The sequence below is a fragment of the Rhinopithecus roxellana genome, chromosome 12 (assembly GCF_007565055.1).
Source record: "Rhinopithecus roxellana isolate Shanxi Qingling chromosome 12, ASM756505v1, whole genome shotgun sequence".
Taxonomy (NCBI): Eukaryota; Metazoa; Chordata; class Mammalia; order Primates; family Cercopithecidae; genus Rhinopithecus; species Rhinopithecus roxellana.
Window position 1 is genome coordinate 27509431 of NC_044560.1, and position 67862 is coordinate 27577292.

The window sequence follows — 67862 nt, forward strand, 5'->3', positions numbered from 1 at the left end:
GCCTCGGGGTCTGTGGGGGTCTCTGAGGAGGGCTGGGGGCCCAGGGTCTGTGGGGGTCCCCAGCAGGTGGGACTGGGGTCTCCGGAGTCCCTGGAATCTTAGAGTGTCTCTGAGGCCCCGGGGGGTAGTCTATGGCCTGAGGAGGGCTGGTGGGGAGGGTCTCCAGGGTCTCTGAGGAGGGCCGGTGTCCTGGGCAGGTGGGGTCGGGGTCTCCTGAGTCCCTGGGGTCTGAGGGTGTCTCTGGGGTCCCTGAGGGAATCTGTGGGCTGAGGAGGGCCGGGGTCCCCGGCACGAGATCTCCGGAGTCCCTGGGGTCTGAGAGTGTCTCTGGGGACCCGGGGAGAGTCTGTGGCCTGAGGAGGGCTGGGGGCGGGTCTCGGGGTCTCTGGGGAGGGCCGCGCCCAGGGTCTGTGCGGGTCTCCGGGTCCCCGGAGTCCCCAGGCGCAGGCGGGCCCTGGCGCCGCCCCGCCTGACATCAGTTCCTGCCGCCGCCGCCGCGCACAGCCAGCGGCCTCCTTCCCCGCCGGCCGCGCTCCGGAGCCGCCGGGCCGCGGTGGAGCGAGGGCCCGGGCGAGGCGAGGGCCGGGCGGCGGGCGCCGGGCCCCGCGGCCGGCACGACGGAGCCCCCGCACGGCCGGCGGCAGCGGTTGGCGGCGGCCCCCGGCCCCCGGCGCGGGAAGAGGCGGCGGGGCGGCGGCAGCGGCGGCGACGCTGGCAGCGCCATGGAGCCGCGGGAGGTGAAGGACCGGATCCTGGAGAACATCTCGCTGTCGGTGAAGAAGGTGAGCGCGGCCGGCCTCCCTCCCGGCCGGGGCCCCTTCCCCGCCGCTCCCCCAACGCCCTCCGGCGGCGCTTGCCCGGGCCGGGGTCCCTCCTGCCGCCGGGACTCGGGCCCCCCGCCCTTCGCCTCCGCGACCCGGGGGGCGACGAGCGGCCGGGAACCCTGGGCCGGTGGAGGGGAAGCGGGGCCGCTCACGTGAGCGCCGCGGCCTCGGAGCTATTTTTAAAGAACAAAGTTAGATCAGCATCCTCGGAGCTTCCCCAAACCTGGCCCGGGGCCCTGCCCTCCTGGAGAGGGGTCAGCGACCCTCCCGTCCCCCACTGGGGCAGCGGCGCCCCCGGCAGCTCCTGAAGGAGCCCTATGCAGCTTCCTCCGGAATCCGCTGCATCCCCGGGTCCCACTGCAAGGCTGGCGTCGCCCAGGGTCTGGCAGTCAGGGTGGAGACCAGTGACAAGCAACTTAACTTTCCCCAGGCCTGGGTCCCGGCGACATTGCCTCTGCCCCTGGGAAATACCCTGAATAATCTTGCTCAAGGATGGTAGCTTTGAAGAGGTTCACTGGGGGCTTTGATTATAAGAACCTGAAGTACCTGGGGATTGCAGTTTGGATGCGGAACCGAGGAACCGGGTGACACCACAGACACCTTGCTGTGGGGCTTGCCGCAGTAAACATCACTGTCCCAATTCCAGGTAGAAATGAGTACATACCTGTCAAGGGCATGTATTTGTGATGAAGTTGGCATATCCGCAAAAGGGTCCCGTGCTAGAAGGTAGAATCCATATTCTGACATTATTGGGCTGGATGTAAAAATAAAATAATAATTTTAAAAGAATCCATATTCACTGAAAACCTAAATGGCCAAATCAGAATGGATTTCTCTCTCTCTCTCTCTCTCTCTCTCTCTCTCTCTCTCTGTCTCTGTCTCTCTCTGTAATTTGAATTCCTGGCTCACCAGATAGTCTCAGAAACTGAAAAAAAAAAAAAAAAAAAGAAAAGAAAAATAAAATGGCTTGGGTGAGGGACTCAGCAGCTTATTTTACTTGAAGAAGCAAAATGAAGATAATTAGATCAACCATCATATTGAAATAATGGTCTGTTTTCCCACTTAGATTCCTCAAAAGCAACACAGGCAAGCTATTTTACCTTTCATAAACATAAATGTGACTTAAAAATAAAACAGATTCTCGAATTGCCCTTACTAAAAACATTCCTCTAAAAGCACAACTAAAGTAACATTGCTGAGATCCAACAAGAGTTTTACGTAGTTTTACTGAGCTTTGCTAATGTAATGGGGTATGGTTTTTGCTTACTCAAGGCGGGCAGGATGAGCAAATACTTTGTTGAGAAGCAATACATCTTTCCTAATGGAAGCGAAAGGAACACAGGTGACCTTTCTAATCTAATCTGGGCTGATTTGTGGCTTCAGGTAGGCCCGGCATTTGTCTTTTTATTTCAAACAAATGAATGGAGAAAGTCCGTGATGGAGAGGTGGTAGACATGGAGCACCCAGTCACATGTATAAGCATGAGTCTTTTGAAGGCAGAGATTCACTCTGTAAATCAGGCTGTCACTTATGAGAGTTAGGTGTGTTTGCTAAGATGCATATAATTGTAGGTGTTTGGACAAGGACACTTTATTGAGCTGGAATGCACCCCAGAAAATGTCACATACTAGAAACTGCAAACCCATCCCTGGGTGTATCACAACCAAAGCCATGGTCAGCATCATCGTTAGGAGCGTGGATTCTGGAGTCTAGCTGCCCGATTGAATCCCCACCCTGCCATATTAATAACGCTGTAACCTTGGTCAGGCTTGTTAACCTCTCCATGCCCCAGTTTCTTCATCTATAAAGCAGGGATAAAATTAGGGTTGTTGTGAAGTGTTTTTTGTTGTTGTTGTTTTGTTTGTTTTTGAGACACAGTCTTGCTCTTCCCTAGGCTGGAGGGCAGTGATGTGATCTCAGCTCACTGCAACCTCCACCTCCCGGGTTCAAGTGATTCTCCTGCCTCGGCCTCCCAGGTAGCTTGGGATTACAGATGTGCGCCACCACGCCCGGCTAATTTTTGTATTTTTAGTGGAGATGGAGTTTCACCATATTGGCCAGGCTGGGCTCGAACTCCTGACTTTGTGATCCGCCTGCCTCAGCCTCCCAGAGTGTTGGGATTACAGGCGTGAGCCACTGCGCCCGGCCTTTTTTTTTTTTTTTTTGAGACAGGAGTCTTGCTCTGTTGCCCAGGCTGGAGTGCAGTGGCGCGATCTCAGCTCACTGCAGGCTCCGCCTTCCGGGTTCACGCCAACTCTCCTGACTCAGCCTCCCGAGTAGCTGGGACTACAGGCGCCTGCCACCATACCCGGCTAATTTTTTTGTATTTTTAGTAGAGACGGGGTTTCACCGTGTTAGCCAGGATGGTCTCGGTCTCCCGACCTTGTGATCCGCCTGCCTCAGCCTCCCAAAGTGCTGGGATTACAGGCGTGGTGAAATTTTAATAAACATATGTAGAGTGTTTAGCATGGATCCTGGCCCAGTCTTAACTGGTAGATTTTTTCTTTGTGGAAGAGCCCATTCCTCAATTTTACAAGGCTTGAAGATGGCTCAAGTGCCTCACCACCTAAAGGTCGTTCTACAACACCATTTGTTCTTGGTAGCCACTTCCTCTGTGTCTTTGTTTGAGACAACTGCGATATGATTCTTGCATCATAAATTACATTTGGTTTTCTGAATCAGAGTGTCTGCTTTACTAGGAACCTGTTAGTTTGGCTACAGCAGTAAACATTGAGGACAGCAGTCTTGGGGTCAGATTTGTCCTTGAATGCCAGTCTCACCTAAATGTGTTATATAACACCTTGAGAGTTGCTTTGCCTTTTTTCTTCCATCCTACCACCAGTAAATGGTCTTACTGGTCCTTTTATAAGGATTTTACATGAAGAAAATGAGGTGCGTATTTCTGCAAGGAAAGATCCGTTGTGTATTTCTGTGTTTGCAAAGAGTATTTTAGAACTTTTTGTGAAAATGAAGCATGCCTGCAGAAAAGTGCACAGGTCCTGAGTGGACAGCTTAATGAGTTCTCACAAAGTGAAAACACCTGCATATCCAGCACCCTGACCAAGAAACAGATCATGACCATTATCCCAGAAAGCCCCCTCGTTCCCCCTCCCAGAAACTACACCCTCAAAGCAACCACTATCCCCAACGAGTATTGTTGAGTTCAGCTATTTTCACACTTAGATTTTGTGATGGTGAATACCCATTATAACACTAGACAGGTGAAATAGCTGTTAATCCGTCTGAATCCAAGGCAACCTGTGTTCTGATATGGACACAGAATTTCTGGGGGTTAGAGAGAACTGGAGAGTTTAATAATTAACCTGATTAAATGAAAGTGATAACATAGGCCGGGCATGGTGGCTCACGCCTGTAATCCCAGCACTTTGGGAGGCCAAGGTGGATGGATAATTTGAGGCCAGACATTCGAGACCAGCCTGGCCAACATGGTGAAACCCCATCTCTACCAAAAATACAGAAATTAGCCAGGTGTGGTGGCGCATGCGTGTAGTCCCAGCTACTTGGGACGCTGAGGCAGAGAAGCACTTGAACCCTGGAGGTGGAGGTTGCAGTGAACTGAGATCGCGCCACTACACTCCAGCGTGGGTGACAGAGGGAGACTCCTCAAAAAAAAAAAAAAAAAAAAAAAAAAAGGAAATGATAACAATGGAAAGCAAATTCAATTCCATATTCAATTCTCGAAAGGGAGCTAGTAGCAGAAACATCCGAGATGCTGCCAATAAATGGTTGCTGATTTGTTAATAGTTAAAGAGAAATGTCCAAGTCAACGACAGCTTTGGCATTTTTGAATCAGCATGTGATTCTACTAAATAACATCTTCTCCAGAGGAGGGAAGGCAGGCAGTGATTTTTCCCAAGTTCTGCTTTTGGGAGCAGGTGTGTCTGCTGTGTATGCCTGCAGAATGAGCAAAGACTATATGCCATAAGAAGCAGCCTCCTGGTCAGGCGCGCTGGCTTACGCCTGTAATCCCAGCACTTTGGGAGGCCAAGGTGGGCGGATCACCTGAGGTCAGGAGATCGAGACCAGCCTGACCAACATGGAGAAACCCCATCTTTATTAAAAATACAAAATTAGCTAGGCGTGGTGGTGCATACCTGTAATCCCAGCTACTCGGGAGGCTGAGGCAGGAGAATCACTTAAACCTGGGAGGCAGAGGTTGCGGTGAGCTGAGATCACACCATTGCACTCCAGCCTGGGCAACAAGAGCGAAACTCCGTCTAAAAAAAAAAAAAAGAAATACTGGTAGAGTTCAGAGAAAGAGAACAAGCAGGCATTCAAGATAGAAGAAACAGCCTAGGCATTCCCAAGGAAGTGGGGCCCTCTAGATGGTTTTCCGAGGACAGGCGTGACCTGTCTTAAGTCAGGCCTGTCTTAAGATTGCCAAGGGTTCTGCAAGATGCGGCTGGAAAGTGCTTTCTGTGGAAGCCATGTAGCCTAGTGGACACAAATGCAGGCTTAAGAGGTATGCAGACTTGGGCCTGGGTTTGACTTCTGGGTTTGTCACTGACCATCTCAATCCTGGCAGATGACTGGACCACTGTTCGCATCAGCAGTGAGAACCTACTACTAATCTTATAATGATAATTCAATTATATGAGAGAACACCCTTACAGCACTTAGCACAATACCTTGCTTACAGTGAGGCCTAAGTAAAAGCCACCATTACTACTTGCAAGTGTCTCTGTGGACTCTGCAGTTCCCCCTTGTGCAGTCTTCAGTGAGTGTTGTTTTGTTTTTGTTTTTGTTTTTTGGAGACGGAATTTTGCTCTTGTTGCCCAGGCTGGAGTGCAGTGGCACGATCTCAGCTCACTGCAACCTCCGCCTCCCAAGTTCAAGTGATTCTTGAGCCTCAGCCTCTCCAGTATCTGGGATTACAGGCATGCACCACTATGCCCGGCTAATTTTGTATTTTTAGTAGAGATGGGGTTTTGCCATGTTGGCCAGGCTGGCCTCAAACTCCCTACCTCAGGTGATCCGCCTGCCTCGGCCTCCCAAAGTGCTGGGATTATAGGCGTGAGCCACCACGCCCAGCCGAGTGTTTTTTGTTTGTTTGTTTTTGTTTTTTTTTTGATAGTCTTGCTCTGTCGCCCAGACTGGAGTACAGTGGCATGATCTTGACTCACTGCAACCCCCTCCTCCCGGGTTCAAGAAATTCTCATGCCTCAACCTTCCGAGTAGCTGGGATTACAGGCACAGACCACCACACCCTGCTAATTTTTGTATTTTGAGTAGAGACAGGAATTCACCATGTTGGCCAGGCTGGTCTTGAACTCCCGGTGTCAAGTGATACACCCGCTTTAGCCTCCCAAAGTACAGATGTGAGCCACTGCCTCCAGCTTCAATGAGAGTCTTTTTTTTTTTTTTGAGACGGAGTCTCGGTCTGTTGCCCAGGCTGGAGTGCAGTGGCCGGATCTCGGCTCACTGCAAGCTCCGCCTCCCGGGTTTACGCCATTCTCCTGCCTCAGCCTCCCAAGTAGCTGGGACTACAGGTGCCTGCCACCTCGCCCAGCTAGTTTTTTGTATTTTTTAGTAGAGACGGGGTTTCACCGTGTTAGCCAGGATGGTCTCGATCTCCTGACCTCGTGATCCGCCTGTCTCGGCCTCCCAAAGTGCTGGGATTATAGGCTTGAGCCACCGCGCCGGGCCTTCAGTGAGAGTCTTATACTACACTGCTCTGTTTCTTCAAGCTCAAACTTTTTCTTAAAAGGCCACATGGTAAATATTTTCAGGCCGTATAGTCTTTGTTGAAACTGCTCAGTTCTGCTCAGAAGCAACCAAATGTGTATGAGTGTGGCTTTGTTCCAATAAAACTTTATTTACAAAAATAGGTAGCAGGCTGGATTTAGTCCACAGGCAGTATTTCACATATGAAGCATGTATTCATATGAAAAAGTCCTTGCCAAGGTAGACCAGGGATTACTTCCAGAGAAGTTGGTGCAACCAGTCCTATAGTTAACCAAATCTCTATTGTAGCTGTGTTTTTGCACGTTATATTAGGCTTGCAGAGTGAATGTGGACACTTGTAAATCCCATCATGTGTCTTTGTATTCAATTATTCAAAACTATTTTGTGAGCATCTTTCTTAGGACCTCACCATCATAGGCCCTAGGAAGGTTCTTATGAACAGGCAGATGAGTGTCTGCCCTCATGGAGCTGACATTCTAGAAGAAGAAGAAGGGTGATAAATTCGTAGACAAATGCAGAGATGATTTCAGATCATGGTAAGCGTTATGAAGGCATTCAAGCAATATGATAAAGAACTGGCAGGGAAGTTTGCTTTGGAGATGATCAGGGAAGATTCCCTAAGGCAGTGACATTGCAACCTGCAAGGGACACCGAGTAGGATAAGAGAATGCAAAATGATTCTTTTTGTGCGTGTGTTTGTTTGAGATAGGGTTTCACTATGTGGCCCATGCTGGAGTACAGTGGCACCATCATGGCTCACTGCAGCCTTCAACTCCTGGGATCAAGCGATTCTCCCACCTCAGCCACCTGAGTAGCTGGGACTACAGACGTATGCCACCACGTCCAGCTAATTTTTATTTTATTTTTTTGTGGAGGCAAGGTCTCACTATGTGGCCCAGGCTGGTCTCGAACTCCTGAGCTCATGTGATCCTCCCACCTCGGCCTGCGTACTAGGATTACAGGCATAAGCCACTGCACTTGGCCATAAAATTATTCTAAGAAAATAAGTAGTTGTTTTTAAAAACACACAAATAGCTCAGAATTATATAAAATGAAAAGTAATTGCCCCTGTTCTCCCACCCTTTAAAGGGGTAAGTGAATTGTAATAGGGTAACCATCGCTCAGTTCCTGGGTCCTGACCACCTTCTCTGGCCTCAGTCTCCCACCCACTTCGGTTTGGACAGACAGTGCCCCACCGCGTCGGCTCTGAGTGAAGTTTTATTTCCGGCCAGGCACACTGTCTTGAGCAGGAGTCTCCCAGTCCCCAGCCGGGATCGGGATTTACTGGCTCTGGTGAATGAGCCACAGCTGTTGTTCAGCCCACCCTGTCTGTGCAGTTGAAAAGGCTGCCTTGGATGGTGAACTTTTTCTCATTTTTCTACTCCTGAGATAGGTTAGATCTGCAAGTACATAAAAATTAGCTGGAGGCGGGGAGGAGAGGCAGTGGGCATAGTCGCTCACGACTATAATCCCAGCGCTTTGCGGGGCTGAGGTGGGAGGATCACTTGAGTCCAGGAATTCAAGACCAGCCTGTGCAACATGATGAGACCCCGTCTCTATAAAAATAAAAAATTAGGTGGGCATGGTGGCACATGCCTATAGTCCCAGCTACTCAGGAGGCTGAGGCAGGAGGGTCACTTGAGCCCATAAGGTTGAGGCTGCAGTGAGCCAGGATCATGCCATTACGCTCCAGCTTGGGTGACAGTGAGACCCTGTCTTGGAAAAAAAAAAAAATTAGCTGGGCTAGCTCATTCCTGGAGAGGGACTGGTTGGTAGGTAGATGTAAAAATTGTATTAACTATTTGGTTTAGATCAATAGTTTTGTTTCTCTCTGGCTTTACAGAAAAACTCGTAAGAGTTTTAGAGTTTTAAATGTTCTCAAAATCCCTAAGGACCTGAGTCACCAGGATAAAGATTTACATAAAATAGTATCTACACACACACTTTACAAACTGAAGTGTTAAGGGTCAGTGTGCCTTCTCCCTGCTCCTCTTCCTCTTCTTCCTCCAGGTCCTAAATTCTCAGTGGCTATTTCCCTGCTCCTTTCCTCTCTCCCAGAGTAGAGGCTGTCTGGTGAGGGCTGGGAGGGACCTGAAGGTCCCTAACCCGGAAGCCATGGTGTGCACAGAGGGATCCTAACCCGGTGAGTAACTCCACCCAGGCTCAGGAGTAGATACTAGTGGAGAAGTGATATCTGCTTTTTCTGAGCCCTGCCCATTTACTTTTTGTGTGTGTGTGTGTGTGTGTGTTTTTTTTTTTTTGCGGAGACTCGGTTTCCCTGTGTTGCTCAGGCTGGTGTTGAGCTCCTGGCCTCAAGCCTTCCTCTCACCCCAGCCTCCCAAAGTGTGGGGTTACAGGTGCAAGCCACTGTGCCCATGCCCATTCACTTTTTCTTTTTCTTTTTTTTTTTTTTTTTTTTTGAGGCGGAGTCTCACTCTGTCGCCCCGGCTGGAGTGCAGTGGCCAGATCTCAGCTCACTGCAAGCTCCGCCTCCCGGGTTTACGCCATTCTCCTGCCTCAGCCACCCAAGTAGCTGGGACTACAGGCGCCCGCCACTTCGCCCGGCTAGTTTTTTTTTTTTTTTTTGTATTTTTGGTAGAGACGGGGTTTCACCGTGTTAGCCAGGATGGTCTCGATCTCCTGACCTCGTGATCCGCCCGTCTCGGCCTCCCAAAGTGCTGGGATTACAGGATTGAGCCACCGCGCCCGGCCCACTTTTTATTTTTTTAATGGAGTTTTGCTCTTGTTGCTCAGGCTAGAGCATGGTGGCATGATCTCAGCTCACTGCAACCTCCTTCTCCCCCGTTCAAGCGTTTCTCCTGCCTTAGCCTCCCAAGTAGCTGGGATTATAGGCGTGCACCACCATGCCCAGCTAATTTTGTATTTTTAGTAGAGATGGGGGTTTCACCATGTTGGTCAGGGTGGTCTCAAACTCCTGACCTCAAGTGATCCACCTGCCTTGGCCTCCCAAAGTGCTGGGATTACAGGCGTGAGCCACTGTGCCTAGCCACACTTTTTTTTTTTTTTTTTTTTTTCTTTTTTGAGACAGAGTCTCTCTCCCTTGCCCAGGCTGGAGGGCAGTGGCGCAATCTCGGCTCACTGCAGCCTCCACCTCCTGGGTTCAAGCAGTTCTCCTGCCTCAACCTCCTGAGTAGCTGGGATTAGAGGTGCCTGCCACCACACCTGGCTAATTTTTGTATTTTTAGTAGAGATGGGGTTTCACCATGTTGGCCAGGCTGGTCTCGAACTCCTGGCCTCAAGTGATCTGCCCGCCTCAGCCTCCTGAAGTGTTGGGATTACAGGCATGAGCCACCTCACCCAGACCCATGCCTGTTTGCTTTTAAGTTATGGTTCTCCTTTTACAAAATGCTTCTCTGACGTCAGGTTTCTGTTAGAAACCTTGTGACACTGTGGTCCTTTCCATCCCATCACAGAACACCCTGGGCTCGCTCTCTCCATGGTTTGGCTATGGCTTAGGCCCATCCAGATTGAAAAGCCCTGTATGATGATTTGAGGCCAGGCAGAAACTCACCTGGGGTTTAACAGGAACAGGTCGCCATCTGGTAGTAACAGGCTCTCTGTTCAGATGGGGCTGACTGTCTGTGGTCACTCTGCCATCATGGCTAGCACTCCAGAGCTTCAGATGGAGCAGTGGTGATTCCTGTGGTTCTCCCTCAGAATTCATCCAGCGGGAGCCTAGTGTGAAAAGAAATTCCCAGCAAAACTAAAAATCTGCTGCCAGCTGACACAAATGTTAGGTCTGGAAACGTTGAGTAAGAGGCAGAGTGGTCCACACAAGCCTTAATGTGGAAAGACAAGAGCTGGTGTTCAGTTCGTGACTATTGTAGGGAGAAGGCTGGCATTTGCAGGGACTGTGGGGCTCCTGGCTGGGTCATGCCTACCTCGGGATTCTTCAGTGCCCATCTCAGGCATCAGGACTCACCACCCTGGCAGGAGTGTGTTGCTGCTGGAGCTGGCAGTGCCCTTCTGTCCCAGGGAAGCAATAGAGCTTTTCTCATGACAAAAAGCTCTCTGGGCTGCCACCTCTGCTGGTAAAAAGGTTTCTTGGCCGGGCATGGTGGCTCACGCCTGTAATCCCAGCACTTTGGGAGACCCAGGTGGGTGGATCATGAGGTCAGGAGTTCGAGACCAGCTTGACCAACATGGTGAAACCCCGTCTCTACTAAAAATAGAAAAATTGGCCAGGCATGGTGGCGCATGCATGTAATCCCAGCTACTCAGGAGGCTGAGGCAGGATAATCACTTGAACCTAGGAGGCAGAGGTTGCAGTGAGCCAAGATCGTGCCACTGCACTCTAGCCTGAGCGACAGAGCGAGACTCCATCTCAGAAAAAAAACAAAAAACAGGTTTCTCGGCCTGTGATCTGGGAACTGCTGTGCAATAGAGAACGAGCAACTCTGGGCCCCGAGCTCTCCTCCCTGAGAGTCTAAACCAGGTAGCGGGGCCGGTTGGTTTGGGTGAAGTCTCCTTTCCAGCCCTATCCCCCTTGGTGTTGCTCATTCAAGGTGCAGACGTCCTAGAACTTCCATTTGAGGCAGGTGAATAAGGCTGATTTCTAGGAGAGTCCTTTCCACTGGAGATTAAAGTTTAGGCCATTGATCTATCAGTTATTGAAACCATCCAGGGTCCTGAGAGCTTCTCCTGACCTCTTGCCAGTGAAGCAGGTGGCCCTCTGTACAGATATTCTCCTCCATGCTGTGTATTTTGTTTTGTTTGGTTTTTTTGAGACAGAGTCTCACTCTATTGCCCAAGCTGGAGGGCAGTGGTGTGATCTCAGTTCACTGCAACCTCCACCTCCCGGGTTCAAGTGATTCTCCTGCCTCAGCCTCCCAAGTAGCTGGGATTACAGGCAGGCACCACCACATTGGGCCAATTTTTGTATTTTTCAGTAGAGACGGGGTTTCATCATATTGGCCAGGCTGGTCTTGAACTCCTGACTTCAAGTGATCCACCTGCTTTGGCCTCCCAAAGTCCTGGGCTTACAGGCATGAGCCACCGCACCTGGCCTTATGCTGTGTACTTGTAATTTATCTTTTCCTCCTTTGCCTATAAGTGTCTATAAAAATTGCACAAATATATAAGGAAGAAGGTATTAGTTTCTTGTAATTCCCTTCCTCCCCAGATAACTGTGTTTAACAGTTGGAACTAACAGATTCTGAGAAACCCAATATTATGCGAGAACAAGGAAGGAACTGATGAGTGCTTGAAATACACAAAAATCTCCAAACTTAATTTTTGAGGGTAATCAACCTTCATTGTTCACACTTCTGCCCCAAGTTGTTTTTGGTGTTCACAGACTACTGAGGCATGAGAGTCCTGAACATGTTGAGAGGAAGGGGAGTAATAAAACCACATGAATCTTTAACATTTAGTTTATTCGGCACCTGTTCCGTGCCAGGCCCTACAGTTGGCATGTTTACATGCGTTTCCTGGGTCAGTGCCCATGATATTGGGGCGTTTTGGGTTTTTTGAGGTTTTTTGGACAGAGTTTCGCTCTGTCGCCCAGGCTGGAGTGCAGTGACACCATCTCAGCTCAATGCAAACTTTGCCTCCCAGATTCAAACGGTTCTCCTGCCTCAGCCTCCAGAGTAGCTGGGATTACAGATGCCCATCACCATGCCCAGCTAATTTTTGTATTTTTAGTAGCAATGGGGTTTCACCCTGTTGGCCAGGCTGGTCTCCAACTCAGGTGATCCACCCGCTTCGGCCTCCCAAAGTGCTGGGATTATAGACATGAGCCACCACACCCGGCTTTGGGGTTTGTTTTTTGGAGACAGGATCTCGCTCTGTCACCCAGGGTGGAATGCAGTGGTGTGATCTCGGCTCACTGCAGCCTCGACCTCCCAGGATCAAATAATCCCCCCACCTCAGCCCTCCTGAGTAGCTGGTACTACAGGTGTACCATCACGTCCAACTAATTTTTTCTGCTTTTTTTTTTTTTTTTGTAGAGATGGAGTTTTGCCATGTTGCCTAGGCTGCTCTGAAACTCCTGGGCTCAAGCCATTCTCTGCCTTGGTTTCCCAAAGTGCTGAGATTACAGGCATGAGCCACTGCACCCGCCCAGTGCCTGTTTAACACACGAGGGAATGGAGTTTAGAGAAATAAACTGCCAGAGGTTATTAAGCTCACAAGGAGCAGGGCTGGAATTTGAACCATTTTCTGGCTCTTGCTGTTTCCATTTCTCTGACCCTTTTCCTTCTCCATGGTGTTGGTCTTGAAGTAACAGATAACACGTCCCCATGGGTCAGTCTGGGGGCCAGTCCTCCATAAAACCATCTAACAAGTATTTGTTTTTTTAAATTTTGTTTTGTTTTGTTTTGTTTGAGACTGAGTTTCGCTCTTGTGCCCAGGCTTGGAGTGCAATGGCGCAATCTCGGCTCACTGCAATCTCCACCTCCTGGGTTCAAGCAATTCTCCTAACTCAGCCTCCCGAGTAGCTGGGATTATAGGCGCCCGCCACCACGCCTGGCTAATTTTTGTATTTTTAGTAGAGACGGGGTTTCATAATATTGGTCAAGCCGGTCTCGAACTCCTGACCTCAGGTGATCCACCCACCTCGGCCTCCCAAAGTGTTGGGATTACAGGCGTGAGCTGCAGCCCCTGGCCACAAATATTTGTTGAGTGAGTATTATGTGCTGAGCACTATTCTAGTCATAGGAATCAACAGTGAGCAAATCCTACCAAGCTCCTTCCGCTGTGGGGCAGACATTCTGGAAGAGGAGACAGACATCAAACAAATTGCAGTGGGATAGGTGTACGCCCCAAGTCCTCCCTAATGTCCTTTACTATCCATTATGGATTTGTAATCCATGAAAGTCTATCATGCTTTCTAGCCTTGTATTTACATTTTCAGCCTGTAGAATATCTGACTGTATTGCACCGGCCTTGGAATGGCAGCAAGAGTCCCCCCAGGGTCCCCCAGCCTAACATTGTGATTTAGACAGTGACGGGGTGAGCATTTCCCTTGGTCATACTTGGGTTGTCTGGAGGCACTCATGAGGTGGTGGTGTAGGGTGGGGGAGACACTCACGAGGTGGTGGTGTAAGCACAGGAGAGGAAAAGGGAAGTGAAAGATGAACACACCAGCTGAAGCTTCCGTTAAAAGGAGGCTTTGAAAAACTCCCTTCTCCTCTGCCAGTGCCACACACAACACTGAGCATGGAGAGCTCAGAAAACAGAGCTCAGGGTCTCTGCCAGCTTCTGCTTCTGTCCCAGCAGGAGAAGAATGGAGTAGAATCGTGTGCACTCTGTTTTCCAGGCCATTGGCTGGCTTCTAGGTCTCTGGTGTTCACTGAGGGGCCCCTTGGCAGAACCTCTTAGCAGTTTTCTCCCCACCTCAAGAGCAGTCCTCCGTCCCTCTGTAAGAAGTCAATCCCTGGCGGGGCGTGGTGGCTCAAGCCTGTAATCCCAGCACTTTGGGAGGCCGAGACGGGCGGATCACAAGGTCAGGAGATGGAGACCATCCTGGCTAACACGGTGAAACCCCTTCTCTACTAAAAAATACAAAAAACTAGCCGGGCGCGGTGGCGGGCGCCTGTAGTCCCAGCTACTCGGGAGGCTGAGGCAGGAGAATGGCGTGAACCCGGGAGGCAGAGCTTGCAGTGAGCTGAGATCAGGCCACTGCACTCCAGCCTGGGCGACAGAGCGAGACTCCGTCTCAAAAAACAAAAAAAAGCATTGATTTCACCAAACTTGCTTAAAAATCGACGCAGTCCCATGGTGGATAAACCCTTTATGACAGCTCCACACATTGGGGGACTTTACCAGACCCAGGATGCCACCCAGCGGGCACACATCCTTCCTGGCTAGGGGCTTTGACTGCCCTTCTAAGACATCGCTGAAGGATGGCATTTTTCTATTTATTTATTTATTTTTAGAGACAGGGTCTTGCTCTGTCACCCAGGCTGCAGTGCACAACCATAACTCCCTGTAGCCTCAAGCTCCTGGGCTAAAGCAATCCTCCTGCCTCATCATCCCAAGTAGTTGGGACTATAGGTGCGTGTCACCAGGCCTGGCAAATTTTTTACTATTTTGTAGAGATGGTGGTCTTGCTATGTTGCCCTGGCTGGTCTTGAACTCCTGGGCTCAAGCGAACTTCCTGCCTTGGGCTCCCAAAGTGCTGGGATTATAGGTATGAGCCACCACTCCCGGCCAACAGCATTTTTCTTTTTTTTCTTTTTTTTTTTTGAGACGGAGTCTCGCTCTGTCGCCCGGACTGGAGTGCAGTGGCGCGATCTCGGCTCACTGCAAGCCCCGCCTCCCAGGTTTATGCCGTTCTCCTGCCTCAGCCTCCCGAGTAGCTGGGACTACAGGCGCCCGCCACCTCGCCCGGCTAGTTTTTTGTATTTTTTAGTAGAGACGTGGTTTCACCGTGTTAGCCAGGATGGTCTCGAACTCCTGACCTCAGGTGATGTGCCCACCTCGGCCTCCCAGAGTGCTGGGATTATAGGTGTGAGCCACTGCACCTGACCAACATTTTTCATATAGAGCAACTAGCCTCGTTTTTGAATTGCAAGATCTCTGATTGGTTCTTATGCAGGGGTGATTTCTGGGCTCTCTTGCTCTATAATTTGATTGCCATTGAGAATGAAATATTTTCCAGGCTATGGTGCAGTGGAACCTCAGGTGAAGGATTTTAAAATTAGGAGAGTAGGCTTGACGCAGTGGCTCATGCCTGTAATCCCAGGGTTTTAGGAGGCCAAGGCAGGAGGATCACTTGAGCCCAGGAGTTCGAGACCAGCCTGGGCAATATAGTGAGACCCCCATCTCTATTAATTTTTAATTATTATTATTTTATTATACTTTAAGTTCTAGGGTACATGTGCACGCATGTATAGGTATACATGTGCCATGTTGGTTTGCTGCACCCATTAATTTGTCATTTACATTAGGTATTTCTCCTATGCTATCCCTCCCCCAGTCCTCCACCCCATGACAGGCCCTGGTGTGTGATGTTCCCTGCCCTGTGTCCAAGTGTTCTCATTGTTCAATTCCCACCGATGAGTGAGAACATGCGGTGTGTGGTTTTCTGTCCTTGTGATAGTTTGCTCAGAATGATGGTTTCCGGCTTCATCCATGTCCCTGCAAAGGACATGAACTCATCCTTTTTTATGGCTGCATAGTATTCCATGGTGTATATGTGCCACATTTTCTTAATCCAGTCTATCATTGATGGACATTTGAGTTGGTTCCAAGTCTTTGCTATTGTGAATAGTGCCACAATAAACATACGTGTGCATGTGTCTTTACCCCATCTCTATTATTAAAATAAATAAATAGGAGACTGGGCCGGGTATGATGAGGTGGGAGGATCGCTTGAGCCCAGGAGTTCAAGACCGGCCTGGGCAATATAGTGAGACCCCATCTCTATTATTATATTACATAAATATATTATTCTAGGAGAGTAGGCTAGGCATGGTGGTGTGCACCTATCGTCCCAGCTACATGGAAGGCTGAGGTGGAAGAATTGCTTGAGCCCAGGAGTTCGAGACTGTAGTGTGCTATGATTATGCCTGTGATTAGCCACTGCACTCCAGCTTGAGCGACATAGTGAGCCCCCATCTCAAAGAAAAACAACAAAAATAAAATTAGCAGTGTACATCGGAAGCATTGTGGTCCCCTGGGGCTGGTAAAGCGGCAGACACCCAGCAGCTGAAGCCTCTGTTGACATCTCATGTTGTCTAGGAGGGAAGCAACTGGGACATTCCTGACGTGGTCCCCTAAATCCTACAGAGCCCCATCACAGAAGCTCTGGGGATGGCCCATGGCCCCTGCTGCTCTGCCCCCCTCAGTTTTGTTTTTTTTTTTTTTTTTAGAGACAAGGTCTCGCTTTGTCACCCAGGCTGGGATGAGCACTTCTGGGGTGGTGACAGCTGATGTCCCGACCGCTTCATCTCCAGGTGGAATGAAGCAGAAGGAGCTCCAAAAGTAGCTACGCCTGTGTGTGAGCACACCTGGCCAAGACTGCGGTACAGTGGTGGGACACTGGCCAAAGCTAGGGCGTGCAGGAAGTGCCCCTGTCTCCCTGGGCTCCGGTCTCCCTGCCTATAAAATGAGGGTTGTGGCTAAGTGATTATTTTTCTGATTTTCATTACATTCAGTAGTCAGTTTCATTCACTGATAACTTCTCCCTCTCCCTCTCCTTAACTCCAGCTCCCTTCACACACCCTTCTACACAGGGCAGGGCATTCTTACTGAATGGGAGTCCCCAGGAAACTCTGCTTCCTAACCAAATGGTTTCCAAGGGCTCTTCTGCTCTTTGATGCTGAAATTCCTCAGCCCTGGCCAGCACCCAGCCTTGTCTTAGATCGCAGGGGAGAGTATCTACAGAAGTGCTGTTGGCAGTGGTGGTTTATTCCTTGGATCACATAAAAATGTGGTGTTATTAGCCCGGCGCAGTGGCTCACGCCTATAATCCCAGCACTTTGGGAGGCCGAGGCAGGTGGCTCATGAGGCCAGGAGTTCAAGACCATCCTGGCCAAGATGGTGAAACCCTGTCTCTACTAAAAATACAAAACAGTTAGCTGTGTTAGTGGCGGGATTAGCTGTGTTCATTTGGCCATTTATCATCTTTCACAGCCACCTTTGAGTTAATTATTAGAGACCAATCTGGAAGGATTTCTTCGTATCAACCATAGTACTAGAAATTGTTTTGTGGGTGTGTGAAGATCAGAGAGACACGGGACAGAGAAGGCCAGGCTGTGGCAGCTCAGAGCAGAGAGTGGGGCTCACCCTGATTAAAATTCTCTGTGTCAGGCATTTCTTGGCTTGTTGGAGTGTACCACCCACACTTCCCCAAAGCAGTCTTGTGACGCCCAGCCTTCCCAGAGCGCCTGGGAGCCCCGTGCTCCTGGCTTTGGGAGAGTCTACGATGAGCTGAGCCAGCTCTTCCTGGTCCTGGTGCCTGAGTACACCCGAAAAATCAGCAGCAGGGACAGGACAGAAGCTGAGCAGGTCTAGAGCATGGTCTGGGAACATGCCTTTGAGACAGAGGCCTCAGAGTTCATGGACCTTAGGGAACCTCCATGTTAAAAAGAAAATTACCTTAAATCTGAATCTCTCTCTTCATTCTCAGTCGATCTTGCTTGCTTTTGAATTTTCTTCTGATGACAACTTTTCATCCTCCCACCACAGAGCATACTGGCCCACCTGCTTCTGGACTCTCCGTTGTGGCCAGAGGGGGACCATCCTGTCTTTACTGGGCAAGGACTTTTATTTCTTTACTCTACCCCAGTTTTCCTGCCACTTGTTTGGCAAAACTGGTCAAAGGGGTTTTCTGTATTTACTGTCTCTTCCTCCCTCCCTTCCTCCCTTCCTCCTCCCTTTCCTTCCCTTCCCTTCCCTTCCCTTCCCTTCCCTCTTCCTTCTTCCTGCCTTCCTCTTTCCTCTTCTTCCACTTCCCTCACCCCCTCTTCTGACCCAAAATAGGCAGAATGGCATACTGAAGCCCCATGTTCAGCTCTTACTATCACTGGACAATCTATACCACCAGCCCTCTATTATTTTGAAACAGATTTCCAGACATCCATAAATATTTCAGTACATATTGTTCAAAAATTAGGATTCTTTTCTCACATGACCCAATATTACAAAAAAACACAATAACTTTTCCTCATTATCGTCAAATATTTGCTATGTTTTCGAGTCCCAGCTGCTTCTTCACTGTCATGTTTAAATGCCTCATTTGCTGATGCAGGATCCATGCAAGCTCCTGCCCTCCATGATGAGCGCCCATCAGGCTGATGCCCCTGCACCCATGTGCTTTCCTCACGGTCGCAGCACCTCCCTTTTAGGCCCCTGCTGCCACGACCCTGACGACTTACCACGCCTGCCCTTGGGAAACTTTCCTCACTCGGCTTCTGGAGCACACACTGCCCAGGTTTACTGCCCAGGTTTTCTGCCCGCCTCGCTGGCTGTGCCTTCGTGCTCTGAGACAGTGATCCTCAGCCCGGGCCGGGCATCAGGATTACCTGGAGTGTTACAGTGCTGCTTCCTGTGCCCTGGCTCCAGGGTTTCTGATGTCATTGGTCTGGAAAGGGGCCTGGGCATTGTTGTGCTGCGTGGGTGAGGACCCCTGTTCTAACGCAGCCCTGGTGGCTCAGTACTCAGACGTTCTTCTTGCTGCACACTCATGGCTTTCAGTGTCATGCAAAGGCTGGCGGCGCCCACCTCACCCTGAACTTCAGATCCATTTCCACAGCTGTCTCCTTGATGTCTCCAAGTAGATATCTTTCTTTCTTTTTTTTTTGATATAGGTCTTACTCTGTCACCCAGGATGAAGTGCAGTGGTGCAATCTTGGCTCACTGCAACTTCTACCTTCCAGACTCAAGCAATTCTCCCACTTCAGCCTCCCAAGTAGCTGGGACTACAGGTGTATCATGCCATCATGTCCAACTAATTTTTTGTATTTTTGCTGGAGATAAGGTTTTGCCATGTTGCCCAGGCTGGTCTCGAACTCCTGACCTCAGGCAGTCTACCCACCTCGGCCTCCCAAAGTGCTGGGATTACAGGCATGAGCCACCATGCCCGGCCTCCACATAAATATTGGATAGGTGTTCTGAACTTACCATGCCAGAGCTGAACTCCACCTGATCCAGAAACAGCTGCTGTTCTCCTGCTCAGACCACACCTCAGAACTGTTGCTGGCTCCTCCGTTTCCCTCATGCCCCACATTTAATCCATCACTAAATCCCTGGGGCTCTGCCTTCAGACCCTACATATGACAACTTCTCCAGTCCTCCACACTGTAGCCAGCTCCCAGCCCCCATTTTCCCATCAGTGGGGCTACTAGCGTCCTAACCAGCCTCTGCCTCCACCCTGGCCTTTCACAGTCTGTCTGCTCACCATATAGAAGCTATGGCAAGGTCGAACATGGTGGTTCATGCCTGTAATCCCAGCACTTTGGGAGGCTGAGGTGGGTGGATTGCTTGACCCAGGAGTTCGAGACCAATCTGGGCAACATGATGAGACCCCCATCTCTACAAAAAATATGAAAACTAGCCTGCTATGGTGTTGCACACCTGCAGTACCAGCTACTCGGGAGGCTGAAGTGGGAGGATCGATTGAGGCAGAGGCTGCGGTGAGCCAAGATCATGCCATTGCACTCCAGCCTGGGTGACAAAGCGAGACCCTGTCTCAAAAACAAGCAAGAAGCCATAGCAGCTTCGTAACAGTGACGTTGGGTTATGTACTTCCCTGTTCTCAACCTTCCAACAGCTTCCCATCAAACTGGTAATGCAACACAAAGCCTCTTGCACGGCCTGTGTGGCTGTACATGGCCCTCAGCTGCCTTCTTGATGTCATCTCATGCTGCTCACCCCCTCTCTCCCTGAGCTCCACCCACACCAGGCTCCTCACTGTTGCCCCTGCTGTTCCTCTAACTGGAATACTTTCCCCCTGGATGCCACAGTAGTCATTTCCTCAGGGAGATCTTCTTGGTTCCTTATTTGTTTGTTTGTTTGTTTTTATTATTATTTTTTGAGACGGAGTTTTGCTCTTGTTGCCCAGGCTGGAGTGCAGTGGCAGGATCTCGGCTCACTGCAACCTCAGTCTCCCAGGTTCAAGCCCATTCTCCTGCCTCCGCCTCCCGAGTAACTGGGATTACAGATGTGCGCCACCACGCCTGGCTAATTTTTTGTATTTGTAATAGAAATAGGGTTTCACCATGTTGGTCAGGCTGGTCTCGAACTCCTAACCTCAGGTGATCCACCTGCCTCAGCCTCCCAAAGTGCTGGCATAACAGGCGTGAACCACTGTGCCTGGCTTCCGTATTTATTGTTTTCCCTCGGAGGACTCTGTATTTATAACAGATTTCCACACCCTGCTTCATTTTTTTATAGCACTTACTACTCCCTGATGCCATGTTACATATTTGCACTGATTCGTCTCCGCCACCGTGTCTGACATGCGCATAGCAGGCGCCCAGTAACTGTGTGTTGAAATGTGTGACCCTTCACGGCTTGAGCCTCCCCTTCTGGCCACTGCTGAACTGAGCTTTGAGCAAGAGGCAGCTCCTCAGCCAAGCCTATCACAAGTGTGCATTCCTTGCCACTTCTGCTCCAGGCTTCAGACCGAGGGCCAGCAAGCTTCTTCTGTAAAGAGCCGGGTGCTAAATAGTTCAGGCTGTACAGGCCACACGGTCTCTGAGAGAGACTCTGTCTCAAAAAAAAAAAAAAAAAAGTGCTTAAAGTGTAGGCGTTGGGCTGGACACCATGGCTCAGGCCTGTAATCCCTAGAATTTGAGAGGCTGAGACAGGAGGATCACTTGAGCGTAGGAGTTGAAGACCAGTCTAGACAACATAGCAAAACTCCATCTCTACAAAAAAAAAAAAAAAAAAAAAAAATTAGCCAGGTGTGGTGGTACATACCTGTGGCCTCAGCTATTTGGGAGGCTGAGCTAGGAGGATCACCTGAGCCCGGTAGGTTGAGGCTGCAGTGAGCTGTGACTGTACTACTGCACTCCAGCCTGGGCAACAAAGTGAGACCTGTTTCTAAAAACACTGCTCCACTTGCTGTCATAGCCCAAAAGCAGCCACAGGTGACACATGAGCCGATGGGAGTGGCTGTGTTCCAATAAAACTTTACACACAAAACTTGGCGGTGGCCCCCTAGCCACCCTGCCCCAGACTCCCACGAATTCTGAGATTTTCTGCCTTTCTCCCAAAATCCACATGAACAGGAAGGAAACACTCAGAACCACTTGGCAGTCTGATCAGCAGGATGAACTTCTTCCCAGAAGTGGGGAAAGCCCCTCCTGGAGCAGCTGCAGCTTTTTTTAAACCAAACAAGACACAGCCTCACTCAGGAGATGCCAGTGTGGGGCCAAAGGACAGAGAGCGTACCAGCAAGGGCTCTTGGTAGAGAAACCAGCCTGGCCACTCTCCTTGGTCTGTCTTCCAAGAAGCAGAACTGCAGAAGACACTGAGCTCAAGTCTACCATGGGCTTTGAGTTCTCATGGTTTATATTTATATCAGTATTTATATCTTTTTGAGAGGGAATCTCGCTCTCGTCACCCAGGCTGGAGCACAGTGATTCGATATCAGGTCACTGTGACCTCCACCTCCTGGGTTCAAGTGATTCTCCTGCCTCAGCCTCCCCAGTAGCTTGGACTACAGGTGCACACTATTCCCAGCTAATTTTTGTATTTTTAGTAGAGACAGAGTTTCACTGTGTTGGCCAGGCTGGTCTTGAACTCCTGACCTCAAGTGATCTGCCTGCCTCGGCCTCCCAAAGTGCTGGGATTACCAGCATAAGCCACTGCACCTGGCCAGTTCTCATGATTTAAAAGACAAGGAACTGCATTTTTTTTTTCTTTTCTTTTTTTTTTTTGGGATGGAGTCTCGCTCTGTCACCAGGCTGGAGTGCAGTGGCATGATTTCGGCTCACTACAACCTCCACCTCCCGGGTTCAAGCAATTCTTCTGCCTCAGCCTCCCAAGTAGCCGAGACTACAGGTGCACACCACCACGCCTAGCTAACTTTTGTATTTTTAGTAGAGACGGGGTTTCACCATGTTGGCCAGGATGGTCTCGATCTCTTGACCTCGTGATCCACCTGCCTCGGCCTCCCAAAGTGCTGGGATTACAGGCATGAGCCACTGCGCTCGGCCCAGAACGGCATTTTTTTTTCTTGGGTTCCCCTAAAACATATTAGGATGGGATTCAAATACAGTCTAACTTTACGAAAAAAGTTTTAAAAATAGAGATGGGGTCTTGCTATATTGCCCATGCTGGTCTCAAACTCCTGGCCTCTAATGATCCTCCTTCATTGGCCTCCCAAAGAGCTGGAATTATACTCGTGAGCCACCATGCCTGGCTAGAGCCTAACATTTTACATACATTATTCATTCAGGGACCTCCAACCCAGGTTTGATGAAAAGACCTGGGTTTAAAATCTGTCTCTGCCCCTTTCTAGCTCTGTGACCTACTTACGGGGTTGCGGTGGTGATTAAATTATGTTTGAAAAGTGTGTCATCATCATCATAGCTGCTAACATTTGTTAAGTGTTTACGATGTGTCATGTACTTTGATAAACACAGTGTAAGCATTATGAACCTTCATGGCAACCTATAGGGAGAGTCCTATTACTAAGCCCATTTTATAGACAAGGAAAACGAGTTTCGAGAGGTTAGGTAACTTGCCCAAGATCACACAGTGAATGAGTAGCAGAGTCAGCATTCAAACCAAGTTGTCTGACTCCAGAGTCCGCACTCTTAACAGCTCTGCCACCGTCCTGATGCACAGAATGTGCACTCAATAAATCATGGCCCTAATTGTAGCGGATATTAGCTCTACCAGCAGGTATTGAGTGCAACCAAAGAGTAATTTGACATAAAAGATGGTGATTGTGCTCCCAGGCTGGGTTATATTTGTTATACTCACCCCATTAATTCTGTTCTGGGGTCCTCATTTCTTCGATGTTTGCTTTCCTTCCACTCCTGTTCTTTCAGAGCCTTCTGATCGTACTGGAGCGGGAGGTGGTTACCAGCTGCGGCCTCATTGCAGCTAAGAGAGTGCCACTGTTGTTTACCTTTATATGCTTTGCTGCCCAGCTCCCAAAATCTGAGCTCAGGCTATTGCCATAGCTCTGCAGGTTCTTGCATTATTGAATCAGAGACCTTCTTCTTTCTACCCCTTTTAAGAACTATGCTGGTTGTTAGCATCGATTCCAGATCTCCTTGTCCCCTGAGATCATGTGAAATCTTTATCAACCTGCCGTAAAAGAGTGCTTAGCTGAGCACGGTGGCCCACGCCTGTAATCCCAGCACTTTGGGAGGCCGAGGTGGTAGATCACGAGGAGTTTGAGACCAGCCTGGCCAACATAGTGAAACCCCGTCTCTACTAAAAATACAAAAATTAGCCGGGCATAGTGGTGCGCACCTGTAGTCTCAGCTACTCGGGTGGCTGAGGCAGGAGAATCTCTTGAACCCGGGAGGTGGAGGTTGCAGTGAGCCAAGATCATGCCACTGCACTCCAGCCTGGGCAGCAGAGAGAGACTCCATCTCAAAAAAAAAAAAAAAAAAAAAGAGTGCTTAAAGTGTAGGCTTTGGGCTGGGCACCATGGCTCATGCCTATAATCCCTAGAATCTGAGAGGCTGAGGCAGGAGGATCACCTGAGTGTAGGAGTTGAAGACCAGCCTAGACAACATAGCCTAGACAACATAGCAAAACTCCATCTCTACAAAAAAATACCAAAAAAAAAAAAAAAAAAAAAAAAAGCCGGGTGTGGTGGTACATACCTGTGGTCTCAGCTATTTGGGAGGCTGAGCTGGGAGGATCACCTGAGTCCGGTAGGTTGCGGCTGCAGTGAGCTGTGACTGTACTACTGCACTCCAGCCTGGGCAACAGAGTGAGACCTGTTTCCAAAAAAATAATAATAACTTTTTTTTTTGAACTTGTGACCCAGTAAACAGAATATTAGCTATTGACAGCAGATACATCCTCAGGTCTTCTTTGCACTTGAACTTAGGTTTAACTGTGTATGTCATTGGTTTGACCAAGAATATGGGTTTGTTATTGTTCATAATCTCAGCTAGTGTTTGTCAAACACTTGCTGCTTACCAAACCTATGCTAAGCCTTTTGCATGCATTTTATCATTTTATTCTCCAAATCAGTACTGTCCAATAGAACTTTCTACATCATGGAAATGTTCTGTATCTGCACTATCCCATACACTAGCCACTACCCACATGTGGCTATTGAGCATTTGAAATGTGGCTAGTGCAACTGAGGAACTGAATTTTAAATTTTGTTTTATTTTAATTAATTAAATTTTTTAAAGACAGAGTCCCACTCTGTCCCACAGGCTGGAGTGCAGTGGCACGATCTCAGCTCACTGCAGCCTCCACTCCTGGGCTCAAGCAATTCTCCTGCCTCAGCCTCCCGAGTAGCTGGGATTACAGGCACATGCCACCACGCCTGGCTAAGTTTTATATTTTTAGTAGAGATGGGGTTTCACCATGTTGACCAGGCTGGTCTCGAACTCCCAACTTCAAATGATCCACCCACCTCTGCCTCCCAAAGTGCTGGGATTACAGGCGTGAGCCACCGCACCTGGCCTATTTTAATTAATTTAAATTTAAATAGCCACATGTGGCTAGTGGCTACTTTATTGGACAGCTCAGGTCTAAATAGTCATTTTATAACCCATTTTGCAGATGAGAAAAAATGAGGGTTAAAGAGTTAAGTAATTTGCCAAAGGTGCCTACCTCTGCAGTCATAGAGCCACACTTTGGACCCGGGTTTCCTGACTACTGAGCCTTCTCTCTCCACCACCATGGCATATACACTCTTTGTACTATACTTTTTGCAGAAATTGTTTCAAGACACAGATTGCTTCCTAACTCATAATACCATGTGTAGATATGCAAGCCTCCTGGAAATAAATGTTTGGGACATATCTAAAGAAAGCTATAAAAATTACCAAAGGATATAAAAGAAGACCTGAATAAATGGGGAAAAGATTCCATGTTCCTGGATAGGAAGACTCAATATTGCAGTATTATTTCCTCCCCCAAATGATCTCTGGATTCAGTATAATTCTAGTATAAATCCAGAAGAGAACTGTAGTGAAATTTGATTAAAATAATGTACTAGAACAGCCAAAACAGGGCTGTTGTTGTTGTTGTTGTTGTTGTTGTTGTTGTTGTTTTGAGACAGAGTCTCACTTGGCCACCCAGGTTGGAGTGCAGTGGCATGATCTCGGCTCACTGCAACCTCCACCTTCCAAGTTCAAGCAATTATCCTGCCTCAGCCTCTCGAGTAGCTGGGATTACAGGCATGGGCCACCACACCCGAATAATTTTTGTATTTTTTTTTAGTAGAGATGGAGTTTTACCGTGTTGGCCAGGCTGGTCTCGAACTCCTGACCTCAGGTGATCCGCCTGCTTTGGCCTACCAAAGTGCTGGGATTACAGGTGTGAGCTACTGCACCCGGCCACCAAAACAGTTTTGAAAAAGAATGTTGAGGGGTTTGGGGTAGACTTGTTCTGCCCATACCAAAATGCTGAATAAACTAAAAATTTTAAATGGAGGACCAGCACAGGAATATATAATAGGCCCACAACACAAAGTAGTTTTAAAAGGGGCGTATTACATCACAAATCAGCCAAGCATAGTGGCATGCACTTGTAGTTCCAGCTACCCAGCAGGCTGAGGTGGGAGGATTAGGGAGAGCTGGACCATTAATTAACATTAATAAATACGAGGGCTGGGCACCGTGGCGCCGTGACGCCCAAAGTGTTGTAATCCCAACACTTTGGGAGGCCAAAGCAAGCAGATCACCTAAGGTCAGGAGTTCGAGACCAGCCTGGCCAACGTGGTGAAACTGGATCCTTACCTCATGCCATATATAAAGATCTAAACATAAGGGAACCTGGCCAGATGTGATGGCTCATCCCTGTAATCCTAGCATTTTGAGAGGCCAAGGCAGGAGGATTCCTTGAGCCCAGGAGTTCAAGACCAGCCTGGGCAACATAGGGAGACCCTGTCTCTATCAAAAGTAAAAATAAAATAAAATAAATAAAAACATAAGAGGACAAAAAACCAGCAGTGAAAAAAACAAACAAACAAAAAAATCTAAACATAAAAACCAAAACCAAATTGTCCTAAAACCATAAAAGAAAAAAGGCACTTTTGTGGCCAAGCGTAGTGGCTCATGCTTGTAATCCCCACACTTTGGGAGGCTGAGGTGAGCGGATCTCTTGAGCCTAGGAGTTCGAGACCAGCCTGGCCAAATGGCAAAGCCCTAGCTCTACTAACAAATACAAAACTTAGCCAGGGGTGGTCTTGGGTGCCTGTAATCCCAGCTACTTGGGAGGCTGAGGCAGGAGAATCTCCTGAACCCGGGAGGTGTAGGTTGCGGTGAGCCAAGATTGTGCCAGTGCACTCCAGCCTGGGCAACAGAGTGAGGCTCCATCTCAAAAAAAAGAAAAAGAAAGAAAGAAAGAAAAAAGACACTTTTGTAATCTTATACTGGGAAAAATGGGAAACTGTAAAGGAAAAGACTGGCAGATTTGACTGCATCAGAATTAAAAATTTCTCAATAGGGAAAAAAATGACATAAGCAAAGTTTAAAGGTCAATTGATAATGGGGGGGAAATAATACATAACAACACATTAGGTTAAATCCTTAAAGAGCTGCAACAAATAATAACAAAAACAAAAACACAAGCAGCCAGTGGAAGATTGGCAAAGGCTGTAAATACTGAGTTCCTAGAAGAAGAGAAACACGTTCCTAGAAGAAGAGAAAACAGGTACTATTTTTCACCAAATGGACTGGAAAAAATGAGACTAATTATATCGAGTGTTGACCAGCATGGTGGGAGTGTAAATCAGTCATACATTCTAGACGGGCAGGTGGCAGGTCCCAGGCAGACTGTAAATGTGTTTGTCCCTTGGCTTAGCAGTTCCCCTTGCAAGCACTCACCATACAGAAGCATCCACACAGGACCGCACGATGGTCACTGCAATATTATGTGCGATGTCCAGGAACTGGATATGATATCCATATTTAACAATGGTTGAAGTATGGTGCCTCATAATGATATGGAAATACACATGGATATTCCTTAAAGGCAAAGCAAGTTTCAGAATGAATATAGCATGATCTTATTTTCCTTTTTTATTTATTTATTTATTTATTTTTTGAGACAAGTTCTTGCTCCAGGCTGGAGTGCAGTGGTGCTATTACAGCTTACTGCAGCCTCAAACTCCTGGGCTCAAGGGATACCTCCCCCTGACCCCTGCCCCAGCCTCCCCAGTAGCTGAGACTATAGGTACATGCTACCATGCCCAACAAATTTATTTTTATTTTTCGCCCCAGCTGGAGTGCAGTGGTGCAATCTCGGCTCACTGCAACCTCCACCTCCCGGGGTCAAGCGATTCTCCTGCCTCAGCCTCCCAAGTAGCTGGGATTACAGGCATGCACCACCACACCCAGCTAATTTTTGTATTTTTAGTAGAGATGGGGTTTTACCATGTTAGCCAGGCTGGTCTCAAACTCCTGTCCTCAACTGGTTTGCCTGCCTTGGCCTCCCAAAGTGCTGGGATTATATGCGTGAGCCACCATGCCCAGCTGATTTTTAATTTTTTTTCTTTTTTTTTTTCTTAGACACAGCATTTCGCTATGTTGCCGAGGCTGGTCTCAAACTCCTGGCCTCAAGGATCCTCCTGGCTTGGGCCTCCCAAAGTGTTGAGATTACAGGCATGAGCCACCACCCCTGGCATTCCTTTTTTTCTTTTTTCTTTTTTTCTTAGGTCTGTGTATACAGGAAAAGAGTTGGGGAGATACGTGCACACCAAGCTGCTGGCAATAGTAAATGGGAGCCGGGGGCCTTTACTCTTTATACACACCTCTGTATTGTTTGCATTTTTACAATGAGCAAATGTTTTCAGAATAATTTTTCTTTAAAGGTATCTTAGTCTGAGAAAGGAGTCTGAGTTCCAGCCTTGGGTCTGTCACTTAACTAAAAACCATATTGAGGGACTTAACCTCTTCTCTGTAAATACACACACATACACATTCTTTTCCATGTGGGTATTATAATTCAAGAGAATGAATAATATTCTGTTTTTGTTTGTTTGTTTGTTTGTTTGTTTGTTTGTTTGAGACGGAGTCTCGCTCTGTTGCCCAGGCTGGAGTGCAGTGGTGCAATCTCGGCTCACTGCAAGCTCCGCCTCCTGGGTTCATGCCATTCTCCTGCCTCAGCCTCCTGAGTAGCTGGGATTACAGGCACCACGCCTGGCTAATTTTTTGTATTTTGTTTAGTAGAGACGGGGTTTCACCGTGTTAGCCAGGATGGTCTCGATCTCCTGACCTCATGATCCGCCTGCCTCGGCCTCCCTAAGTGCTGGGATTATAGGCGTGAGCCACAGCACCCGGCCCTGTTTTGGTTTTTTAATGAGAACGTTGCGCTAGATCTCTAAGGATCCTTCTAGCTCTAACATCTGTCTGTAGGCTCTCTGATCTCAGATTTACTCAGATTTTGAAATTCAAAAAAAAAAAAAAAAGAAAAAGCTCTACCCCAGTGTGGTCGTCCTTAACACTGAAGTGCGCAGTAATGTTTCCAGCTGCTGCTGAGAGGGATCGCACAGTTTTTGCAGGTTTATTACTCTTTCTTTCAGCTCTAGAAATCTTTCCCTGTGGTGCTCTGACTTGCCTGCCTCTGGGAAGAAGGGAAGGGGAGACCCTGCAGGACTGAGGTTTGTCCTGGCTGACAGGCCTACCAGGCTTGTTCCGGGCTGCAGAGAAGAGAGGCTATTTTTGTTGTGGGAGCTGAATTGTTGGCCTCTCTCCAGGAGCACATGCTTGTTGATGTGGTGATGTATCTTGCCTGCTGTGGCCGTCTCTACCACTGCTTCCAGAAAACACTTGAGAATATGTTTGTCCCAAGAGCTTAAACCTGAGATCAGGATCAGGCATCTGTGCTCTTTTCTTGTGTTCCACTCCCTTCTGGCCATTGGAAGGGCAGTAGCAGAATAGGATATGGCTAACATGAGCTTGGAGAGACTTTTCTCCTAGAGCTGTGCTTGAAAGGGGCCCTCTCTCTGTAACTGCGGTTGCAGTGAACTCAGTCCAGTATCTGGGCTTTCTTGTCCTTAACTAGGCTGATGGAGCTGCCCTTGCCCTCACCAGCCTGGTGGGGTTTGCACATTGCTGCAATTCATCTCACCTACTGTCCAAATCTCCTTTTATCATCCCAGCCCAGGAACACTGGTGTCCTTCTTGGCATAGGGCTTAACATGAGCCTTGCATGCACCTAGATCCATATCCAGCCTTGTCAGTTTCTGCAGGCAATTCTAGTCCATGTCAAGAAGGCTGGCGGGGCAGGTGTCCCAGTCCATCGGCCCTTAGTGTATGCAGAGGGTAGCTACAAGTGGGGCCACTGTGATATGAAGGAGGATTGTTTGAACTCAGGAGGTTGAGGCTGCAGCAAGCTGTGATCACACCACTACACTCCAGCCTGGGTGAGAGAGCAAGACCCTGTCTCAAAACAAACAGGCCGGGCACAGTGGCTCACGTCTATAATCCCAGCACTTTGGGAGGCCAAAGTGAGTGAATCACCTGAGGTCAGGAGCTTGAGACCAGCCTGGCCAACATGGCAAAACCCTGTCTCTACTAAAGATAAAAAATTAGCTGGGTGTGGTGGTGGGCACCTGTAATCCCAGCTACTTGGGAGGCTGAGGCAGGAGAATCACTTGAACCTGGGAGGCGAAGGCTTTAGTGAGCCGAGATCATGCTACTGCACTCCAGCCTGGGCAACAGAACAAGACTTTGTCTCAATAAAACAACAACCAAAAAGAAAAGAAAACAAGGTACTTTTCTAATATATAACTGGGAAAAACGGGAAACTATAAAGGGAAAGACTGACAGATTTGACTGCATCAAAATTAAAAATTTTTCAACAGGGCAAAAAAAATAAAGTTTAAAGGTCTGTTGACAATGGGAGGAAAATGCGTCTAGTGCTCTCTGTATCAATGCCCCAACTCTGGATTTGTGTGGCATCGATCTAGACAGCACTATACGTAGTGCTCCTGGAGTTATGCTGTGCTGTGGCCCTGACCTGAAGCTTGCCACCACTTGAGACCTATGCATGGATTGTGGATCCCTCCAGCCTCAAGTTGTCACGGTGCGGACTGCTGACTGGGTGCCTCTTGGGGACTGGGCTGTAAAGATACAGCTGCTGCCTGCTGGAACCTCCAGTGTCAGAGCTGCCCCTGAGGTAGATATCTCTGTTGGTCATTGTAGATACACCATTTAACTATTTTTTTTTTTTTTTAGCTACCTTCTTGATTCCAGAACTTCTGTAGCCCTCCTCTTAATCTATTTCTGATTTGGAGGGGATTTTCTTTTTCTTTCAGTTGCAGAGCTATTTTGCTGCATGTGAGGATGAGACCCCTGCCATCCGGAACCATGACAAGGTCCTGCAGCGTCTGTGTGAGCACCTGGACCACGCCCTGCTGTACGGGTAAGGTGGAGGAAGTTTCCAAAGACCACGGAGCACAACCCAGGCCATGAGTAGCCTCCACAGAGAAACCCTTAGCTTGTCTGCCTTTTCTTCCTTCTCTCCCTTTGGCAGAAAGGGATTTGTCCCATTCAAGTGGGCCACAGTCTCTCTGTAGTTACCCCAGTAAATCATCTCTGGGTAGATATAAATGATGGGGAGAGGATTCGCCACAAATGACATGATAGTGTGAAGGTGTGCTGGGTGCCTGGGAGACCTGCTGGGGATCCATCACTTCCTGCCTTGCGCTCACTGCTGGACCAGCCGACTGCAGCTTCCCAGGGTGGCCCCATGCAGGTCACAGCAGCTCCTGTCCTGTTTCCTCAGACTGCAAGACCTCTCCTCTGGCTACTGGGTCCTTGTGGTGCATTTCACTCGGAGAGAGGCCATCAAGCAGATCGAGGTGCTGCAGCACGTGGCCACCAACCTGGGGCGCAGTGAGTAGTCACAAGGAGATGCTGGGGAAGGGACCAGCTCCACCTTCTCTGTGGGTAGCTTGGGGGCTCTGTCCCAGGTTTAGCCTCAGGGTCAGCCCTGGGAGGCTCATTACCTGGTATTGTCCAGTAGCAGTGGGGTGTTAAAATGCCAGCACCAGGCCAGGCATGGTGGCTCACACCTGTAATTCCAGCATTTTGGGAGACTGAGGAGGGAGGATGGCTTGAGGCCAGGAGTTTGGACCAGCCTGGGCAACACAATGAGACCCCATCTCTACAAAAATTTAAAAATTAGGTGGATGTCTTGGTACACACCTGTAGTCCCAGCTACTCAGGGGCTGAGATGGGAGGATGACTTGAGCCCAGCAGTTTGAGGCTGCAGTGAGGCATGACCACAGCATTGCACTCCAGCCTGGAAGAAAGAGTGAGACCCTATCTCTAAAGATTTAGGAAAATGGCTGGGCATAGTGGCTCATGCCTGTAATCCCAACACTTTGGAAGGGTAAGGCAGGAGGATCCCTTGAGCCCAGGAATTTAAGGCTGTAGTGAGCTATGATCACACCACTGTACTCCAGCCTGGGTGACAGAGTCTGTGTCTCAAAAAATAAAATAATAGTAATAGATAAAAAATAAATGTATAAAATGCTAGGCCCCCTCCATGAGGCCTCTTTTCTCCCTGCATATGACGGTTTTTTGGCGCAGCAGTGATGGGAAGGAGGACGAGCTGCCAGCAAGAGCTGGACTCCTATGGAATCCCAGCCTGAGCACGTGCTGTGGAGTCTGGTTTCTCTCCCTGAGCCGGGATCACTGTTACCTACAGGATCAGTGCAGAAGCCTGTTGTTTCTTGACCTATCTGAAGTGTGCAGTCTGCCCTCTTTATCAGAATTTCCTGGCCAGCTACATGCTAAGGTCTGACTAGGAAAATAAAGCACTCAGGGGTTATGGTACCCCACCAAGCGTGAAGGCTGCTGAAGTGCCTGGTCCCCTGACCTGCTCTTTCTTTCCTTTCTGCCCTTGCTTGGCAAATAAAAGCCAGCACTCTGACAGGCCTTCCTGCCGGTTACTCCTGCCTTTGTTTGCAGGCCGTGCCTGGCTGTACCTGGCCCTCAACGAGAACTCCTTGGAGAGCTACCTGCGGTTATTCCAGGAGAACCTGGGTCTGCTGCATAAGTACTACGTCAAGTGAGTGTCTGGGATGGTCTGTCTCCCCTAGCCTCAGAGCTCCCCTTCAGCCACCTCCCAAAGGCTCTTGTCATGCAGACAGCACAGTGTGCCACATCAGTGATGCCAGAGAGCCATTAGAACCTTGCCGGTAGCTGGGTGGCCTTCACTGGGAGCACCGGTGTCCCATCTGGGCTCCTGGGTCCAGTTTGGGTCTCTGCTGTTCCCTGGTCCTCCTCCCAGGCTTCAGATCTGACCAGTGCCCAAGCTTTGGCTCAGGCTTTGCTCAGGTTGCTGCAGGAACAGAGTGTGTACAGCAGCTGCTGAGAGCCTGACAAGCCTTGTGCTTGTCCATCTCTGAAGACACTGGCAGGACAGTGCAGTGTGGCTGCTAACCCAGTAGGAGATCGCTGAGAGGGTGGTGGGCGATAGCTATATCAAGCTGGGTGCCTTCCAAGGTGGGGGACATCACGTGTCAAATTTCAACACAGCTGGCATGTTGGTAAGCTCAGGCCAGGCTGGTCAACAGACCCAGAGGCACCATCGTGGCTTCTCGTGTCTTACAGGAATGCCCTGGTCTGCAGCCACGATCACCTGACGCTCTTCCTGACCTTGGTGTCCGGGCTAGAGTTCATTCGTTTTGAGCTGGACCTGGTGAGACACCAGGGCTCGCGCTGCTTGTGGGAAGCAGAGGAGGGGCCAGGGGAGGGGCAGGGTGGGTGGTGGTTTCATTTCTCAGGTCTTGGTGGGGGAGCTTGTTGAGTATGACTGGGCTTGAGCAAAGCTTGTTTTTTTGGGTGAGGGAAAGGTTTCAGGGTCCGTTGAATTGAGTGATAAGAGAAGTGATTCTTTTGCCTTACTGATGGCAAGAATTCCTGGTTCAGGTTACTTCCTCCTATCTCCCCATCCAACTTGGAGAAAAGCCACATTGCCTGGAGTATCTTTTTTTTTTTTTTTTGAGACAGAGTCTCGCTCTGTCGCCCAGGCTGGAGTGCAGTGGCACGATCTTGACTCACTGCAAGCTCTGCCTCCCGGGTTCACACCATTCTCCTACCTCAGCCTCCCGAGTAGACTAGCTGGGACTACAGGCGCCCGCCAGCACGCCTGGCTAATTTTTTTGTATTTTTAGTAGAGACGGGGTTTCACCGTGTTAGCCAGGATGGACACGATCTCCTGACCTCATGATTCACCCGCCTCAGCCTCCCAAAGTGCTGGGATTACAGCCGTGAGCCACCGCGCCCGGTGTCTGGAGTATCTTAACCCAGAAGAACTGGCCTTCATGTTTAGGACAGTTAGAAGGACAAGGCAAATTCAGCCTGGTGCTTCTGGGGTTCTGAAAGGTGTCATCAGCTCCATGACGAGCCTTCAGCCACCCTCTTCAAGTTCTCAAGCTTCTCTCCCCATCACATCCTGTACAAATGTGATGCTGGCCCACATGGAGCCAAAGAGGCTCCCAGGCACCTCTTGGAATGGGCTCAGAATGGAATGCAGCTGCCCCGTCCTAATCAAATGACCTTCCTTGGGCCAGGTGCGGTGGCTCACACCTGTTATCCCAGCACTTGGGGAGGCTGAGGTGGGTGGATCACCTGAGGTCAGAAATTCGAGACCAGCCTGGCCAACATGGCGAAACCCCGTCTCTACCAAAAAAAAAAAAAAAAAAAAAATACAAAAATTAGCGGGGTGTGGTGGTGGGTGCCTATAATCCCAGCTACTTGGGAGGCTGAGGCAGGAGAATCGCTTGAAGCCAGGAGGTAGAGGCTGCAGTGAGCTGAGATCACATCACTGCACTCCAGCTGGGGCAACAGTGAGACTGTCTCAAAAAAAAAAAAAAAAAAAAAGAGAGAGAGACAGCGGGGGCATCAAAGGGTGTAGCTGAGTTCTGACAGCTCTGTCTTCCATCAGCCTGAAGTCCACAGCTTTAAAAGCCAACACTATTCACACTGCTCTTCTTAGCAGCTTTTCTTTGAATTTACTACTTTCAGCCCTTGATTTCCCAAAGAATAACTAGCATAGAGGGTGTGACAGAGGCACATCTGCGTCTCCCAGGCCTGGATTCTGCTGTCCACGGAAGGACGCTACATGGAGTCTCCCACCAAACGGGCCTCCTCTACTCTCTCCCCAGGATGCCCCTTACCTAGACCTGGCCCCCTACATGCCCGACTACTACAAACCTCAGTATCTGCTGGACTTCGAAGACCGCCTTCCCAGCTCGGTCCACGGCTCAGACAGTCTGTCCCTCAACTCCTTCAACTCCGTCACCTCCACCAACCTGGAGTGGGATGACAGTGCGATTGCCCCATCTAGTGAGGGTGAGTGGCCCCAGGGCAGAACGGCTAAGGCTGAGCCCCTGCTGTGAAACAGACTTGAGCTGCTTAAGCCTGGCTGAGTGACGTCTTTCGTGGCTAGTTTTGGTCTGGTGGCTGAAATTTGCAATTAAACAGGGCTGGCCATTCCCCAGATCTTCATCTCCTCAGAGTCCCTGTGGTGGCTAAAAAGCGGATTCTGGGCACAAATAGCCAAAATTTTATATATATATATATATTTTAAGGTTAGACCCTTTTCCAGAAGGTTCTAGTCACATGCCTGGGGCAGTTTTCTAAGCAAGGAAGGTTTAGCAGTGGGACATGGAAACCCTTGTCACAGGGTTGACTGTTGCCTGCTCTGGGGAGCTTGTCTGAACCCACATTCCAGTTAGAAAGAGGTTAAGCAACCCCTACAAGAAGAGAGAACCAGGCAGGTCTGAAGCACAGGGAAACCTTGCCACTGTGTCCTGTGTGTCCATCCTATTTCTCCAAGTTCCTTCTGCGATCGCTGATGTGTGGGATGGTCGCACCCTTTGCATCAGAGACCGAGGAAGAAGCTGCAGGTCATTTTGTTGTCTTGACCCAATTACTTACTGGAACAGCCTGGTTTCTCTCAAACCTTAGGCCCTGGTGTTCATGGATAAAACTGGCCATTTTCCCCCCTCTAAGGGAGACCAGAGCCTTTCACTGACTTCACCCCACCACCTCACCTCCAGGGAAGGGGATCCCAGCCCCAGTTCAGCCCTGGGGCACCCTGGAATTGCCTCAGCATTGAGACCTTGACCTTCCCCTTTCTTTATTTCTGCTGTACCATGGGTTATATGTCCCAGGAAGGGAGGTAGGTCCCTTTCACACTTGCTGTTAGCAAGACCTGCATTGCTGACTGTGCAAGCTGAAGACGGCGGTTCAGTCTCCTTAGGTTGGGCCCATGGGCCGCCTTAGAGGAGTCAGAGGGGCGGGCCTTGCTGGAAGAGCCAGGGCAAGGATGGATCCATGGATGGAGGTGTCCCCTCAGCAATTTGGAGATTGTGTAACTGCAGCTGCCAGGGCAGTGTCTCTGTGCCCTGCTAGGGTACAGAGGGAAGGAATGCAAGGGGTAGAAAACAAAGCTAGGCACAGGCAGCAAGGCTTCTCTCTGCCAGAACCAGCTTCTGGTTATGGAAAGGGGTGGCCCTGAAAGGTCTTTCCGGCTGGTTGGAGGCTCCTGGACCAGTGCCCAAGCTGAGAGGCAGCCAGGGCCCTAGTCAGTTTCCCCAAGGTTGTTGGATACAATGTAGAAAGTTGAAGTTTTCCTCTCCTATTTCCTCCCCATGTCTCCCATCCCATCTCCCCTCCCCTCCCTCCAGTCGTCCTTCCACTGCCTGTGTTTCTAATCTTCAGTTTTGTCCCTCGTTTTTGTAGATTATGATTTTGGAGATGTGTTTCCAGCAGTGCCGTCTGTACCCAGCACAGACTGGGAAGGTGGGCCAGAGTCCGCTGTTACCCTCTTTTCCTGTTTTGCAATGTTTCCATGCCAAGCTTGCTGCATGTATCAAATCAGCTCCTTATTATTTATAATAATGTCCATAATCATAATAAAGCCAAGTTTGGTGTTCGAATAGATGGAATTCTGCAGTGGGAAAACGGGACCTCTAGCCATAGGCAAATCCCTTCTCCCAGTGCAGGGCTCCTGCCTTTGCGCAGTGGCCTTTCAGAGTCACTAAGTGGCTGCATTTCGGGGGATACAGGATCACCCTTCCTGATTCCAGTGCCAGCTGATGCTCTCGGGGTGTGTAGGGCCTGACCCAGTGAACAGAGACTTGTTCTGGAAAACCATGCCTTTACACATGCGGGTTGTAAGCTCCTTTGGGTCAGATGAGCATCAAGTAGAAAGAGCTTGGTTCTTTCAGTCTGTCCCTAATGGCTTCCTCTGGGGTGTTTTGGTTGAGGTCCAAGTAAGGGAACTGCTCAGGTACAGCTGAAACTTCCTACAGACAGGATCTCTTTGAAGCTTTAAAGCAGATTAAAAGGAAATCTGCCAGCCCTCCCACCCTGTCTGCTGGGCAGTAGCAGTGCCTGGGCATTTTTCTGCCTGAAATTCCACTTCTGGGCTTACATAAATTCACAAAGCTATTTCCAGATTACCACGATTACTCAAAGCAAAGGCTATGTTGCCAATAAGGTGAATGTTTCCCCCTTAAATCTGAGGCCATAGCAGATCTCTGTTATTTTGTTTTATTTTACTTTTTGAGACAGAGTCTTGCCCTGTTGCTCAGGCTGGAGTGCAGTGGTATGATCTTGGCTCACTGCAACCTCCACCTCCTGGGTTCAAGCAATTCTTCTCAGCCCCCCAAGTAGCTGGGATTACAGGTGTGTGCCACCACGCCTGGCTAATTTTTGTATTTTTGGTGGAGATGGGGTTTTCCCATGTTGGCCAGGCTGGTCTTGAACTCCTGACCTCAGGTGATCCACTTGCCTCGGCCTCTCAAAGTGCTGGGATTACAGGCGTGAGCCACTGCACCTGGTCCAAATCCCTGTTATTAAAGAGCCCCCTACCCTCTGGGCCACTTCCAGCCTGGAACAAGGGAGGTGAGGGAACCTGGCCTCTGAACAGGGGAGGTGAGAACTGCCACAACCTGAGGATGAGGGGCAGGTGGCTCTCCCCGCATTATTAGAGACAGGGTCGCTGAGTAATGGGTGACAGGTGATCCCTTCCCAAATAATGTGAGTATGAAATACCTTAACTCTGGGGGAAATAAGATGTGGCATTGGGAAAAATAAACTATTGTGTCCGGAATTGATGAGTGCTAGCAGCCCTCACTCTCAGCGCCTTCTCGGCCTCCGGCCTCGGCATCTACTTTGGCAGCGCTGAGAGTGAGGGCTGCTAGCACACTATGACACTTGGCCAAGAGTAGTGTTGAGGGGTCCCCTGTTTGAGTTAAATTAGCTTGGATTCCAGAATTCCATCATAACGTCATGTACCCTCTCGGCCTCTCTTCTTGCAGCACACATGCTGGATATTGTTTTTTCCCCTCCGATTCTAACAACTAACCCTCCTCCTGACACGCCTGTTGCAGTCCCTTGACAAGCAGGGCCTGACCTTCCTCTGCAGCCTTTCAGAGCTCCCTGCGGCCTGAGAACTAACAGCCCAGTTGCACTGCTTGCCTCAGGGCAGGGTGAGATTTCCTGAGTTCCTGGAGCAGGATTCCTGAGCTCACTCTGGCACCTCACCCGGGGAGGCTCTGTCTTCTCCTTGGACCTGGAGGAAGGCAGGACTTGGGGCAGCTCCAAACTCTGAGCCTGGGGTGGCCTTCCCCTGGTCTCTGGCTTAGTTACAGAACTGGTGGGCATCCAGGTCTTGACACCCACCACATCTCATGATCTGCCCACTCACCTGTCAGGGCTCCTCTTGGGTGCAACTGCATATGCTGAGGAGAATCACAGGGGCTGGAGCAAGAACACATGGGCTTAGCAGGAGCCTGCTTTGGGACCGAGACACATGGTTTTCTGTATCGTAGAACTCAGGCTCTGGGATCCCAGGAAATCTGGAAAAAGTCCCCAATGTTGCTGGTGTTTTCTGGCAGAGCTGCTCATTGCCTTTAGCCTCCTCTTTTGTCCTTATATTAAAAGACAGCAGACTTAAAAAAAAAAAAAAAAAAGGGCGATGAGGAGGCCAGGCTCACACCTGTAATCCCAGCACTTTGGGAGGCTGAGGCTGGAGGATTGCCTGAGCCCAGGAGTTTGAGACCAGCCTGGGCAACACAGGGGGACCCCATCTCTACTAAAACTACAAAAATTAGCCAGGCATGGTGGAGCTCGCCTATAGTCCCAGCTACTCTGTAGGCTGAGGCAGGGCAGGAGGATCGCTTGAACTCAGGAGGTCAAGGCTACAGTGAGCTGTGATTGTGCCACTGCACTCCAGTCTGAGCGACAGAGTGAGACCCTGTCTCAAAACAGAAAAGGACGGTGAGCTGCATCAGTATACAGCTGCCCGGAGGCTTCCAAGAGGCACTAAGTTGACAGCTGGTTGAGCCCCCAGTGGGGCTGTGGGGCGCATATTTGCCTCTTTTCTTCTGGGCAGACAGCAGCCAACAAGATAGGTATTGACTGGCAAATGGAGCATGACCAGCCGTGGCCCTTGCCATTGACCCTCACCCACGCGGTTTCACCAGCTGGGCCTCAGCTCTCTGCTTGGGTGGCTCCCATCTGCCACTGGCTAAATGGCCTGTGTGCTTCACCTGCCCATGCTCCCTCTCCTGCCCTGTTGCAGTAACCAGGGGCAGATGGCTGGGTGGGGCAGGATGTCTAAGCCAGCTCCCCTCTCGGGGGCCGTGTCAAGGTATGACTCAGAAAGGACCAGTCAGTGAGCTGACGCTTGAATGAAATGGGGTTCTTGGCCGGGCGCGGTGGCTCACGCCTGTAATCCCAGCACTTTGGGAAGCTGAGGTGGGCGGATCACGAGGTCAGGAGATCGAGACCATCCTGGCCAACATGGTGAAACCCCGGCTCTACTAAAAATACAAAAATTAGCTGGGCGTGGTGGCGCATGCCTGTAATCCTAGCTACTCAGGAGGCTGAGGCAGGAGAATCACTTGAACCGGGGAGTCGGAGGTTGCAGTGAACTGGGATCGTGCCACTGCACTCAAGCCTGGTGACAGAGAGACTCCGTCTCAAAAAAAAAAAAAAAGAAATGGAGTTTCAGCACCGCTGCACCACCTTTGCAGGGGCGCCTGGTCCTGCCCCCGAGGAGTGTGTAGGTTGGGGCTGCTGGGGAGAAGCAGCCTGGGGGGCAGCCTCTCAGACCCCTGTCTTTGCCCCTTCACACCTCGTTCTCATTGCCCTGCTCTGTCATCTTGTCTCTACTCTGCGCTCTGGACGTTTCCCTCTGCCCCATGGTTCCTACCCCTTGGGCTCTCATCCTGTTCTCCCAGCCTCTGCCCCCACTCTGCACCCCTCACTTTCTCTGCTGTCATCCTCCATTCTTCTCACTTTGTGTCCTTTAACCTCTGTAAGGGACCCTTCAGAGGACTTTGGGTGCCTCTCAGCCCTACAAGTAGGGTATGGGGCTAACGGGGCTGCTGGATACCCCTGTAGTGGCCTGGCAGGAAGGCTCTGAGGGTAACCTAAGAGGCATCCAGCCTGGCTCCTCTCTGGGGCTCCCAGCCACCCATGGAGGCCTCGAAGTCACCATCCCTATGGGACTTAGCCTGGAGCTTGAGGGTGGAGGCTGCTTCCCCGCGGGGCCCTTAACGCAAACTCAGCCAAATTGTCGTGAGCTCTGGAGGGCCCCCAGGGGTGGTGGAGATAGTGGTCCCTCCAAGTTGCTCCTAAAATACAAATCCCATGTCCTGTTAGGTTGGGGCTTCTACTCGAAATAGGGTCACCCCGGTCAGGTTTCCCTGGGAGGAACTGGCCAGTCTGCCTCCCTCCTGGGCTAACGCATGCTCTGGGGGTTGGGGACCCCAGGGGGTGCCTGATAGGGTGTCTCCTGCTTCCTTGTCCTCCCAGATGGAGACCTCACAGACACGGTCAGCGGCCCCCGCTCCACAGCCTCTGACCTGACCAGCAGCAAGGCCTCCACCAGGAGCCCCACCCAGCGCCAGAACCCCTTCAACGAGGAGCCGGCAGAGACCGTGTCCTCCTCTGACACCACCCCCGTGCACACCACCTCTCAGGAGAAGGAGGAGGCCCAGGCCCTGGACCTGCCAGATGCCTGCACGGAGCTCGAGGTCATCAGGTCAGCGGGGAGGGGCCCAGAGAGGAGCTGGGGTCCTGGGGTCCAACCTGTCCACTCCCAGCATCAGCTATTCGTCCAGGGCAGACTGGGACACCCCCCGAGGGCAGTTGCACGCCTTCCTGGAAACCCTTCCCACCTTTAGGAGGTTCTTTGAGCAAGAGGAAGTGGAGGCCTGTCCTAGTCATCTCGGCTGCTGGAATAAAGCACTGCAGACGGGCGGCTTCCACAACAGACATTCTTACAGCTCTGGAGCCTGCAGTCCGCAGTCAGGGTGCCAGCGTGGCCAGGCTCTGATGAGGGATTCACAGATCTCCCTCTTCTTGCTGTGTCATGGTGGGGAACAGAGAGAAAGCTCTCTAGAGTCCCTTTTATGAGGGCGCTCATCCCATTCCTGAGGATCCCACCCTCAGGACCTCATCACCTCCCGACGGCCCCACCTCCTGATACCATCACATCAGGAGTTAGGATTTCAACATAGCAATTTGGAGGGGACACACACATTCACTCCACTGTAGGGCTCAAGCCCTTGGAAGCCAGTGGCACAGGCAGCGACTGCGGCTGGCGTCTGGGGCCATGTCCAGGCTGCCGGGGCATTTGCTGGGTCTGCCTAAGATCAGAAAGCACCTTCAGGCTGGACTCTTCCCAAGGGAGTTCTTGGACATTAAGATACAATTTCTGAGATTCATTGAAAGAAAAGTATCTTTGGCATATGGGCAGGACATGGAAAGGAGGGACGTGGTGGGTGGCCAGCAGGGACTGTCGACCAGAGCCTCCCCAGCTCTCTGACCTCCCCGACCCCTTCTTGAAACTTCACACTGACTAAGAGAAGCCCTGTGTGCATGTCAGACTGCCCAGGCTTGCTGGCCTGAGGTGGGGGATTGCTTCCCGGTGACTGGAGCCAGGAGGCCACCCCATGGGCTGGTTCCAGTCCACAGCAGCATCATGCTCAGACCTGGGGTCCCTTAACTAAGCCCGCTCCAGCCAACCTGGAACCAGAGTGGGACCCGGAGCGTGAGTCCAGAAAGTGCTGAGTACTCTCTGGGTGATTCCTCCATGATGATGCCCAAGGGAAGTGAGGTCAGCTCAGGATCCACATCCTAAGCGGGGCTGAGTGGAGGGGGCATTGCCTGACCAGCCATGGCCTGGTTTCCTTTCCTAGAGTGCAACTAGCTCAGCTGTTCCATTAGGAGGAATCCAGAGGACCCACTCTGGGGTTCTTTTGGCCGCAGCCATCTGTGCCCAGCCCGTGCTACCCCCACCCCACCTCTACCAGCAAAGGGGGTACCTCAGGGCCTGAGCCGCCGTTGTCCCCTGAGCCAGTGCCTCCACCCAGCACTGCCTAGGACCACTGACACGCTAGCTGTGCCCTCAGAGGCTACATGGCCAGCACCACCACCGTGACCCACCCTGGTTTTCCTCAGCACTGGACTCCTCAGGTGTTAACTCTCTCCCCGTCATTACTGTACCAGAGTCACCAAGAAGAAGAAAATTGGCAAGAAGAAAAAGAGCAGATCAGATGAGGAGGCGAGTCCACTCCACCCCGCCTGCAGCCAGAAGAAATGTGCCAAGCAGGGGGACGGTGACAGCCACAACGGCAGCCCAAGCCTTGGGCGGGACTCGCCAGACACTACGCTTGCCTCCCCCCAGGAGGAGGGAGAGGGGCCGAGCAGCACCACGGAGAGCAGCGAGCGCTCCGAGCCTGGCCTGCTGATCCCCGAGATGAAGGACACCTCCATGGAGCGCCTGGGGCAGCCTCTGAGCAAGGTTATCGACCAGCTCCACGGGCAGCTGGACCCCAGCACCTGGTGCTCCCGTGCTGAGCCCCCAGACCAGTCCTTTCGGACCGGCTGTCCCGGGGGTACCCCGGAGAGGCCACCGCTTTGCGACTTTAGTGAGGGGCTTTCAGCCCCAATGGACTTCTACCGCTTTACCGTCGAGAGTCCAAGCACTGTTACATCAGGTGGCGGCCACCATGACCCTGCAGGGGTTGGCCAACCGCTGCATGTTCCTAGTAGCCCTGAGGCTGCTGGCCAAGAAGAAGAGGGAGGAGGAGGAGAGGGACAGACGCCTCGGCCCCTAGAGGATACCACGAGGGAGGCTCAGGAGCTGGAGGCCCAGCTGTCTCTGGTCAGGGAGGGGCCTGTGTCTGAGCCAGAGCCTGGGACCCAGGAGGTTCTCTGCCAGCTCAAGCGAGACCAGCCCAGCCCGTGTCTGAGTAGCGCTGAGGATTCTGGGGTGGATGAGGGGCAGGGGAGCCCTTCGGAGATGGTCCATTCCTCGGAGTTCAGGTAACAAGACTGTGCGGCTGGCATGGGACTCTCCCAGCCCTTGAAGCTGGGGACACTGCGCCTCTGACCTTCAGATAAATTAAGCACTAGGAAGACCTAGCCTGAATGAAAAGGGGTGTGAACCTCCCTCCCTAACTTTGGCTCCTGGTGGGAGGTGGAGGCACTACCCCCTGGCTCTGGGGTGGGGTGTGGCCTCTCCCACCTCTGCCTGCCTGACACCTCGCCCTCCTGACTTGGCCCTCACAGAGTAGACAACAATCACCTGCTCCTGCTAATGATCCACGTGTTCAGAGAAAACGAAGAGCAGCTGTTCAAAGTAAGTCCTAGGAACTCAGGAGCGAGCAAGAGACCACAAGGGCAAGGCGGGATGGGCCACCGCCCCCGCTGGAGCGGCAGGAGCCGCCTGCCTGACCCCTGTCTGCTTCGGCCCCCAGATGATCCGGATGAGCACTGGGCACATGGAGGGCAACCTGCAGCTGCTGTACGTGCTGCTCACAGACTGCTATGTCTACCTGCTCCGGAAAGGTGCCCGCCGCCCCCGGGCAGACAGTGGGTTGTGGATGAGGCTGACTCTCAGCCCATTTTCCCCAGTCCCCTTGCCCTCTTGACTGCCTTCCGGCTGCCTGGCATGCAGTGATGGAAAGGCACCCCAAGGAAGGTGTTGCCGGCAACCCTGAGACGTGAGCCTGGGGCTCCCTCTGTGAGAACACACCATCCTTCTGTTGCAGGGGAAGGAGAGCCCCCTAAGAGAGGGGGCTTTGTCTAAGAAAATGGGGTAGGGGGAGGGAAAAGAGGCCTGTGGGGATAATAGGCCTTGGGGTCTCCTCTCTCAGGGGCTACAGAGAAGCCATACCTGGTGGAAGAGGCCGTTTCTTACAATGAACTTGACTATGTGTCGGTGAGTCCAGGCCCCGCAGTTGCACGCCTGCTGTACGTACAGGGCTTCTCAGGCCACTTACCCATAGAGCTGCAGGGTGAGGCATAGCCCCTTTCTCATATCCTGGGGTTGGGCACCAACTTAACTCTCAGAAACGCTTCTGTACATGATGCTGGGGGTAAGAACCCAGCTTGAGGTCGCCTCTTCCCGTGCTAGATTTCTGACCACCCCTCCCTCACTCGTGCCAGCCCCTGGCCTCTGGGGCTTTACTTGGTGGCGGCCCGGGGTGTGCTTCTTCCTTCCCAGCAAGCGCTCAGCCTGGCCACGCTGCCTCCTCCACCAGGCAGCAGCCAAGCCCCAAGTGCATGTCAGGGTGTGGTTTCTGGTAGGTTGGCCTTGACCAGCAGACGGTGAAGCTGGTGTGCACCAACCGCAGGAAGCAGTTTCTGCTGGACACGGCTGATGTGGCGCTGGCTGAGTGAGTGGCGACCCCGCCCCTTTGGAAGTACTGGAGAGTCCGAAGCTGCCCATACATAGGTGTGGGTGCCCTGGGGGTAGGGGATGGGAAGTGGGAGATCCAGGATGGGAAACCAGATGCATTCCCTCTGGAACCTGCATCTGCTCAGAGAGGCAGGCAAGTAGATGAAAATCACGGGACTCATGTGGTCAGCCCAGGTGACCTCAGCCCCTGGCGACTCTTGGGGGTGCTGGCATGAGTTGTCCAACAGGAAGGAAGGCAGAGAGCCATGCTGCTGGGCAGGTGTGCCCTTGAACACTTGCATCCTTGTCCTGGCTCAAGGTCCCACCCGTTCAAGTCCTGCCAACCCTCCTTGTCAGTCTTCCCTCACTGTCAAAATCCAAGCCCCTTTGGCCACTGAGAACGATCAGGCCTGTTCCAGTTGTCATTTGATGACCTTGGACCTCGTCATTGCCGCACCTGCCACCCTGGTCACTGGTTCTAGCCAGGCCCCTCCCCCAAGTTTCTGTGACCCCCTCCAGGCCAGGAAGGCTCAAGACTAAGCCCTGTCCAGTTGTGGCCCTGTTCTCAGGCCTCTAACCACAAACCCCACTCCCTGTGTAGGTTCTTTTTGGCTTCTTTGAAGTCAGCCATGATCAAAGGCTGTCGAGAACCACCCTACCCCAGCATCCTGACAGATGCCACCATGGAGAAGCTGGCACTGGCCAAATTTGTGGCCCAAGAATCGAAGTGTGAGGTAAGAACCTGGAGAGGAAGCTGGGTGCAGCCCCTGAGAGAGCAGAGCAGCAGCATGAAGGTTGGCATGAAGGTGAAGGGATGCACATAGATGTCTTTGCAATTTCACAATCGCCTACCTGGGTGGGACGGGACGGGGCTTTCTCATCCTGGACGGGAGGAAGGTCATGTCCACCTTCCTACTTGGGTTGTGTCCTAAGGTTAAAACACCCTTGCTCGGCAGGGCGTGATGGCTCACGCCTGTAATCCCAGCACTTTGGGAGGCCGAGGCAGGCAGATCACCTGAGGTCAGGAGTTCGAGACCAGCCTCCCCAAAATGATGAACTACACTAAAAATACAAAACTTAGCCAGACGTGGTGGCGGTGCCTGTAATCCCAGCTACTTGGGAGGCTGAGGCAGGAGAATCACTTGAACCTGGGAGGTGGAGGTTGCGGTGAGTAGAGATTGTACCACTGCACTCCAGCCTAGGCGACAGAGCGAGACTCAGTCCCCCCCCCCAAAAAAAATAAAAAATAAAAATAAAAATAAAAACCCTTGCTCTTGGCTACCCCAGGTGCTGGGCCATCAATGAGCCCAGTCCGGGCTCAGCCACCTGCCTGGCCCAGGCCTTACTTGCTTTGTTCCCTGTCTCCCCCACCCAGGCATCTGCTGTCACTGTGCGCTTCTACGGCCTTGTACACTGGGAGGACCCCACAGATGAGTCCCTGGGCCCTGCCCCCTGCCACTGCTCACCCCCTGAGGGTACCATCACCAAAGAAGGCATGCTGCACTACAAGGCAGGCACCTCCTACCTGGGCAAGGAACACTGGAAGACGTGCTTTGTGGTTCTCAGGTGGGAGCCCTGGCAGCTCCAGGCCTGGGGCTTGGGCCCTGGGGTGGCTGGGCAGTCAGGTCCCCAGCGAGGATCTCTCCGCAGCAGGTCACTTAGGGAGCAGCCTGAGAAGAGGACGCTTCTCTTCCCTACAAGAGCTTGGAGTCGACCTAGCTCAGGCTGTTAGAGCTTCTCTGTACAGCCAGTCATCTTCGGGGCCCAGGAACCCCTGAGTGCCTCAGGGGAGGACGCAGGCTTGGTCCCTCTGATGAACCTTGAGCTGTGTGCCAGGTCTGCTGAGGTGGCCACGTTCCCTGCTGGGCCCCCAGGGCTTTCTTCACCCTCCCTTCCGTAGATGACAGCTCCTGGCCTCCTTTTCCTCAGATTCATGGCCACAGCATGTGCGTGGGAGGGGAACCCTGGGACTTGGGATCTGCCTGGCCCCAGTTCCTGGGACAGGCCTCACTCACCCTGTTTTGTGTCCCTGCAGCAACGGGATCCTCTACCAGTACCCAGACCGCACCGATGTCATCCCTCTGCTCTCAGTGAACATGGGGTAAGTGTCCCGGGAGAAGGGGGTGTATCCTGGGGCCCAGAGCTGCCGTCTCCCTGGTTCGAGATGTCCTCCCCGCTTGGCAGTTCAGCCTCGCCCTCAGCCCCGCCCAATCCAGCGGCCCTGACAGGTGGCCTGGGGCTTCCACGATCTGAATGCTGCAAGGAGCCCACAGGAGGGGATGAGGGAGGCAGCAAGGAGCTCCTGACTTAGAACAGGTCCAGTCTGATGAGGGAGGCAGGCCCTTCCCCAGAAGCTCCTAGCCTGATGGGAGATGGACATTCGGGTAATCGGAAGGAACAGCGGGCCCTCAAGAGGAAGCACGCATGAATGAATGAGGCCGATTCTCAGAGGGCCAGAGGGACAGCTGATTCCCAGCCCCACCTGGCTATGCTTGGGGATTTAGAAGATCTTGGGCATTCTGGAGATGAAAGGTGTTACACAGAAAGGTGGTGGGTGGGGCTCCCAGACTTCTCCTGGAAGCTGGAAGGGCCTGGAGAGCCCTCTGGTATCCTCTAGCCCCCAGGACGGTGGGGCAGACCCTGTGCCGCACACCCTGCACCAACCCTGGGGGCTGCCACTCAGTGCTGCCCTTGCCTTCTCGCTCCTGTTTCACCCTCCTCCTCTGGCCCAGGGGGGAGCAGTGCGGTGGCTGCCGGAGAGCCAACACCACGGATCGGCCCCACGCCTTCCAGGTCATTCTCTCCGACCGACCCTGCCTGGAGCTGAGTGCCGAGAGTGAGGCCGAGATGGCCGAGTGGATGCAGCACCTCTGCCAGGCTGTGTCCAAAGGGGTGAGCTTTGCCTGCCCCCGCTGCTCACCTGACCTGCCTGACCCACCCAGACCCCCAGGGTCCCATCTCTAAACCCATAGTCACAGAGCAACCTGAGGGCCAAGACCTCCGGGGGCAGCCCAGGAATGGACCCTGGAGCTTGGGCATCACTCCCATCCCCACCTCTACTCCTGATCCCTGGAGGGAGAGCAGAAGGGCTGGCTGGGTCCCCTGGAGTGGGGAGTTCTGGTGCAGACCAGCCCTGGAGGCCCCAGCCTGCCTGTCCCCTGCCCCGCTGCCAGGTCATCCCTCAGGGCGTAGCTCCCAGCCCCTGCATCCCCTGCTGCCTGGTCCTCACCGATGACCGCCTCTTCACGTGCCATGAGGATTGCCAGACCAGCTTCTTCCGCTCTCTGGGCACAGCCAAGCTGGGCGACATCAGCGCTGTCTCCACTGAGCCGGGCAAGGAGTACTGTGTCTTGGTGAGCTGGGGGTGGGGGCGGGGATGCCAGTCCTGCAGCAGGAAAGCTCTGACTGCTCACCGGGGGCCTGGCTCTCCCTAGGAGTTCTCCCAGGACAGCCAGCAGATCCTTCCGCCCTGGGTCATCTACCTGAGCTGCACTTCTGAACTGGACCGATTGCTGTCTGCACTGAACTCTGGGTGGAAAACCATTTATCAGGTACCCAGCTGCCCAGGAACCCCATTAGCTAGGGACCCTGTGGAGTAGGAGCCACTCCCTGGGGAGACAAACCCTAGCTGCTCCCAGGACCTGGCCCTGCCTCTAGGGTCCTGGGCACAGCCATGTACCAGGATGCTCCTGCCTCAGGCCTGGGGGTGAGTGCCTGCTGCTCTTGAAACAAACCCAGGAGAGTCCTCGCTGTCCTTACTGCCTCTTGCTGCACCGTCCCCTCCTCGGCTGGCCAGAGGGTGACAAGCCTGCCAGGCTGGGGAGCCCGAGGCCCTCAAGCCACTCAGCACTGCTGCCTCAAGGGCCTGGGAGAGAAGGAGTGGGCCCCGGGAGGTGGGTGTGGGACTCCAGCCTGGGTGGCTCTGCCTCTGGTTTGGACTGGGCCTTGCGTGATTGAGGGTGGCCTGGCAGGAAAGAGCTGTCTGGGGGCAGAGGCCAAGGTGGGCATGTTGGTGCCAGCCCCAGACTGAGCAGACACACCTGGCAGGCACAAAAACTTAGAACCAAAGGGGTAAAACCCTGACTCCTAGTGAGTCTGAGGCCGAAGCTGAAAACAGAACCCAAGAAACTTAATTCCTGACCTCAGTTCTAATCAAACAGCATGAATGGCGGTGGGCCTCCAGCTGCGCTCAGAGGGCGGGGGCACAAGATTGGCAGTACCCTCTTCCTTGCCCTCCAGGCTTAGCGCCAGTGTCGGAGGGCGCTCATGAGAGCCCTGCACAAGTGGGTTTTGAGCACATGCTGTGCTCTGGCCCTGTGGAAGCCTGGACTAGCCGGAGGCAGAGAACAGCTCAGGACAGACCACCTCCCTGCAGAGCCAGACTGCAGCGCCTGCCTCGCTGGGCCTACTGAGGGCTGGGGCCTTCCCAGGAAAGAGGGGGCTCAGCGGGTACCACCCCGTCCTCAGCTCAAGCCCCTGGCAAGAGCAGGAGAAACTGGCAGCGTGGAAGCTGTTCCCAGGGAGGTATGGGAGGGCCTGACAGGCGCCATGGCCAAGGCATAGCCAGGCATGGTGCCCACAAGCCCTGAAGACTGCTGCAGCCCTCATCTGTTCTCTGCACGCCCTCAACACAGGTGGACCTCCCCCACACGGCGATCCAGGAAGCCTCCAACAAGAAGAAATTCGAGGATGCCTTGAGCCTCATCCACAGCGCCTGGCAGCGGAGCGACAGTCTCTGCCGCGGCCGAGCCTCCCGAGACCCCTGGTGCTGAGGCAGAGCTGGTTGGCGTCCCTGGTGGGCAGGAAAGGAAGGCACGCCAACCGACAGGCACACTGTCACGGCTGTCGTCATACTGTCGGGAGCCTACAGCCCACCCCTGCCCCGGGCGGCAGAAAAAACCGAGTGTGGCTTAAGACAGGGTCCCTCCACTCCAGGGATCCAGATCAGGTGCCCGGCACCCCTGGGCATCCTGCCCAACAGGTAGCAAACGGAGGTCGCCGGGGGCAGAGGGTCTGAGCCCTGTGGGCTCTGCGGATGCATGCCATCCTCCCGGGCCTCCGCCTCAGTCTGCAGAACCTCTGCCGAGTGGCACTGAGAACAGCATCCATCTAAGGAAGAACAAAAGAACCGGGAGGGCGGGAGCCCCCTCTTCCTCTCCTGGGTTGGGGGCTGGGGCCCTGAGTGCCCAGTCATCCTTGTTCGTGTTTGAACACTCTCCTGGCCGCGTGGGGAAGCAGGAACATGGGGTGTCTGCGCATGCTTCCTCCTCCTAGCTCCATCACCGCACACACAGCTGCCTGCCTCGTCAGATGCAAGGAGGCGGGCAGCCCTCCCTGGCTGCCAGGAGGCTCTGCATGCCCATGGTCCTGCCCTGCCTCTCCCTTCAACCTGGCAGTGCCTGTAGCACCAAGGAACAAAAGGGGTGGATGGGGTGCTTGGAGAAGGGCAGAGCCCACCAGCCTGGCATCCATGTTGACATCTTCTGACTGTCCCCTGCTTGGCTGGAGCCGGGCCCTTCCCTAGAGTTTCATCCAGAGCCTCCTGGGGAAGGGGTCAGGTGGTTTGGGTTTTGTTTTTTAAAATAAAATAGACATGTTATATTGCCGAGGCTTGTCACTGGCCCTTTTTGAGCAGGGTAGGGGAAGGGAGGTCTCCAAATCCCTTGGGCCCTTTTCTGCAAACCTTCCCCCATCCTGTCCTGTGCCTGACACGAGGGACACACGGGATATGCAGAACCAGATCAGCCACAGTTGCTGGGTGGACTCACTGCAGGCCCTCAGGCCCTGGGATTTTCTCGGCCTGACCTTTGCCCTCCCTCCTGTTCCCGTTTGCTACAGCGGCCAGGGGAGGAGCAGCCACCAGCTCAAGCCCCAGGGTACATCTGCACTACCGCCCACCATCTGCAGCCCATCCCGGGGCAGTGAGTGCCCAAACCCAGGAGAATCCAAGCTTTCCTGCTGCCTCTTGCTGCACCGTCCTCTCCGGGGCTGGCCAGAGGGTGACAAGCCTGCCAGGCCGGGAGCCCGAGGCCCTCAAGCCACTCAGCACTACTGCCTCAAGGGCCTGGGAGGGAAGGGGTGGACCCCGGGAGGTGGGTGTGGGACTCCAGCCTTGGTGGCTCTGCCTCTGGTTTGGACTGGGCCTTGGGTGACTGAGGGTGGCCTGGCAGGAGACAGCTGTCTGGGGGCAGAGGCCAAGGTGGGCATGTTGGTGCCGGCCCCAGCCTGAGCAGACACACCTGACAGCTGGCCCAGGTGGCGCTCTCTTCTCAGCAGGCACAAAGGGCTTCCAAGGGCCGCCTCCTGCCCCACTGGCTGCCTGGCCATTCCTGCAGGGAGCAGCAGAGCCTTCTGCCCAGCCCAGGAGGGGCTCCCCCAGCAGGAGGGCAGGCCTGGCTGCAAGTCCTTACCAGCTGAGGTCACTCCTCAACTCCTACTCACCCAGGTGCCCTGAAGTCCTGGGAGCAGTGAGGGGGGGCATAGGAGCTGGAGGCAGTGGGGGTGGGGGCCAGCAGGCAATGCGGTTGTCTTTTATTCGGCGTGGCACTGACCTAGGCACACTGTTCTCATCGCCACTCCTCCACAGAACCTTCTGGAGTGGATGTCAGTGTCTTCATTTTACAAAGGAGAGAAACTGAAGCTCTGAGAGGAAATGACTTGCCCAGGGTCGCACATAAGAGCTGCACCTGGGATTCCGATCAGCCCCCCAGGGCTCCAGAGCCCTTCTCTACTTCTGACCCTGCTGAGCATGGGCCTATAGATGGTGGGAGCCAGACTGGAAGACTGAGTCCTGGAAAGAGGAAGTCAGTCACCAGGGGCACATCAGGGGCAGAGTGGGACAGGGGCGGAGTTGGCCATGTACCCCATGCCAGGGACCTCCCAGTCACTTGCCCCCTGCCCAGGGCTCTGCCAAAGCTGGACAGGCTAAGCCAGAGGCAAGGCAGGGGTGCCAGCCCTTTACCCAGGGCCAGAGGGAGACCAGGAGGAGGAGCCTGAGCTGGTTGGCACCTTCTCCCTATCCAAGCTCTCCCTCCAGTCCCAAGTGACCTTTCCCCCAGATCCCAGGGTCCAGGCCTGCCCTTGGCTGGCAGGTGTGAGCACAGAAGCAGCTAGGATTGGTCACAGCGAGCAGAGGCGTGTCCCAGGCTCCAGCAGACCACTGGAACAGCTGAGCAGAGCAGGTGGACTGCTGAGATAGACCAAGGACTCCAGGCAGCCAGAGGCCTGTCAGACCAGGACTCTTACCCTCCAGACATGGCCTCAGGCCCCTGCAAACCCCAGCCCCGTGGCCCTGCAAGGTTACAGACAGCCTAAACGCCACCACCACAGGGCCTGTGCCATGCACCTGGCCCGGGCACAGAAGGCCACTGGTGCGGAGGCTGTGGAGACAGTTCCCCCAGCAGTGGACCTGGTGCTGGGTGCCTCGGCCTGCTGCCTGGCCTGTGTCTTCACTAACCCCCTGGAGGTGGTGAAGACGCGGCTGCAGCTGCAGGGGGAGCTGCAGGCCCGGGGCACCTACCCACAGCCCTACCGGGGCTTCATGGCCTCTGTCGCTGCTGTGGCCCGAGCAGACGGGCTGTGGGGCCTACAGAAGGGACTGGCTGCTGGGCTTCTGTACCAAGGCCTCATGAACGGCGTTCGTTTCTACTGCTACAGCCTGGCATGCCAGGCTGGCCTCACGCAGCAACCAGGTGGCACCGTGGTTGCAGGAGCCGTGGCAGGGGCACTGGGAGCCTTCGTGGGGAGCCCTGCTTACCTGGTGAGTGGCTTGTTTCCACCCTCCACCATCCCATGACCCAGCTCCTGCAGGGACCCTGCAGCCTCCAAAGGCTGGGCTCAGTGGACCTGGGTTGGGTGGGGCAGCCTGGGTGGGGTGGGGCAGCCTGGGTGAGGCTGCTCCCTGGAACATCTTAGCCCAGGCCTGGAATCTGCCCCTTGGCCCAGGGCACCAGGGCATTGCTCTGATCCATGCTCTCCTGGGGACCCTGCCTCACTGGTCCTGAGCCAGGGGAGGGGGCAGAGGGTGGCAGATATGCTGGCTCAAATCCTGGCTTGGTTACTTCTCTTCCTGTGCGGCCTCGTGTACGATAAGAATAAAAGCTACCCTTGAAGGCCTCCTCCTCACCTGCACTCTGCAGAGGCGCCTCAGGGCCGCCCAAAACAAATAAAAAATTTAAAAAAAATGTTTTGAAAAAAGCTACCTTTGGCTGGGCGCGGCGGCTCATGCCTGTAATCCCAACACTTTGGGAGGCCAAGGCGGGCAGATCACCTGAGGTCAGGAGTTTGAGACCAGCCTGGCCAACATGGTGAAACCCTGTCTCTACTAAAAATACAAAAATTAGCTGGGCGTGGTGATGCATGCCTGTAATCCCAGCTACAGGGGAGGCTGAGGCAGGAGAATTGCTTGAGCCTGGCTGGCAGAGGTTGCAGTGAGCCGAGATCGTGGCACTGCACTTCAGCCTGGGCAACAGAGCACGACTCTTGTTTCAAAAAAAAAAGAGAAAGAAAAAGAAAAAAGCTACCCTTGAGCAAAGGCTTGCCTTGTCCTTGGCTGGTGCTGGGGAGTCATTGTCTCACTTAATCCTCAGAACAGCTTCCAACCGTGACAGAATTAAGTCCGGAGAAGGTTAAGTAACTTCCTCCAAGTCACGCTGAGATGCAAAACCCAGGCCGACCCCAGAGCTGCACCTCAACCCGATTTCACATGACCCCTAAGCCTCAGGCTAGGGACCACAGAGCTCTGAGTTTCAGGGGCATGGGGGCGGGGGCGCCCTCAACTCACACAGCTTATCCTGGCTGTCCCAGGCTCCATCCCCACACCCCATGTCCCCTCTGCTCCTACAGATCAAAACACAGCTGCAAGCCCAGACAGTGGCTGCAATGGCTGTGGGACACCAGCACAATCACCAGGTGAGGCCTGCCACTCTCCCTGGGGGCACGGACTGGGCATACTCCCAGCCTGGGCAGGGGTGGCCAGTGACCCCGTGCCCTCTCCCCACAGACTGTCCTGGGTGCCTTGGAGACCATCTGGCGGCAGCAAGGGCTGCTGGGGCTGTGGCAGGGCGTTGGTGGGGCTGTGCCCCGAGTCATGGTGGGCTCAGCTGCCCAGCTGGCCACCTTCACTTCTGCCAAGGCCTGGGTGCAGAAGCAACAGGTGAGGAGCTGGGGATACCTGTGCCTACCCACAGAGGCACATGGGACTGAGGGGGACCACCTGCCTCCTTCCACACGGGGAAGACCAGAGGGTGGCAACAGATAGGGCCCTGCCTCTGCCCTCACAGTCATGACTCTGACCCTTGGTACCAGCAGGAGTGGGGGGTCAGCAGTGAACCCCAAAGCTGAGAAGGAGCTCAGGGTGGCAGGGCTGGGGGATGGCTGGAGGGGCCCCATCTGCTCCCCTTTCTGCAGCCCTTTTAGCCCCTGTATGGTAGGAGGTCGGGAGGGCACCACGTGGGTGGGTAGAGGGCAGATGCAGGGGTCCACACCTGTGCCATCCCCACAGTGGCTCCCGGAGGACAGCTGGCTGGTGGCCCTGGCAGGAGGCATGATTAGCAGCATAGCCGTGGTTGTCGTCATGACCCCCTTCGATGTGGTCAGCACACGGCTATACAATCAGCCAGTGGACAGAGCTGGCAGGGTGAGCAGGAGTGGGTCTAGGGGAGGATGTGGGGACCTGGGAGCACCCCCCCAACACACACACACACACACACACACACACTCTCACACATGCACAGCCAGAGACATGCAGACACAGGCCATGCCTGCAAACACATTAACTGGGCTTGTTTGCTGAGCCCCCATGTCCCAAGCACAGGCTAAGCACTTTCACATCTGGATTTTATTCCATCCTTAAAATCACATTCATCTTCCTGATGAGGAAACTGAGGCTCAGACAGATCAAGTGACTTGCATGAGTTCCCCCAGCTGGTAAGTGGGGGAGCCAGAACTGGAATCTAGGCCCGATCTTACAGCCTTCTCATGGCACCGCAGCCTCACACATGTGCCCAATACAGATGTGCTGTCCATAGGGTGTGTGGGGGTGAAACTGACCCGTGTGCCGAGACATGGTGCCAGCCAGGGCCTCACGGCCCCTGTAGTAACACTCACCCCATGTGTTTCCCCAGGGCCAGCTCTATGGGGGCCTCACCGACTGCATGGTGAAGATCTGGCGGCAAGAGGGACCCCTGGCGCTCTACAAGGGCCTGGGCCCCGCCTACCTGCGCCTGGGTCCCCACACTATCCTCAGCATGCTCTTCTGGGACGAGCTTCGGAAATTGGCTGGGCGGGCCCAGCACCAGGGCACCTAGACGGCGGCCCTCACTCCCACATCCTGACACGGCTCCGCACTTGGCTGGAAGTGAGGGCCTGCTCCAGCACAACTGGCTATCCCGGGGCAGGCCATGGGCCCGGGCCTTGCCAGAGGCCCCGGGAGAGTGTGGACAGCTCTGGTCCACCCAACCCCTTGGCCCACCCAGGGCCAGAGCATCCACTCCAAGTTACCACCCATTCTGTCTTCCAGACAGTTCTCTTCCTTCTCTGTACGGTGTACTGGGTCACTGCATCCCAGAGCCTTACTCAGTTAGAGCAACTGCTGCGGGCACGCACACGGCATAGGCCCAGTAACTTACACACTTCGGCTCACTTAGGCCTCAGACAGCAGCGCAAGTCCGGCACTTTTACCTCTTTTACCATCAGAAAGCCAAGGCTGAGAGTGGTGATGTGGCTTTGACCACAGCCACACAATTTTGAAGTGGCAGAGCCAGGACTGGAGCTTAGCCCTGCTCACCCCAGACCTATGCGCTTGACAAGTGCGTGACTGTGACAGGCCCATGGGTCCGGACTGCTTGTAGGGGTTGCTGTGCCATGGCGAGAGCTGGGGTGCACCAGGAGGCTGTGGCGTCGTCACCTGCCTTATTTGCTGGGGCATCTGTAGCAAAGAACCACATATGGGGCAACTTAGACAATAGGAATGTATTTTCTCACGGTTCTGGAGGCTGGATGCTGGAGACCAAGCTGTCAGCAGGCTGGTTTCTTCTGAGGTTTCTGTCCGTGGCTTGCAGATGCCGCCTTCTCCCTGTGTCTGCACATGGTGGTCCCTTGATGTGCGTCTGGGTCCTGATCTCCTCTTATAAGGACACAAATCATGTTGGCTTAGGGCCCACCCTCATGATCCCACTTTAATTTTTTTTTTTTTTTTTTTTTTTTTGAGACGAAGTCTCCCTCTGTCACCCAAACTGGAGTGCAGTGGCATGATCTCGGTTCACTGAAACCTTGGCCTCCCAGGTTCAAGCAATTCTCCTGTCTCAGCCTCCCGAGTAGCTGGGACTACAGCCGCCTGCCACCACACCCGGCTAATTTTTGTATCTTTAGTAGAGACGGGATTTCGCCATGTTGGCCAGACTGGTCTCGAACTCCTGACCTCAAGTGATCCACTGGCCTCAGCCTCCCAAAGTGCTGGGATTACAGGCATGAGCCACCTCATTTGGCCCAATTTTAACTTAATTGTCTCTGTCAAGAGCCTATCTCCATATGCAGTCACATCCTGAGCTACTAGGGGGTAGGACTTCAACATGCACATTTGCAGGGGCCACAGTTCAGCCAACATCATCTCTCTTTTTTTTTTTTTTTTTTGAGATGGAATCTCGCTTTGTTGCTCAGGTTGGAGTGCAGTGGTGCAATCTCAGCTCACCACAACCTCCACCTCCCAGATTCAAGTGATTCTCCTGCCTCAGCCTCCCGAGTTGCTGGGACTACAGGCGTGCACCACCATGCCCAGCTAATTTTGTATTTTTAGTAGAGATGGGCTTTCACTGTGTTGGCCAGGCAGGTCTCGAACTCTGGACCTTGCTGCTCACCTCGGCCTCCCAAAGTGCTGGGATTACAGGCGTGAGCCACCACGCCCGGCCTCAGCCAACATCATCTAAGGGCTCTCACGGAGGGCCTCCCAGCAGCCCACACTGTGGGCATTTGCACATATCCTGACAAGCCTGAAAGGAACTCCGAGTGCCCATTGTTCAGATGAGGGTACTGAGGCCCGGGGAAGGGAAGCAATGTGGCAGGGCCAGCAGCAGACCCTGGGCCCTTTCTCTAGACTGAGCACCACTCCCCATGGGTGTGCTCTCAACGCCACACCAACCTTCGCACTGCAGAGATGGACACCAACTCCCTGGCAGGGGTAGCACTGCTGCCAAGCAGCCCCACCTGCCCTCCCAGCCACACCCCAAGTCTGTAAGGGTTACTCCCAGGAACACCTGCCACTGCACACTCCAATAAAGTTTTATATTTTGTTTACTTCAGCGAACCCCCTTTGTGGCCAATCTCAGTCTCCCCCATCCCTGACCCCCACCTTCTGCTCCCTCTGCCCTTTCCGTTTGTGAAAGCAGGATGGGAGCCGTATCCACCTGTTCAGCCCCGCCCTGCCGGACCCAGGTGAGGCCTGCCACCTAGTGGACCCAGGGAGGAGCATCAAGAAGTGCGGCCCCGGCCTGTGCGAGGAGAAGGCTCAGGTGGGCTCCGGCTGCGGGAGATTCCACACCGGGTCAGAGCTGGGCAGAAGGCTTTGGGAAGGTGGAACCGGACCTTACAAAAAGCAGGCAGAACTGACCTCTGGCTGTGGGGGAAAGACAGCCCCAGACCTCAGGCTGAGAGGGCACCGCTGATCTCTAGCTATGGGGGGATAGAGTCCCTACTCTCAGACCCTGGGCTGAAGGAGCAGAGCCCACACTTCAGACTGTGAGAGGAAGGACCCACACCTAAGGCTGGGCAAGACAGATGGAGGCCGGGGCTTCGAGGGGGCATTGGGTGGTCCAAGCCCTCAAGGAAGATTTCTTTCTTTTCTTTTCTTTTCTTTTTTTTTTTTTGAGACGAAGTCTTGCTCTGTCGCCCGGGCTGGAGTGCAGTGGCCGGATCTCAGCTCACTGCAAGCTCCACCTCCCGGGTTCACACCATTCTCCTGCCTCAGCCTCCCGAGTAGCTGGGACTACAGGCGCCCGCCACCTCGCCCGGCTAGTTTTTTGTATTTTTTAGTAGAGACGGGGGTTTCACCGTGTTGGCCAGGATGGTCTCGATCTCCTGACCTCGTGATCCGCCCATCCCGGCCTCCCAAAGTGCTGGGATTACAGGCTTGAGCCACCGCGCCCGGCAGGAAGATTTCTTTCTTTTTTCTTTTCTTCCTTCCTTCCCTCCCTCCCTTCCCCCCGTCTCCCTCCCTCCCTCCCTCCCTCCCTCTCTCCCTCCCTCCCTCTCTCTTTCTCTTTCTTTCTTTTCTCTCTCTCTCTCTCTCTCTCTTTCTTTCGAGACAGAGTCTTACTCTGTTGCCCAGGCTGGAGTGCAATGGCATGATCTCGGCTCACTGCAACCTCCGCCTCCTGGGTTCAAGCCATTCTCCTGCCTCAGCCTCCAGAGTAGCTGGGATTACAGGTGCCTGCCACCATGCCCAGCTAATTTTTTGTATTTTTAATAGAGATGGGGTTCACCATATTGGTTAGGCTGGTCTCGAACTCCCGACCTCATGATCCACCTGCCTCGGCCTCCCAAAGTGCTGGAATTACAGGTGTGAGCCCCTGCGCCTGGCCTCCCTCAAGGAAGATTTCAAGTAAAGTGGATGCCAGACTTTTAGCAGGGACAGAGACCACAGACCAGCCCAGAGACCCTGTCCCTTGGAGCTGGGACCTTGCCCTTCTGGTCCTCAAAGGGTTAACACCCCTGGCTCTCCTCCCCTCCCCTGGGCCTTTGACCCCTCCCAGCCTCTCTCCTTCCCTCCACTGACACCTTTGCCCAGTGACGTCGGTCTGTCCCTGCGCAGACCTAGCCAGAGGCTGGGGCTCGTTCCGGGGCTGCCATGTTCTCCCTGCCATCCCTCCCCTCCTGGCTCCCCGGCCTCCCCTCCCTTGAGTGGGGTTCTAGCCTCCTCCACTCCCTCCTGCAAGGTGAGCACCTCGCCCCATTCCTGCCTTGGCCCTGCCCCCTTCCAGCTCTTTGCAGTGCAGGGTGGACCCCACCCACCTGGTCTCCCGCCATCCCTGACCCTTGGCCGCCCCCTCCTCTGACCCTACCAACCAAGCCTGCCCTACTAACACCCCTGCATGCTGCCTCGCTGCCTTGCTGCCTCCCTCCTGCCCCCTCAGGCCTGATCGGGGCCCTTGGAGTCTTGGTCCTGAAGAGCCTCCTGAAAGTTTACTTCTTCGTGGGCTGTGCCAAGTGAGTTCCCACCTCATCCCCGCAGGGAATGTGGCTGGGGGAACAGGGACCCCCACCAGGGGTCGAGGGTGGCAGTTCTGCACCCCTGCCCACACCCATTCTGTCCCCACAGTGACCCGCAGCGGTGGCCCGAAAAGGAGCGGCTTCGGGCCCAGTGGGCCTCTCTGGAAACTGTGCACCTGGCAGGGCTGACCCTGTTTCTGACCGTCGTGGGGTCCCGGGTGGCTGCCCTTGTGGTGCTTGAGTTCTCCCTCCGGGCCGTGTCCATGCTGCTGTCACTGGACAAGGTGAGGCCTCTGGGAAGGCAGTGGGTGGATCACTCCCCAGCCCAGAGCCGGGACTCACCACCGGAACGTGGGCAGCTGAGCCCAGGTCCAGCATCCCAGCCTGTTCGCTGTATTGTCCGTAAGACTGGGAACAGAGGCTACAGGTTGCACCCTTGGGTTTGGCTGCTGAAGCAGCAACACTCACAGGGGATACAGTCCCAGTCCCAAGAAGACAAGAGCGACAACTCCTGTAGATCCGACTCCCCGAATGCCAGGCCCTGCACCAAGTGCGCTGTGTGCATCATGGAATCCTCACAGCCACAGGGGTAAAGGTTTACTCTGATTCCCCATTTCACAGATGGGGAAACTAAGGCTCAGAGAGTATGTGGCTTGTTTGTGGTCAACAGGTAGAGTCAGGCTTTGGACCCAGGTCTCTGAGACTCTGAACCACCACCCTTCAGCTAACAGATGGGCCCCAAGTACTAAGACGTGATTGGAGGCCGGGCGCGGTGGCTCACGCCTGTGATCCCAGCACTTTGGGAGGCTGAGACGGGCAGATCACCTGAGGTTAGGATTTCAAGACAAGCCTGGCCAACATGGAGAAACCCCATCTCTAAAAAAAAAAAAATTAGCTGGGCGTGGTGGCACATACCTGTAATCCCAGCTACTTGGGAGGCTGAGGCAGGAGAATCGCTTGAACTCAGGAGGCGGAGGTTTCAGTGAGCAGAGATCGAGCTACTGTACTCCAGCCTGGGTGACAGAGCAAGACTCTGTCTCAAAAAAAAAAAAACACAATTGAAATTAAGGTGAGAGAGATGATCCTCTAGGGCTTCATCTGATGCCGATGTGGCCCCTTTAGGAACCATCCCCAAGGTCCCTTCAGGCTCTGGCCTCCTGTGGCGGGCAGCACCTGTAGTGAGGCAGCCCCCACATCTTGGCCCCTCTTCTGCACTCCCCGCAGGGTTCCCAGGGTGCTGCTGAGAGGCTGCAGCTTTACCTGCTGTGCCAGTACTCGCTGGGCTGCGGGCTGACCTGCGGCCTGAGCTTCCTGCAGGAGGGCGCCCCTCACCGCACGCTGAACCTGCTGCTGAGCCTCGGGCTGGCCACGCTGCTGGGTCTGGGTGCCCGGCGCCTCCGCCGCCACGTCTGCCGCCTCTACGAGCTGCACAGCAGCCAGCACTACTGTGGGGTGTGCCTGGGCCTGCTGGCCGGTGCGCACGGCCTCCCCCAGCTGCTGGGCCGCGCCCTGGCCGTGGCCTTTGCCGTGGGTGACCTGGCAGCTGTGGCCCTCATCAACCAGGACTTCCTGACCACCTCGGAGGCCGTGCGGTTCTGGACGCCGCTCACCATCTGCTACACGCTGCTGGTCATCTACATGCAGGGTGAGCCCTGCGGGGCCCGTCCATTCCATCCACGCACTGTCTGGGCCATTCCTCTGTCTGGGCCAGGCTCCAGGGAGGCTGACAGCTGTCAGCCCTCACTCTTGCCATCCCAGAGAGCCTGGTCAGGACAGAGGCTGTGTGGCAGAGGCAGCGCAGAGAAGCAGCATGCTGTGGGCACCCTGAGGGGGTAGCCTTTAGATTGGGCCTTGAAGGATGAGCGGAGATCCCTAAGAGAAGTGAGGCAGGGAAGGGAATCTTGGACAGAGAGAACCGCATGTGTCAATGCCCAGAGGGGAGAGAGGGCATGGCAGCGCCAAACAAGCCACAGGAGTGGCTGTCACCCCAAGGGCACAGGGAAGGGGTGAGGCTGGCCAGGTTCGAAGGGGCCCGTTGGAGAGCCCTCATCAGCCAGGCAAGGAAGCCTGACGAGGGGCTGCTGTACAAGTTTGTGTTTTTGTTTTGTTTTGCCTTTCTGTTTTTTTGAGACAGGGTCTTGCTTGGTGGCCCAGATTGTGCCATTGCGCTCCAGCCTGGGCAACAAGAGCGTAACTCCCACCTCAGCCTCCCAAATTGTGGGGATTACAGACACACACCACTGTGCCAGGCTAATTTTATTTTTTGTAGAGAAGGGGTCAGCCAGGCCTATAATCTCTGCACTTTGGGAGGCTGAGACAGGCAAATCACTTGAGGTCAGGAGTTCAAGACCAGCCCACCAACATAGTAAAACCTGCCTGTACTAAAAATACAAAATTAGCCCAGTGTGGTGGATGCCTGTAATCCAGCTACCTAGGAGGCTGAGGCACAAGAATCGCTTGAACCCAGGAGGTGGAGGTTGCAGTGAGCCAGGATCGAACCATTGCACTCCAGCCTGGGTGACAGAGAGAGATTCTGTCTCAAAAGAAAGAAAAGAAAAGAAAAGAAAGAAAGAGAGAAAGAGAGAAAGGAAAGAAAGGGTCTTGGCCGGGCGTGGTGACTCACGCCTGTAATCCCAGCACTTTGGGAGGCCGAGGCAGGTGGATCACCTGAGGTCAGGAGTTCGAGACCAGCTTGGCCAACGTGGTGAAACCCCGTCTCTACTAAAAATATAAAAATTAGCCAGGTGTGGTGGCAGGTGCCTATAATCCCCGCTACTTGGGAGGCTGAGGCAGAATTGCTTGAACCAGGGAGGTAGAGGTTGCAGAGAGCCAAGATTGCACCATTGTACTCCAGCCTGGGCGATAGGAATGAAACTCCGTCTCAAAAAAAAAAAAAAAAAGGGGGGGGGGTCTTGCCATGTTGCCCAGGCAGGTCTTGAACTCTTGGGCTCAAGCAATCCACCTACCTCAGCCTCCCAAAATGTTGGGATTGCAGGCATGAGCCAGTGCCCAGCCCACTGCAGGGGTTTTCATTGTTGCTATCTTGTTTTGTTTTGAGATGGAGTCTTGCTCTGTTGCCCAGGCTGGAGTGCAGTGGCACGATCTTGGCTCACTGCAATCTCCAACTCTGAGTTCAAGCAACTCTCCTGCCTCAGCCTCCCGAATAGCTGGACTCTGTCTCAAAAAACAAACAAACAAAAAAGAACGGGGCTGAGCGTGGTGGCTCACGCCTGTAATCCCAACACTTTCGGAAGCTGAGGCAGATGCATCACTTGAGGTCAGGAGTTCAAAACCAGCCTGGCCAACATGGCAAAACCCCATCTCTACTAAAAATGCAAAAAATAGCTGGGTGTGGTGGCGTGCGCCTGTAATCCCAGCTACTCGGGAGGCTGAGGCAGGAGAATCACTTGAACCCGGGAGGCGGAGGTTACAGTGAGACAAGATGGTGCCACAGCACTCCACTCCAAAAAAAAAAAAAAAAGAACAGAAGCCAGGAGTCTGTCAAGGAAACTTCTTGGAAAGAGGAAAGTGGTTAAGCCCGGGTGGGTCCATGGGGGTGATGAGAGGTGCTCACCTGGGAACGTGCTTGGCAGAAGGAGTTGCCAGGGCTGACTGAGGGACTAGAGGCAGGTGTGCAGCAAAGAGAGGAGTCAGGCCGACTCCTGCCACTGCGAGGCTGCGAGGCTGCGAGGCTGCGGGATTCTGGCCTGCACCAGTGGGAGGCTTGTGGGCTGGACAGTGAGTCCTGGAGGCAGAGCGCCTGGTGCGCTGCAGATACTCGGAGCAGGGGTGGGGACCAGGAGGTTGTGATGGGAGGAGGGCTGCACAGGAGCGAAAGGCTTGTCCTGTGGAGGGTGCGTCCAGTCCGGGGTGTGGGGTCGGACGGTGACAGGCACCCGCATTCCACAGAGGAGCAGCGGCAGCACCCCGGCCTGCAGAGCAAAGTGCAGACGGTGTTGGTGCGCATGGGCGGCCTCTTCGTGCTGCTGCTGACCGTGGGCCGCTGGCTGGACCTGCTGGGCATCCTTGTCTCCCTGCTGGGCGAGCTCTGGTGTCTGGTGGGCGTCCGCACCCTGCTTGACCTCTGCGAGATACAGGTGGGCACCTCCATCCAACGTATCCCGCAGACAATCTCTGCTTCCAAACAGCCCAGGAGCCTCAAGAGGCTCAAGTTTAAGAAGAGCAGCCGGGCACGGTCGCCCACACATGTAATCCCAAATGCTCAGGAGGCTGAGGCCGGAGAATCACTTGAACCCAGGAGGCAGAGGTTGCAGCGAGCCAAGATCGTGCCACTGCACTCCAGCCTGGACAACAGAGTGAGACTCTGTCTCCAAAAAAATAAAAGACAGAGCCAGGGTGACCTCTGTTGGGGGTCAGGGGCAGAGGGAGCTGTCACCAGGCCAGGGCTATCCTCCAGGTCACTAGCACCCCCCCACCCTGTCCACAGCCCTCTCCAGCAGCAACCCAGAGGCTCAAGTGGGAGGAAGTGCCCGGGTCACGAGAGGCCCGAGGCCCCCAGGGGGATGGGTGAATGGGTGGCATCATTCTCAATGCCTTTCCTCAGGATTTTCCATCCCAGAGGCCTCCAGTGTCAACACCAAGCCAGCCCCTGCCCTCGGCACCCCAGTCCCAGAGTTCGGCCCCCTCCTGACCTGCCTCAGGGAGGATCTGGAGTCTGTCTCAAGCCCACCAGCCTGACCTTCGAGGCCTTGACCCCAGGGCGATGCCTGGAGGCAGAGTGGCAGGGCTGGCCCCCTGCCCGGAGCTCAACGCAGGCCCTGGGAGCCCCGAGAAGGGAAGGCAGGATTTGGCAATGGGAGCCTCTGGAGAGGGGACACCTGGGGGCCCCTGGTTGAACCCTCTTTTTCTCAGGGTGGGCAATGATGCAGCCCCTCAGACCTGCCTTCCTGGGCAGGGGTGGGGGGTGCATCCTCAGGAGGGCTCCCCTTTACTGGTCTCCCTTCCCTTCTCCATGAACAATAAAGACGATGCCTTTCTCCACCTGTGCTTAGAATCACGAACACACAGAGGCCGGGCGGGGTGGGTCATGCCTATAATCCCAATACTTTAGGAGGCTAAGGTGGGCGGATCACCTAAGATCAGGGGTTCAACACCAGCCTGGCCAAGATGGCAAAACCCTGTCTCTACCAAAAATACAAAAATTAGCTGGGCATGGTGCCTCATGCCTGTAATCCTAGCTACTGAGGAGGCTGAGGCAGGAGAACTGCTTGAACCCAGGAGGCGGAGGTTGCAGTGAGCTGAGATCATGCCGCCACTCTCCAGCCTGGGCAACACAGTAAGACTCTGTCTCAGAAAAAAAACAACAACAAAGAATAATCACAAACACAGAGAGAGGGAAGGAGGCTTTTCTGAGACCATACAACTCTTCTGACAGGTCCTGGGATATGTGCCTCAGGCTGGCCTGGGCTGGGTCCCCTGGGGGACATGGCTCCTTGCAGACTGAGAAAAACCATTCTGGGTAGAGAACTGGGTAGAGTGGTGAGGAGGTGAGGGGGACGGCGGGGATGGACACTTGGTCTGGCACCCAGCTGCAGTCGTGGGTGGATAGCAGCCATGTCCTCTCCCATCCCAGGCTGGGAAACAGCTGAAGGATGCACAGTGCTGACCAGGCCTCTACTGGGTGCTCTGTGGTCCCCAGCCCCAACCCTGACTTCTTGAAGGCCACGAGCATCCTTCCCATCTCAGCCCGTTCAGGGCCTAGCTCAGGAAGTCCAAAGGGTTGGGTACCAGCTCCTCTGCCTACCTTCTGTGTGATCTTGGACAAGCTGCTGCCCCTCTCTGAGCCTGGCAGAAGAATGACCACTGCCATGTGCTGGGTACTTTCCCTGTTTCATTTCTTTTTGACATCAGCCGCAAGAGGCAGGCCTTGTTATCCCTTTTTACAGAGTCAGAAACTGAGGTTCACAGAGGTTAAGTGACTTGCTCAAGGGCGCACAGGCATTAAGTAGCAAAGCTAGGATTTGAATCCAGGTGGCCTGGCCCCCAGACTCAAGTGCTTTGAATGCTGCCTGCTACCCTCTCCTTGTTGAAAATCTGGGGCCAGGGAAACTAACAGAGATGAGAAATATGGCTCCATTACCGGCAGGCTCTGGAATGTGGTTGCAGCCATTTTGGTGCAAGGGAGCCCAGCCCCAGCCCCCAGGGCCCTTTGATTCTATGGGGATCCAGGGCTGCACCTCAGGGCCCTTTCCTAGGGGAAGCCCCACAGGGCAAAGGAGCCTCCCAGCCAGTGGTCTTTCTGGAGGAGGTCTGAGAGGTGTGGGGGTGGCCAGGAAGGCATTAGGGAGGAGGGGAGGCCTGGAGAGGGCACCTTGAGGATTCCAGGCTCTGATGGGTCCCTCCCTCTCGACAAAGGCACCACATTCACCAGAAGACTGCTGCTTGGGAGCAGGCAGGGGTGACCCAAGGATCCTTAACGCTCTGCACCCAAGGCTGGGCCGGGTGGTTTCAGCCCATTCCCCCAAGAATGGCCACCCCTTGGACAGCTCCAGCCCACCCTTTGAACCGTGCTCCTAGCCCCACCACCAGGACAGGCCTCTCGTCCCAGGGTGTGGTCGCTGGGGTCGGGGAAATGCCTATGGAATCCCCTCCCCCAGTACAGGACCCAGTCCACCCGGCCTGGGAATGCGCTCTGTTCCCTCTGGGCAGGAAATGTGCCCCAGTCTGGGAGGAAATGGCTCAGCTAGGTAGGCACAGGGCCAGCCCCTTGCCGGACCCAGACTGGGCTCTGGGTTCCAAGCAGGGGCCAGTGTTTTTGCTGGAATGTGCTTCAGCCTCTCGATCCCTGGCACAGCCTGGGCCCCGTTAGGGACAGGACCAGGAGGGGACTGGACTCAGCAGTCCTTTCCTTTTTATGGGCACAGGGATTGTTTTCCAAACAAAAATCAGGACACGTGGGCTGGAATAGCATTCTTTTCTTATCGAAATATTTTCGTGAAAATACTGACAAGGGCATAAAATGAGCTCACTCTAAATGAGGCATTTAGCAAATCTCCACACCAAATGGAGAAAAATAGGCCTGAAGTCCAGCAGGCCTAGGACAATCCAAATTGTGTGGTCTGGGCAAAGCATGAGGCTGGGACCAGTACCTCATGGGGACCCTAAGAGCCTGACCCCTGGGCCCTGACCTCCAGGACCAAGATCCTAGGGTCAGGGCAACATTGTGCTGAAGAGGATGGGGACAAGTGTCCCTAGGCCCTGCGTAAAGTGAGTAGTGACCCCTGGGCGGCTGGGATTGGGGTAAGCTGGCCTCCCCGTCCTAAGCCCCCTACTTCTGGCTTTTCTGAGCTCTGGCATTTAGTTAGCCTGACTAACATGGAGAAACCCCGAATCTACTAAAAATACAAAATTAGCTGGGTGTGGTGGCGCATGCCTGTAATCCCAGCTACTTGGGAGGCTGAGGCAGGAGAATCGCTTGAACCCGGGAGGCGGAGGTTGTAGTGAACTGAGATTGTGCCACTGCACTTTAGCCAGACATCAGAGTGAGACTCTGTCTCAAAACAAACAAACAAACAAAATTAAAGCCGGGTCAGGGGACAGAGTGACAACAGGGGGTGGGTGGGGTGGGCAGGAGTGAGAGAAGGTGTATTTGTTATCTATAGCTGCGTCACAAATTACACCCAAACTTGAAGAGTTTAAAACAACAGACATTGATCATCTTGCTCTTTCTGTGGGTCAGCGATCTGGGTGCTGCTGAGCCAGGTCCTACGTCTCAGGGCTGCTGTCAAGGTGTCACCGAGGCTGTGGAATCATCTTAAGGCCCAGGGCCTCCCTTCTTCCCTGCCACTTGGGCCTCCTGCAGGGCAGCCCTACAACGTGGCAGCTGACTTTCCTCAGAGCCAGCCAGGGAGAGGGGTGGAGGACAAGCAAGCCCACGCTGCTGCGCTCTTTTTGTGACTCAGTGCTGAAAGTGACATCCTATTGTTTTGGTCACAATCTATTGCTGAGGAGAGGTCCCCAGGTCCCACCCACCCGAGGGGAGGGCATGGATCCCAGGAGGTGGGGATCCTTGGGGCATCTCAGAAGCTGCCGTCCATGGAGGGCTCCTGTGAGGAGGGGGCATTGGAGCAGAGACCTGAACAGAGTCAGGGGGCAACCAAGCAAACCGGAGGGAAGAACTTCCCAGCTCAGCAAGGGCCTTGTGGCAGGAACAGGCCAGGGGATTTAGGAAGGTGGTAGAGCAGGGCACAGTGGCACACGCCTGTAATCCCAACACTTTGGGAAGCTGAGGTGGGTGGATCACGAGGTCAGGAATTCAAGACCAGCCTGGCCAAGATGGTGAAACCCCGTCTCTACTAAAGATACCAAAATTAGCCAGGCGTGGTGGCAGGTGCCTGTAATCCCAGCTGCTTGGGAGGCTGAGGCAGAGAATTGCTTGAACTCAGGAGCAGAGGCTGCAGTGAGCCCAGATCGCACCACTGCACTCCACCCTGGGTGACAGAGCCAGAGAGGGTGGAGCGGCAGGGCCTGGAGCGCTGGGCGAGGCTTTGGATTGCGTTGCCCTGAGGGGAGCCAGTGGAGGGTTTTGCACGAGGACATGACGGAAGCTGATGTATATGTTGAGAGGAGTCCTCTCGTGGCTGTTTTCAGAATAGTTTGGAAGCATTTGGAGTAACCCAGGTGAGAAGACAGGCATTCCCAGGCCAAGGGGGTGGTATTGAAGCCCAGGCAGGTTTCAAGGCTCCAGAGTGGACTGAAGGACTAAGGAGGGGTCAGTGCCGCTGCAGCAGAGCGGGTGAGGGGTGCAGTGGTGGGAGATGCTGTCTCAGGGGTGGGTTGGGGTGGGATCACACAGGGCCAGGGGCCAGGGGGAGGGGCTTGGCGTTGTCCCGGAGAGCAACGAGGAGCCACAGAGGGCTATTATTTATTTTTTTTGAGATGGAGGGTTATTATTTATTTTTTTTGAGAAGGGTGTTAGATGCTGCTTTAGTGAGGTGTTCTGGCTACTGTGAGAAGAGGGGATTGTAAAGAATAAGGTGAGGCATATGGGCCAGGTGTAGTGGCTCACGCCTGTAATCCCAACACTTTGGGAGGCCAAGACAGGAGGATTTCGTGAGCCCAGGAGTTCAAGGCCAGTTTGGGCAACATAGTGAGACCTCATCTCTACAAATAATAATAAAAAAAAATTACACTTTGGGAGGTTGAGGCAGGTGATCACGAGGTCAGGAGTTTGAGACCATCCTGGCTAACATGGTGAAACCTCATCTCTACTAAAAATACAAAAAACTAGCTGCGCGTGGTGCTGGGCTCCTGTAGTCCCAGCTACTCAGGAGGCTGAGGCAGGAGAATGGCATGAACCCAGGAGGCGGAGCTTGCAGTGAGCTGAGATCACGCCACTGCACTCCAACCTGGGTGACAGAGCGAGACTCCATCTCAAAAAAAAAAATAAATAAATAAAATAGCTGGGCATGGTGGCATGTGCCTGTACTCTCAGCTGCTCAGGAGGCTGAGGTGGGAGGATCACTTGGGTCCAGGAGGTGGAGGCCGCAGTGAACCATAATCACACCATTGCACTCCAGCCTGGGCAATAGAGCAAGATCCCATCTCAAAATAAAATAAAATAAAAACAGCAAGGCAGATCCAATTTTAAGGACTCCCTTTAGGAAAAATAATACAGAATTCGTATGAAAGTGACTATTTTTTTGGGGGTAGTGGGGAGAACAGAGCCTCACTATGTCGCCCAGGCTGGAGTGCAATGTCACGATCTCAGCTCACTGCAACCTCCGCCTCCTGAGTTCAAGCGATTATCCTGCCTCAGCCTACTGAGTACCTGGGATTACAGGCGCATACCACCACGACTGGCTAATTTTTGTATTTTTAGTAGAG

The 67862-nt window shown here is 53.4% G+C and overlaps 3 protein-coding genes across 9 annotated transcripts; all 3 read left to right on the forward strand.

The window, feature by feature from the left end:
- Positions 1-287: 287 nt before the first annotated feature.
- On the forward strand, positions 288-49420 carry PLEKHM2 (pleckstrin homology and RUN domain containing M2). 6 transcript variants are annotated; one of them, XR_004060388.1, is made up of 20 exons: positions 288-782; positions 30412-30518; positions 30882-30991; positions 32072-32171; positions 32717-32804; positions 34273-34459; positions 35855-35914; positions 39941-40169; positions 41639-42457; positions 42704-42773; positions 42892-42982; positions 43291-43355; positions 43724-43812; positions 44416-44548; positions 45190-45380; positions 45850-45915; positions 46608-46706; positions 46988-47167; positions 47249-47365; positions 48449-49420. XR_004060388.1 is itself a non-coding variant. In XM_030942253.1 (20 exons), the coding sequence occupies exons 1-20, from the start codon at positions 723-725 to the stop codon at positions 48584-48586; spliced, it is 3060 nt and encodes a 1019-aa protein (XP_030798113.1). In that variant the 5' UTR covers positions 319-722; the 3' UTR covers positions 48587-49420. The 6 variants fall into 6 exon arrangements, 4 of the variants coding, with proteins under 4 accessions (XP_030798113.1, XP_030798114.1, XP_030798116.1 ...); XR_004060387.1 differs by having other exon boundaries at positions 303-782; positions 46547-46706; positions 46988-47147; XM_030942253.1 differs by having other exon boundaries at positions 319-782; positions 46547-46706.
- Positions 49421-50967: 1547 nt separating this feature from the next.
- Positions 50968-56110, forward strand: SLC25A34 (solute carrier family 25 member 34). The gene is made up of 5 exons (XM_010382829.2): positions 50968-51573; positions 52659-52724; positions 52816-52968; positions 53317-53451; positions 53939-56110. Exons 1-5 carry the CDS (start codon positions 51154-51156, stop codon positions 54119-54121), a joined length of 957 nt encoding a protein of 318 aa, XP_010381131.1. The 5' UTR covers positions 50968-51153; the 3' UTR covers positions 54122-56110.
- Positions 56111-57260: 1150 nt separating this feature from the next.
- TMEM82 (transmembrane protein 82) lies at positions 57261-63011 on the forward strand. Of its 2 annotated transcripts, XM_010382831.2 has the most exons (6): positions 57261-57742; positions 57941-58013; positions 58126-58300; positions 59241-59661; positions 61926-62113; positions 62581-63011. In XM_010382831.2, exons 1-6 carry the CDS (start codon positions 57655-57657, stop codon positions 62665-62667), a joined length of 1032 nt encoding a protein of 343 aa, XP_010381133.2. In that variant the 5' UTR covers positions 57261-57654; the 3' UTR covers positions 62668-63011. The 2 variants fall into 2 exon arrangements, with proteins under 2 accessions (XP_010381133.2, XP_010381132.2); XM_010382830.2 differs by having other exon boundaries at positions 57261-58013.
- The last annotated feature ends 4851 nt before the right edge of the window (positions 63012-67862 follow it).

What these genes read in the sequence shown, in the direction of transcription:
- SLC25A34 (XM_010382829.2), top strand. Translation starts at nt 51,154, where the DNA reads ATGCACCTGGCCCGGGCACAGAAGGCCACTGGTGCGGAGGCTGTGGAG. An exon ending in GACACCAGCACAATCACCAG is followed by an intron (nt 52,725 to 52,815) that starts GTGAGGCCTGCC and finishes CTCTCCCCACAG; the next exon opens with ACTGTCCTGGGTGCCTTGGA. An exon ending in CCTGGGTGCAGAAGCAACAG is followed by an intron (nt 52,969 to 53,316) that starts GTGAGGAGCTGG and finishes CCATCCCCACAG; the next exon opens with TGGCTCCCGGAGGACAGCTG.
- TMEM82 (XM_010382830.2), top strand. Translation starts at nt 57,655, where the DNA reads ATGTTCTCCCTGCCATCCCTCCCCTCCTGGCTCCCCGGCCTCCCCTCC. An exon ending in GCTGGTCATCTACATGCAGG is followed by an intron (nt 59,662 to 61,925) that starts GTGAGCCCTGCG and finishes CGCATTCCACAG; the next exon opens with AGGAGCAGCGGCAGCACCCC. An exon ending in TTGACCTCTGCGAGATACAG is followed by an intron (nt 62,114 to 62,580) that starts GTGGGCACCTCC and finishes GCCTTTCCTCAG; the next exon opens with GATTTTCCATCCCAGAGGCC.
- PLEKHM2 (XM_030942253.1), top strand. Translation starts at nt 723, where the DNA reads ATGGAGCCGCGGGAGGTGAAGGACCGGATCCTGGAGAACATCTCGCTG. An exon ending in GCTGATGTGGCGCTGGCTGA is followed by an intron (nt 43,813 to 44,415) that starts GTGAGTGGCGAC and finishes CTCCCTGTGTAG; the next exon opens with GTTCTTTTTGGCTTCTTTGA. An exon ending in CTGCTCTCAGTGAACATGGG is followed by an intron (nt 45,916 to 46,546) that starts GTAAGTGTCCCG and finishes CCTCTGGCCCAG; the next exon opens with GGGGGAGCAGTGCGGTGGCT.